Source organism: Tauraco erythrolophus, chromosome 11, assembly GCF_009769465.1.
Source record: "Tauraco erythrolophus isolate bTauEry1 chromosome 11, bTauEry1.pri, whole genome shotgun sequence".
NCBI lineage: Eukaryota > Metazoa > Chordata > Aves > Musophagiformes > Musophagidae > Tauraco > Tauraco erythrolophus.
In genome coordinates this window covers 6875686-6947774 of record NC_141475.1, presented here as the reverse complement: position 1 = coordinate 6947774, position 72089 = coordinate 6875686, and the positions used below count along the sequence as shown (strand labels likewise).

General features: G+C 37.7%; 1 protein-coding gene across 2 annotated transcripts; it reads left to right on the top strand.

Moving 5' to 3' along the window:
* The first annotated feature begins 14620 nt into the window (after nt 1-14620).
* PIK3CB (phosphatidylinositol-4,5-bisphosphate 3-kinase catalytic subunit beta) lies at nt 14621-57250 on the top strand. 2 transcript variants are annotated; one of them, XM_086618209.1, is made up of 23 exons: nt 14621-14773; nt 17612-17837; nt 19464-19687; nt 22400-22582; nt 22847-23017; nt 23911-23988; nt 27681-27932; nt 28461-28557; nt 29447-29577; nt 32972-33025; nt 35025-35213; nt 38603-38724; nt 40806-40949; nt 41928-42027; nt 43278-43379; nt 44465-44643; nt 45283-45392; nt 45708-45786; nt 53008-53175; nt 53655-53778; nt 54810-54955; nt 56484-56616; nt 57101-57250. In XM_086618209.1, the coding sequence occupies exons 1-23, from the start codon at nt 14621-14623 to the stop codon at nt 57236-57238; spliced, it is 3303 nt and encodes a 1100-aa protein (XP_086474335.1). In that variant the 3' UTR covers nt 57239-57250. The 2 variants fall into 2 exon arrangements, with proteins under 2 accessions (XP_086474335.1, XP_009981161.1); XM_009982859.2 differs by lacking the exon at nt 43278-43379.
* Nucleotides 57251-72089: the final 14839 nt, after the last annotated feature.

Genomic DNA, 72089 nt, shown 5'->3' with positions numbered 1-72089 from the left:
AAAAACAAAAACAAACAAACAAAAAAATCCCAACAAAACCCAGCTTGCATCCAAGTATAAAAGAGAAGATGTGGTTAGGAGAGTGAAGGCAACTTTATTTCCCTTTTGTCTTTAATTGCAATGGACGTTTGTTGTTCTGATGCAAATTGAGTGTACAAAAGTTTGACAATTATTGTAGCAGCTAAAAAATGTTATGTAATTCATGATTATGATACTTCTATTGTTAGAATAAATGGTGTCTTCTATGTATTTTTTCCTTTCCTTTTTTCTTTCTGATGAGTGTTTGAGGATTTGACATTCATTTAGTTGTTAGATTGTGTAATGTGAATACGGTACTGTAGTATTCAGAGAGAATGAAAATATGTGGTTAATTAAATATTTCTGCACAAAAAGTTTGTGAAACTACTAAACTAACTATAAATTGCTGTTTTTCTCATTTGGTTTATATTATGTTGTGTTTTGCTTTTTTAGGTCACATTTAGGTCATCTTGTGGAACCTTCCAGGAAAACAAGCATAATAGTAAGAAGACAATGTTTAATAAAAGTATCTTCACTACACAGTCAGACTGAAACAGGAACAACTTGTCTGGAGTGAGTATTACAGTTTGGTGTGGGTGTTTTCTTGGTTGGTTGCTTTTTTTTGCTTGTGAAGTCAGTAGCATGGTTATTAGGCTATTCTTGTATTTAACTTTGTTATAGTTGCATTAAAAAAATAAATCAGTGACTCCATACTCATGTTAGTTGATCAGCTGGTAATGGACACTCTCTTGGACTCTTATTGAAGCATCTCCCATCTTGGAAGCAGTTGTATCTTATGAAATTTAGATGGGCTTCAGATTTTGCTCTTGGCTCCTGTGTGTTCTGGGTATGGTTTTGAGCAGGAAGTGCCCTAGTATAGATGTAATTACATATAACCCACGATTTGCTGGCAAAAATTAAAGCCCTGTCTGTATCTTCCAGGGATTTTGAAAATATAATCGTGGTTTTGGGCTGTAACTTTCCACTTCTGGCACTTTCTGTGTGACTTGGATATTTTTGTTGTCAGTATTTTAATATTTGTCTGGTATTGCAGTTCCAAGCTCCATCAAAGTAGCACAAGTCTTCAATCTATGGATCTCAGATGTCTCTTCACTGTTTCTAGTTAACTTCTAGCTTTTCTGAATTCTAGGCTGAGACATGTGTGTCTCATTTATGATGTAAGAAGCCTAGCTACCTAGCTCAAGGACTCTGGATTGCACCTTTTGGTACTAGATACCTAAACATTTATATACTGATACAGTATAATTCTTAATTTCTGTGTTCTTCACTTGCTTGACATGGGAAATGTAATCATTTTTCTGTAGCTTTGTTTGCATCAGGTCATAAGATGTTTAAACATGTTCTTGTAGAGGTTAGAAACTGGGAAAAATCTGCGTAATTTTCTGTCTGATGCAAATTTTACTCGTGATGTGGTATGAGAGTGTAATTCTGCAGGAGTCATTGGAAATACACTTGAATGCATAGTTAGGAATGGAAAGTATCTGGCCCTTGTAACTGAAATGGGGTGGAAAATGGTTTTAGTTTGCAACAAGTATATTTTGGCATACGGTTTTATTACCAAGAGGAAACGACTCTTCGTAGCTTCTTCTTTAAAAAGGGATGTGTACGTGGTGTCATAATTTGGGTAGAAAAACATGCAGAAATGAAATGTTGGTGTATTTTACTCTACCCAAAGTGTTTTTTTATTATTATCTATAATGAAGTACTAGTGAATCATCTTGTAAAGAAAAAAAAAATATTTATTTATATTTGTATACCATTACTGATAGCTTAAATGAATGTTCTTAGACTACACTTCCTCTTTCAAATGAAAACAGATATCTTGCATATTACTTTGGCCAAACGAGGAGACGAGTAGTATTTTCTTATGAAAAACTCAAATGTAAAATGTCTGGAAAAACAGCAATTAGGAGGGTAAGAAAATAGTTTCAGTGGTTTTTTGGGGGGGAGGGGTGTTGAATCATAGTGTGTTTTAAATGAATATTAAGTTAATGTTTTCTGTTACAGAATAAGTTAATGTTTTCTGTCACAGGCTTTCTAAAAATAAAAGTATAGATATGTATTTATTTGTGTTTAAAAGGCAGCTGCTGCAGTTAATATTAGCAAAACTTAGTTGCAGATTTTTTCATTGACTTTGTTATTCCAGTCAGAAGTTTATTAGTCAACAATTGTATCTTGAATATTTTAGAGGAACAAAGAGGAGGAACAAACATGGTTCTGTTGTTTTAAAAAAAACCTTTTTCTTTTCCTGATGATGAATTACGTTGTTCAGAGGATCTTAGTTCATGGTTTTGCAGCATTGTCTCTGTGGGTTGCTGAAATAGACAAGGAAATGAGTCAGATTAAATGTCTTTATTTTATTCATAAAGTTGAACTGCTCTCTAGTACTTCTCCTGCGATGACTCTTCAATATTAGCCTGCTCTTAATTCACTCTCACAGCTGGGGAAAAGTAACCCCGCGCACCAGTCAGGCCCGGGACCGGCTGCTGGAGCATCTGCGGAAGCCTCCAAAAGCAGCAGCGTTTGTGGGAGTGGGCAGGTCGGGTGCGAGGCAGCGATGTGCCCTGGGCGGCGGTGAGCACGGGCAGCACGCCGGGCTGCCTCGGCGGGAGGCAGCCAGCCGGGCAAGGGAGACGGCTGTTGTCCTCTCAGCGCCGCTGGAACTGTGTCCAGAACGCCGTCTCCGGTTCTGGGCCCTCAGGAGTCAGAGAGATGCTCACAAACTCAAGGGTCCAGCGGAGGGCTGCTGCCGAGGGGTTAGGGGGCTGCAGCATGTGACATTCGAGGTGGCAGGTGGGCATGACCTTCGTTTAGAGAAGACAAGGAGAGAAAGATCTTTACTAGAGTTTTCCACTTCCTGAAGGAGGATTATACAGATGATGTGGCCAGATGTCTGAGAGGTGGAGGGAAAGACAGAATGCAAGTGGCAGCAATACACAAGTTGCAATAAAAGAAATTTCAGTTGAACGCAAGGAAAAAAATTTCACTGGGAGAGTGGTTAAGCACTGGAGCAGGTTGCTCATGAAGACCTTGGAGCCTCCGTCTGTGGAGACTTTCAAAAATTAACTGTGTAAACTCCTAAGCAACATGCTTTAACTTCAGTGTTGAAACGAATCTTGGGACCAGATGACTCCCAGAGGTCCCTTTCAACCTAGATTAGTCTGTGATTCTTAGGTAATCTTAATTATTTTTGGTCCTTACGATGAATGACCAGGACTACTCTTGGCTTTGTTACCATTAACTTCATGACAAAAGTATTGATTATATGTGATTTTTAGGATTATTCATTTCTACTAAATGCCATTATATTTCAGGTTGTCTTTATAAATAAGTGTCATGAAAAGATACATAAAATACATCTAAATATTTGCACTGGACTTGAGTTGTTGGATTTCTTTGAATGCTTGTTCAACATTGAACAGGCCTGTTCATATAACAAACAGCTGTGAACAGCCACCTCTGAATCTGTGTAGTGGGTGACATTGAAGCTGGCATTAGAAGAAAAACTAATTGCAAAATTCCAGACCACATTGTTCTCTGTAAGAAACTGACCCAATCAGGAAGAATGTCTAGTCTGATGAAGCATGGAAATTATTATATTTCTTTTTTTCCTTAAAGGACATCTTTCTAACTTTTAGTATCGATGGCATCTCTGTCTATGAGACTTAAGTGCATCTGCCTACGCGATAGCTCTGTGTTTTGGTCTACGTGCCCTCTTTTTAGGAGAAAATTTCACTCTTAATCAATTTTCCACTGTTTTTAATTATTTTGCTTTTTGACCTCTCTTTCTAGATGCGTTCAATCTGTCTGCTGGCGAATAACCCTCTTTCCTAGAGATTTTGATTGAAATATCAGAAATAATTGAAAAGTGAATCTTTTAGTCCCTGTGTGAAGAAATATCTATAAATAGAAAAGCCTCAATTTGTAATCTTAACTTTTTTAATAGTCGAAAGTCATCCTAGCTCTAAATTATGAGATGTAACATGTTAATAACTGAAGAAAACAGTTGACTGCTGGAGAAATTTGATGTCTAGGTCCATTTGTACTATTCGAAAGGAGAGGAAATGTTAACCATTTATATATTTAAATGTCTTGTAAGCGGAATGTTTACTCCTCCTTTCCTCAGTATTTACAGTGGAACAAGTAAGTAATTGTATGAGTAGTAGAACAGGCAAGGAAACACCAGAGAGCAGAACTAAAACCGATTTAATATTTCCTAGTTTTTTTGTTAGACTGTTAAGAATTCTTGTACAATTCTTGTATAGCAACGGGGGAATGGGGACCCTACAGTTTACCGAATACAATAAATAAAAGCACAACTCTGGATTATTAATGCATCTTTTCCGATTCATGACAGGCATGTTACATAGTCTTTTGAATAATCGTTTGGGCTGTTATAAAGCCAGACCTTTAGGCTGTAATTTTACCTACGTTTTTTTAAAATGAGCTTAAGAACTGTCAAGTGGCAAGCCAGCCCTGGGGCTGGAAGAAATTGTCCCTCTTCCTCCACCACTCATCTTGCTTCTATTTACATCTTCACTGTGCTGGCACAAACAGTTACGCAGCTTTATAGGAAACCGTCCAACTCACCTGTGTTAACATGACCTCTTTATTGTGGGTTTAAGGTTCAGTTCTTTCTCCTCCTTTCCGCTTGAGTAGTCTGACTGTCCAGTCAGTCTTCTTTCTTCCCTTGTGCCAGCTCCATTCATCCTTTTTGTTAAGCTTGACTTTTTTTTTGTATTGTTTAAAATATCCATGTGAACATCTCATCATTTAAGTGTTTAGTAGAATCTTTTTCTAATAATAGGACTCAACGTATCCTAACATTTGATGCTGACCTTCCCCTAGTACATAAAATATTTACAGTGATCTGGATTATCGCAAGTGAATTATCTAGTTTCTGAACTAACCAGGTCTAATCTCCTAAATCTCTAGTCTCATTTTACTATCCTGGAGCATGCTATTCAGAACATGTTGGTCTTCATGTCAGGTCCCATTCTGCCAGCTGCTATTTAAAACTTACCAAACTACCTGAGAGAGCTGTTTACAAATTTCCCTAAAGGTGAGTGTACGAGATAGATTCTCACAGCCCGGTTGACATAGAATACTGAATTATTTGGCTGGGCTTTTTGCTTCGTTTGAGCTTTTCTCCTTCTTGTCCCTTTGACTCTGTGGGTCAAGGTGTCAAATTAAATGTTACTTGGATGACAGTGCTTTTCTAATCTGCTGTTTTCTTCAATTCTTTATATTCCCTCCCATCTTGACCATGCAGAACTGGATTCCAGTGAGCTGAAAGGGGATATTTTCTTACAGTGGTCCCAGCTTCAGCATGATCCAGTGATCAAATGTTTCAAAAGACAATTTCTGACAGTAGCATGTAACTGTGAAATGAGTTTTTCTTCTCGCTGCAGCTCACCTTAACTGTACAATACAAAAAGAGGGCCTGAAACTTCTTATTTCATATACGTTTTTTAATGTATTGTGTAGTGATTTCAAGATAGAACAAAGGATTGTCATGAATTAGCTGTGGGAAGCTGTTATGTTACTTTTGTATTCGTGTTCATTATGAATGATGTGCTGCCTGTGAATTGTCTGAAGTCTATCAGAAGCCTGAGACTTAAGTTTTCTTAATTTGTTTGGTTCATCATAAATAGTCTTTGGAGGGAGCAGGAACTGTGTTTACTTGCCTGAGTATGAAGTATGAGGAGTAAGAATTTCCTTTTATCCTCATTATTCAAACCAGTTCTGATAAGTCTTCCGAGACTGGAATACTGTTTTAATAGTGTTATTATCTACCTGTAGAGTTGTTCTACAGGAAAAATTTTCGGAAGACAATAATCTCATTTACAGCTAGTTTTAAAATGACACTTTCATTGAATCATAGAATAATTTCCATAAGAAGGGATGACGAGAGGTAATCTAATCTAACCATCTGTTCAAATCAAGTTGCTGAAAATTATATTAAATTTTAATTTGAAATCAGTTAACATGTTTGCATTTTTTGACATCTCTAACTCTTGTTGAAGTCAATTGCAAATTCAGGTGCTCAGCATTTCTTGAAAACTGGGCCACTTTTATTTAGAGGCATTCGTATCAAAGTAGAAGCTCCATTCATTGTGGTTTTAAAATCCTGGCTTCACTTTGTAAAACTTAGTGTGTAATGCTATGGGTGCAGCAGAGGAATAAAGCTACAGAAGATTAACAGGCAAAATAATCAGAGACCATGGAAAAAAACTAATTAAATTCTCTTTGTTTGTGGAAAACCAGCTATATTTCATGAGGAGAAGGAGAGAATCTAGGCTTGAATAGCTGAGACACCACTCTTGGTACGAGCCTGAGCACTGTGAGGGAATGACATTTAAAATAAGGCCTTTCATGTTTTCTATACATAGATATTTTTAGAAAACTAAATGGTGATATTTTTATTCTGATTTCTGGAGGAATCCTGACTAAATGGACACTTGATTTTCCATTCCATAGGGCCAGCTCATGCGGCAGTTGAACTAAGCTGCTGGGAAATATTTATAGTACCACATGATCTTTAAAAATAACTTCCCAGACTACACTGTAGATGTCTTGAATTCTTAAAATCCTTGCTATTGTAGGTAGATAACGATGACATTCCTGGAGTGAAAAAATCTTAGCTTTGCTGATTTAGGCATTGGTATTTACGTTTCAAATTCATAAGCAGTTTAGATTGAAATTCACCTATGCAGCTGTAGAAGGCCCGAACCTTGAGTGGGTTCACTCTTTTGGGCAGATTAGGAATTCCAATGGCATGGCATGACATAACATACAGAATACGCTTTAATTGTCAGTGCATTAGATCCCATCTTTAAAAGGAGGTCACTGTTGATCCTGTGTGAACTGAACTGTGAGGTCTAGTGAACAGAACATACAGTTCTTAGCATAGGTGCTTCCTCTTGTCATGTTAAACCGCTAAACAAAGCCTAGGTTGCAATTCCACGTTACACCGAACTTCATGCCGGTGAGCACTGCTGGAGCGTAATGACAGTGTTCTCACCTACCCTTGCTTCAGATATGGTGCCTGCTTGTCTCAGGGGAGGCAGGTTGTTCCCTGAGTTGATGGAAAACTAGTAGTGTGTGTTGGTGTTACTTTCCATTGTGTGGCTAGGGAGGTAGGGCACAGCCAAAACAGGGAAAAAGCGTAACAGTGCTGCTTTTGACTGTAGACCGCTGTCGAAGTGAGCTACGGATAAAGTGAAACTGCATGCAGGAAACAGTGACTTAGGAGAGTCAAGCTGGTGTCTGAAGTGATCCTGTTCTAGTTAGTATAAATGCAGGGGAGGTCAGCAAAACGGGAGTCCCATGCAACACTCCGAAACTGCTGTTAGTGTACTGACTGCGGGACAGTCGTCTTGGACCTGTGAGCTCATAGGCTGTGGCAGCAGCTCTGAACGTGTTACAGTTTTGGGAATAGAAGAGGATGTAGTTTTACAGAGCTATGAACTGGCACACTGATCTAATGTTTATATTTGACCTCAGAGTCTTCAGAAGAACTCGGAATTCTTTCAAATATAAAGGAGGAGGAGAGGAGTTTTCCCTGTGATTGAAATGCCTACTAAGTTTCATAGGACATAAACCTTCCTGCATATTTTGACTCCTTTTCCATCTTTGCTGCTAGATTCTTTTCCCTTATTTGTTCTCAAATATTTCCTTTATAGCTTGCTCATCTTTTTATAGTACTAGATGTTTACGTAGTTAGAAAAACCATTACAATGATTATATTGTGGAAGTGCTTAGTGTTTCTCCTACTTAGACTGTGATATGCTTCTGCTGTTTCCTAGAAAATTACTGTGGTCAGATTGCCATCTAGTCTGTTCTGGACAGTAAGATATTGTTTAAACACTGTTCTTGTGTGTCTGGAGAGGGTGGCTCTTTTCAACTGCTTTCACTGATGCAAGACTTTTTTTTTTATTTAGCCCCTTCACTGCCACATGACAGGGCAAGCAGCAGATAAAAAGCTGTATTGATCACAGTGATAATCATCTTGAATGTGGTGCTTAACAGTTGTAATAACTTATTATATAAAGCAAAAATCTGGATAAGCAGAGTGCTCTTAGTTTTTGCATAATCCAAACCAGCTAGTTTCTGATATTTGTCCTTTATGTAAATATTCATGTATTTAGTGAAAAGAAAAATAAATCCAGATTTTTATTGAACCGAAAGAGCTGTAGATACTTATCTGCCCTTAAAGTGCACCCTTGTTTGAAAGAGGTGGTGTAAAAGAAACTTGTTTCTTAAGGAAACTGACTTTTTCATACACAAGTGATTTCTTCTACCCCCTGTGCGCCCCCAGATATTTTGACATCTATTTGGGATAGCATATTTATTTCATCCAGAGAGAACTGTGACCACATTTCAGGGATAGCTGACATCATTTCAGATGTGCAATACCTCTTCTAAAGAATTGTCTCAAGACTAGATTTTCTTGGTGCTATAAGGCAGCCCAGGAGAATAAATGCTATGAGAGATAACAGGGCGTCAGAATTTTCCTCTAATACTGTGTTATGTGCGTGTTTATATGTACCAGTTTCCCTGCAGCTTCTTTTACCTGTCTTTTATTAGTATTTTTTAAATTATGCTTCAGGATAATAGATTGAATGTTACGTTGGATTTTATATCAGTGTTCTTTTAGTAACAGAAAAATACACCTCAAAGGATGAGTGTTAGGGGATTTGTGACGAGTTCACAAGTAAAGGAGAATTTGTAACTTAATGACATAGTGTGAAATTTCCTAACTGATGCATTCTTCAAAATGTTGGTTTTAGAAGAACTTACCTGACACAGAGTAATGTTGAATGCTGATAACAATCCATGTGAATTTGTGAATACTTTTTAATGTCGAAGTCTTTTGCTGATATGATAAATTATTTTCAAAGGAAAGTTCATTGCATTGTTAGTCTGTTTTTCGCAGTGTCTCCAGATAGGCTTGCTGTCTCTGAGTCTGCTTTTGTTCCGCTCTTAATTTCAGGAGAACCTTATGACATCTCTCCTGCACTTTGCTTTGATGCTTTTTATCTTCTTGATCAGCACTGTTTTATGTCAGGTATTTGCTCCTCCTGGAATTAATTCCTTTACATGTGTAAGTTATCTACTTGGTGCAGGTAAAACTGGGTTCACCAACTGTTGCAGCAGAAGCCTTTTCAGCTCGGTGATCTTGGGCCCTCAGTGCTGTCTTGTCCTGAAGTAGTCACGATGGAATTGAGTTTGCCACAAACTGGTCTTGCCTGCCTTCTCAGCAAAATGGGATTAGCTTCTGAGTGGGTGGCTTAGTAATGGAACACAACCCCAACTTGTAACCACAGCTTCTGAAGCCTGCTGATCCTTTCTAACAGATGAGTCTCGTACATCTTGGGGATGTTCTGAATGGCTGGGTTTTGTTCATGTCGTGTAATGTTCTAGTGGTTCTGCTGGTGACTGACACTTGCTGGAAGGGTTGCCCACATTGTTTTTACAGACTGCTTTTGTACCTGCACTGTAAAATCTCAGTTTAATCAGTGCTCTGATCCTGCTGACAGAAAGGGCAGTATGATCGTCTATCGGCTTTAGCCGGTTGTAAAACTGCATATTGAGGCTGTAGTTACCTGAAGTGCTGTGACACAATATGGAGGCTTGCCGGTGATGAAAAGAGAAGATCCTGCTTTCATTCTTCTCCTTTCAGAGGCTCTGGCAGTCTTCGTATCCTTCTGTGAGTTGATTCAACCAGATAATGTGAAAGAAAATTACTCATTGATTCTACCTGGATGATAAGCTGAAATGGTTTGTAAGGAGATGTGACTAGTGCTGAAGCAGGTGCAAGGCAGGGGAACAGAACTGGGCATCTCAGAAGAGGGGGAGCAGAAGGGAGGATGCAGGCATTCCCCTCTAGCTGTTGATGAGCCTGGCGTTTATCACACAGCTTCACTTGGAGTTCGTTATGAAAACCATATTATGGCACAGTGTGGACAGTTATAACCTAGATGTTGACAGCTTGTTGTGATAGTTGTTCCACTCCAGTCTTAATGCTTGGTGCACATCTGTATCAGATGTGCAGATTCATAGACAGAAGAATCGCAGGCCATTGTCTTAGTTTGAGAAATCTTGTTGTAGGGCTTCTTGTTTGTGTATGTTAAATAAGTAAATACAAAGATGAGTGTTAAATTTTCTTTCTCTTTTTCTTGTTCTGCAGATGTTCTACTAATCTGTTTCATTTCTTTCTATTAGTCAAAGCAGTTCTTTAAAAACTTCTGGTGTAATTAAATACAAATTGGACAGTTTTGTGACTAAGAGTGTATGTATATATATACACATATACGAATCTGTAATGTGTAAGTCAAGAGTATAGAGAAAATTTACACAGGAAGGTTTGAATGATGTCTGTCAATACTGCCTGCTTGTGACTTAGAAGAGCATTTAGCATGGGACTTTGCTGCAAATAAATTCAGATAATCATTGATTAGATACTTGAGTAGTCAAGATGAACTGCTTTTTTAATTACTGCCTTCTTTTGTGTGAGAAGTTGTTTTTACTGTGACAGTAGGCAAGAATAGCTATGAGGTTAACAGCCTGAAATAGCTTTTTATTATTATTTTGATTGTTATTTTTTTCCTTTAGCTGGAAGTTGCTTAAAATGTCTCTGGTGTTATTGCTGCCAATCCGGATGGCTTTCTGCCTTTGTTTCAGTTACTAGATGTGATGTTGTTAGTCACTAGTGCTGCCACACATTCTACAGTTTGGCCCATGACTCATTCTCACAGCCATCTTATGTTGGCAACTGATGTTATTCGCAGTATAAATAACTGACCCCTGTGATGTCAGCTACTGGTGGAAACTGGGTGCTGACTGTAAAGACACTAACTTATTTCCTTGAGGAGGAAGGAAATAGTAAGTAAGTGACTAAAAGCAAGAATAGCTTCCCAGCATGCTGAGATTGGTGTGATGATTGCTCTTCCCTTTTTGCTTGAAAACGGAAATGGAATTGTAAAAGATTCTGATGTCTGTGTTGGAAGTTGGTCATTATAAACAAGTGTCTTACAAGAACTTTACAACTCTGTGCGTTGTGCTGTCTAGGTTACAGGGTATGTGACAGCATTTTTAAGCCTTTGCTTCTTTGAACATTTTAAACTCTTGTTGATGCACTTAAGTGCTTTCAAAAATTGCATGCGTTGTGGAAAAACATCTGAAAGAGGATGAAAATAGAAAAGATCTTATGCTGAACTAAACCAGAAATTATGAACAAAATAACTACATAGAACAGATTAATGTTTTCTTTGCTGCTGTACCTGTTAAAGTAGTGCTTTATAATGATGATACCACTTTATTTTATTATGATGACCACAAAAAATAACTGAAAAGACACTGTGTGTGCGTCCAAGTATGAGAAATCTTTAGTTTTAGATAATTCACATGATTTTTCTGTGACTACTATTGTCAGTTACAACAAAATTACAGCCAAGATTTTATGGGTAGAAGTAGCTGGATGAAGGAAAATAAATAATATTCCGTTTAAAAAGTACCTTGTTAAAGATGCATTGATTGGTAATGAGGAACTACATGTTTTGCTAGATTTTTTGGGTAGATGGTGTATTATTCTAATAGCGTAGTCTCTGTTGCATGATGGGGTTAAATTTCCTTTTTTTCCTGTAGACAATTTAAGAGATCACACTCTGTTAAACTTTCCACACCCATTGAGTGAAGGGATGAATTTGTAAATATCTGGTAATTAAGATAAAATGTTTTCATACCTGGTTTGTTATTGTCACCAGGTCTACACCCTCACCTTTTTGTTTTGATTCAATCTGGTGAGTATAGTGCATTTTTTTGAGGAATGAGGACCTGATGGAGATAAAGCATTATTTGATAATGATGATAATAGGAGCTCCCTGATTGTGGCTTCTATTGAGGAAAAATATTTTTCCTTTTGTATTTATGCTTTCTGAAAGTTAGAGATTTTTTGCTACTATATTTTTATCTAGTACAAATAAAATACTAAGTGATCCACATATTTAGTGTGGTAGCAAGATGTGTTGGCAGCAGTCATGCTTATGTGGGTCCTCACAACTTGCTCAGGCTGAATGGAAAGGTTTTGAAATGACTTGGGTCTCATTGTTCAGTGTATTTACATGGCAGTTAGAGGTTGTCTCGTGTCTAAGGCAGCTGTGAACTAACAAGCTGATAGTAGCACGGCTGCGGTACCAAATGGCTGCTTTGAGTATTGAGCTGGGCTCTGTGGGGATTTAGGACTTGATATTCCACTGGTCACAGTTACGCTTTAGGAGATTTTGGCTCTTCTTAGCCAACTCTCTTTCTCTGCTGCAGATTTTTATCTCCTGCATTTTTCCCAATGTTAGATGAGCAATTGTATGTATTTATGGTAACTGGTGGGGTAGAAACCAGTACTGAGGAATGAGGCAGAGAGGGACTGTGAATATTTTAAAGCGGTGAATTAAATGGTACTATTCATTTAACAATGATGAGCAGTAAAAGTCAGCACTGAGCAGGCCTTTGTAATATGTACAAAATATTAATAGCTTGTTTGTCAATAAAAAGTTACGCTTCTGTAGTAGTTGATTTTTGTGCTGCTGGCATATTCTGTTCTCCATTGTAGGCACGTTCAGCTTTCCTCTGTGCTTGCTTATTTATTTATTTCATTGCAAGCTGTCTGTAGCAAGCGAGACTTTCTGAAGTACCACTTCTGCATTTCTGTTGCCAGTGAAGGACGGTGATGCATATGACAATGAATTGTTTGATTTAAAAGCGTAATGATTTTAAAGAGGTGACTTTCTGTGAAATAGAAATATCAAACAAATTGAACTAGCTATAAATGAAGTGGTAACTCCTGCATATTGTAAAGTTTGGATTTAGTAGCTGGTGGAGTGACTTCTCCCAAACTGAGCTGTTTTATAAAAAAAAAAAAGATAAACTGGAAAGGGAGGGAAACAAAACACCTTTGTTATGATGTAGTTGGTCTCCTGGAGTTTTGAGGCAGGTTCAACTATAATATGTTACAAAAAGATTCCTGTTTGCTTGTTTTGGGGAAAAATAGTAATAAAATGCTTTGGAATTGAAAAGCTGTATTCATAAATGCTTATACGTTTGGAAAGTTTGCACAGCATGACAATAATCTGTAATTCAATGGCACGACCAATTGAAGCAATTTTCTTCTGTATCTAGGCATCCTTTTGTATGTTTAGCATCTGTAGAAAGGATTACCTTTTGGTAATGGATTGTGCCTAGTGTCTTAACAAACCAGAAGATTTTGTGTGTCAAAACAGACTTTTCAGCAACGTAGTTGTTAGTAGCGACTGGATTTCAGAAGGCTATTGCACTTATTTTATTTTTTTTTTTTTTCATTTGCTGATGTGCTTGTTTGAACCTGCTCTGTGATGTATAAAGAAGAGCAGCCCCGTGTATTGGTTACATCCTGCCTTTTGTGCTGGTGCTGTAATAGGGGAAATACCTTCAGTTAAGCAGAACAGTCCTGATTTCAGAGCAGGAAAGGGATCTAGATGAGAAGGGAAGGAGTGATAAAAGTAGTGGAAAGCTCTAATAGTAGAGGAGTTGCACATTCTGGCTTTTTTTTTTTTTTTTGACAAATGGTGATTTCCCACAGCTCGAGATGTCCAACCAAGAATTAGAAAGGCGTAGGGATAACTTATAAAGCACTTCTCCAATGAAGACAATAGTGTTTTGCAACACTTCCCATCCCTTTGTCAACTGAAGAGCATTGTCTGTATGAAGAGGAAGGTAAATACTTCAGTGAGTAGTGACTGAAGGGAAACTAGAGAGTAGTAATCAAAAGTTAAGACTTGGAAGATCAGAGAAACTAGTGGTAGCATTAAGAGTAAATAAAAATGTGAAGGACAAGTAATGAGGAAACCAGTGTAGCGAGCTGCAGTACATCTCACAAAGGGTTTCCTTCCACCCTGCAGTGGATGTAGTTTACACGGTGGGTTGAATTCATAGAAGATGATCTTTCTCTAAGAGTGAAAGCAAATTGAGGTAAATTTCTTTAGAAGAAAATGTCACTTTCTAACAGAGGTGAAGATTATTTTCCTGCTATTAATACAGACTTTCAAGTTTAATATGTCACTCTGGCCAGATTTGTGGACAGCTAATAGAAAATGTGCAAGAACAAAATTAGGAAATTTATCATGTGTTTTTGTATTAAACAGTGCCATGCTTCATTCATGAAGTTTGCTTTGATTGTATTTTATGCAGATAAATAGTTTTAGAGAAATTCTAAAATTAATTTCTAACTTTGTTTTAGCTAACCTCTAATTAGTTATTTTTTTCTCTTATTACTTTGTCTTAATTATATAAACAACTCAATAATAGTGCTTTACCAGACAAGTGCTTTTATTATACTAAGTGGAATTAATGAGTAAAACTATGCTTATGTGTTTGCAATACTGGCATTTGAGACCCCAGACTTGCAAGCTGAGCTGTACAAGCAGGCTTATGTAAACTTTCCAAAGGCTTTAAAATGTGTATCTAATTATAGAAGGTTAAGTATACTGAATTTTATTTTTTTTCTCCCCCTAAGGCCATGTGGTTATGATATTATTGAGATTCCATAATGCCTCCTGCCGTGACAGACAGCCTTGACATCTGGGCAGTGGATTCACAGATTGGTACTGATGGCTCAATATCTGTGGATTTCCTCTTGCCCACTGGAATCTACATCAATCTGGATGTCCCTCGAGATGCCACCATATCCCATATTAAACAGGTAATACCAAATGGTCAATTAACTTTAAAGTTAACTTTTATTTGGAATGAGTGCTGTTTCTGATTTTTATATGCCTTTTGGCAAACCAAGTAATGAATTTTAGTAGGCATAAACAATAAGGAATTGAAGGTACGTGCGTAGCAGGTTGATTAATCAAGATGTATGCGTGTCTCAGGGTTTAGAATGTTTTTGGGCAGATGTCAAGGTTCAAAGAGATTACTTCTTGCTAATGGTTACCCTTCAGCAGAGACTATTCTCGTAGCTCTATATTAATACTGTATTGCTGCATCTGGTACATGGATTTAACATTTCTCTGATCAGTGTGCAAACAGGAGATGCTGTGTCTAATTTGATTTTTAATATAGAAGTCAGAGATTGTGCTCCTGCTTCTCTTGATTGACACCAAAGATGCTTTAAAAAACTATATATGCCATTTCTTAAAGGTTGTGCACAAGTGCCTTGTTAGGGCATCACTTAAAAAGGGAGGGAATACTCCTCAAATCAAAGGAAGAGGAGCATGGAAGGAAATGACCTCAGATCTTAAAAAAATAATCTACTGACCTTTCATAAGATAATGGCATGGGAGGGCATTCAGACAAGTTACTGTGGAATTAGGTAGTGGGTGAATTACAGCACCAAGTAATATGCTCCTTAAGCATAATAACTTTCTAAAATAAAATAAAGTAGTGTGATATCTCATTCCATTGCATTGCCTGTTAAGTACGTACATTGTTTTTCATTCCTGTTCAGTCCATTCCTGCTCAGTCTGACAGTATTCACTTGTTTATAGGAATTATTTTCTTAGTATCAGTAGTAGCTTCATACAATCTCTGTACTCCTAATCTGAAGCTTTCTAGACACGTCTGGATTTTTTTCTAATGGAGCGAACCACTTAATATTGTAGAAGAAACAAGAGCGCCACTAGAAATTGAAGTGATCTGAGAATTAAGTTTTGTGCTATACTAAAATACTTGAAATAATTCTGAGTAGAAAAATGTCATTGTTTTAGTAAAAGGGTAAGCTGGCAACTACAGGGTAGGATAATTGAATAGCTGATAGTGATTTCAACTGATAAAACATTTAAAAAACAAGTGTGTAAGTGACAACAATAAGGGACTTGAACTAAGCTGTCTGATTTTCTTGATGGTTGTGACACAGTGAAACTTAACATGCTATAAACAGGTACTGTTGATATTTAGCTGTTTTTCAAAGAAAAGGAATGTTGGTCATAACTACAGAGATCTTTCCTGGAAATCACTGTCTGTGAAAACAAACCAATAATAAAGACTTCGGGGCATACTGGATTAGTAGCTTTACTCCCACCACATTGCTGTGACACGCCCTAAGTTGTGGACCCTTGGATGTATAAACAGAGGACTTGAGAGCAAATATAAGGAGTTTATCTTGTATGTGAAACTGTTAAGATTAAAATAAGAGAAAAGAAGAAAAGTAGCTAATTATTTGAAGGATGAAGAATTTTTCATTTCTGTAGACTTTGTATTTCTACCAGGCCAGTGCTTGAGTGATCGCAAATGGCTGCTGTCAGTGGAAGTCAGTTTCAGGGACTTCATGGCTTTTTAAATTTTGAAGTCATTAAGAGATATATTAAGTACCAGTAGCTCAAAAATTGAAGTTAGGCAAATCAGGAGGAAAAAAATAAGGTATAGATTTGTAATCAATGTAATTAGGTATTGGAGAACAACACAGAGGCAGTAGTAGATTGAGTCTTTTGATACATTTGGAAGTTGGAGATTTTGCTCTATACCGAAGGTAGTTGTCAGATTCAGCTCTCACTCAGCTAGGCAAAAGACACATTTTTGGAAAAACTTCTGGAAGGCAGAAGTCCTTGTACAAATTATGATATATATGCAGTTATGTTCAGTTCAGCTTCAGTTGTTTGAGAAGTGTTTTTTGCCATCGCATTATCGATCCTGCAGTTCCTGCATCAAAGTAAGTTTCAGAAACAAATCCATAAAATGTAAACTTTAAAAATTAGGACAAAAATATTATCACAGATAAAAGTTTGAATAGTATTTAGGTTGGGAGAGCTCTTTTTACTTTTGATCAGAAAAATCAAAATTTTTGATTTCTGCTAAGGTTTTGATATATTTTATGTATTTGATGCATTGGTGTTACTTAAGGTGTAATGTGCTACTGAAGTATTCAGTTCAGTAAAGCATTATTTAGTGTTCTGTGAGCGACTTGCGTGTCTTTAGTGGCCTGCCAGTAATTTACAAATAAATTCACTTTAAGCCTCTCCAGACAACAGGGAATATTTTATTCACGAATTAGTTCCATAGTGGGAACTTCTTGTCTATGTAGTACTGTAATTACTGGAAAAAGAAAGTATAAATATGTCTTGAGGGAGAAGGATTTTGATAGGAGCCTATAGGAACAGAGGAGAATAGTGACAGTTTGCTGGTTGGTGTCAAGAACATCTGCCTCCAAAATCAGTGCTTTGTAACTGTACTGACAGATGTGGTCCTGCAACTTTACTGCAGATCAGACTGTAGTGGGTCAATCCCAGGACAAGTGTCAGGATGAGGGTTAATGCTGCCCTTCTCTCATCACTTCATAGTACTTGTCCCTGTGTGCTTTTTAGCTCTGCGATATTTATACACACAATTTGCTGCGTAAAAATAACCCCAAGATAGAGACTACAAACAAGACCAGGTAAATATATAATGATATATAGAGATAAAAATGAACTAAGTTAGCAAACATGTTACTCTTATGTTCTTTTGGGAACATAAAAGGAAATTCACATTGCCTTCAGTGCCATAATATATGTCCATGCTTTCTAGTTTCGCTTCATTTATTTATTTATTTTCTTTGCAGCTGTTATGGAAGCAGGCACATGCCTATCCACTCTTTCATCTCCTCCTGGAGATTGACTCTTACATGTTCTCATGCGTGAATCAGACTGCTGTACATGAAGAATTAGAGGATGAAACACGGAGACTTTGTGATGTTAGACCCTTTCTTCCTGTCCTTAAACTAGTGACAAGGAATTGTGATCCAGGAGAAAAGTTGGATTCCAAAATAGGTGTCCTTATAGGCAAAGGTAATTACATTTAATTTTTTTTTTTTTTTTTAATGAGGGCAGACTTTGTTTTGTATGAGTCTTAATTCGACAGGTAACAGTGTGGAAAAAAAAAATTAAAAATAATTAAAAATTAAGTATTTTCCCGATATAATTTTCCTTTCTCAGACTAATACTGATGTATTGTAAAAGAATTTAAGTACTCAAACTGAAACATTTGAAAGTTGTTGAAAGCTACTTTCTCTTGCATTTCAGCGATGCATTGTATTATGACATCAATCAAGAGCAAATTTTATTTTACTAGATGAGGGAAAAATCTATAATACTATTACTAAGTGAAGGAGAGCATAATCCCTGGAAGAGTTCTCATAAATAGCCTAATAGCAAACTAGATGCACAGAAGGAACTAGAAATTATTATGGTTTTGTTAGACATGATTTTTGAGTTGGTTAACAAATGATTCTTGGTTTTGCTCTCAGTTGTGACACTGATTTTCAGCGAACAATGGAAAGCTATTTTTGAAAGTTTCACAGTAACTTGTTCATGATGTTATTTCAGAATTTTCACCTTTTAAATCTACTCTGCTTGGTTATACAATCAAAATTGACAGGGTCGTGTGAGGTCATAGCTCTTGTTTTAAAACAATGAACCATTGTTAGCTCTTTTATAAAGACTGCAGGTTTTGTTTAGATTTCAGCAGTACACTGTCTGCCTATTTGTTAAAACTGACAATGGGAACAGTTAGCCAGTTTAACCATTCAGACATATTCTGACAGATTCTGAAAGACTGACATTCTTTGATTGAATATTTTACTTATAGCTGCGCGAGATCCTTCCTTATGCAGCCTCTATTCTGTACCTTAGTGGAAAAAATGTGTTCCTGTCTAAGCTTCTAAACTTAGTGTTTTGTTCTCAAAAGTTCTTCATTGCTTTGTGTAATTTGGACACTATCCTCCAAAGTTCAGGAGAAAAGAAAGAAACAAATACTTGCAGGCCCTATACTTCCTGAAGTACCTAAGAATCACAGCTGTGTGGACTCTCTACTGTGTGTTCTCTCTTTGCATATTTTGGAAAAGGAAATTTACTGGTCTTGGTTTGGTTGAAATTTCAGTCCTGTCATTTTGACTTTAGTACAAGATTTTAGTTATAAGGAAAATTCAAGAATTAATTAATCTACTATCCTTCTTTTTTGACTTTTGATTAAAATTTAAAAGGTGATGTCATATTTCTGTGGTATTGAAAAAAAAAAAATCGTTTGCAAACACTTGTTCCCCACTGGGGTCTTTATGATGCGTTTGCTGTGCTTTCTTTGCATTTGCTCTTGTGAGGATAGACTTTCCAAACTATCTTGAACTCAGGGTGAGGCAGGCTTTTCCATTCAATAGTACCTAAGAGAGGCATTGGTTCTTGCTGTTTAAACTAAACTCTCATGCCAGGTTGCATGGGAATTGTAACTTTGGAAGTCCACTGATGTACAGGACAGCATAGAACCCGACTCACTTTTGAGCACCCATTTTGGATGGGATGTCTGGAGAAAACCACTTATGTAACGTTAACTTAAAGATAATAGAAGTTTGAGTGGGATGGTAAATAGATGGGTGGTATTTGTACAGGTATGCATCCTTTTGTTTGCTTGAATTCTTTCAGGTCTCCATGAGTTCGATGCCTTACAAGACCCTGAAGTGAATGACTTCCGAGCTAAAATGAGGAGAATCAGTGAGGAAAAGATTCAGTCACTTGTGGGCCTCTCCTGGATGGACTGGTTAAAGCACACTTACCCACCAGAACAGGAACCTGTTATCCCAGAGAGCTTCCAAGATAAGCTCTATAGTGGAAATCTTGTAGTGGCTGTTCATTTTGATAACTGCCAGGTAGGCTGGTTGTTCATCAAGTTTCATGTACTGTTCTTGATCCGGATCTGATTTAGCATGTGATTGATCAAGGATGTAAATGAAATAGAATACTAACATTATGGTGTTTGCTTTAAAATGCAAATTCCTTCACCAGGGTCCTTGACTCTTGAAAGCAAGTGAGGATGCGAACCTGCAGTTGTGAACTGAACTCCTAAAGGCAAATTACGGTTCTACTTCTAAAGTCAAAATGTACAACTTATGTATTCTATATTATTCCACTTTAATTTAAAGGTAAAACATAATTTAAAGTTGTCAGGACTCTTTTTGGCCAACTATTACTTTGTTGCTTCACTAGCGTTCAATTTTAGGTTCAGGGGAATTGGGAGGTGCCATATTCAACAGACTTCTTTTTGTGTGTGATTCATTGTTGAATGTGTTTGGGGTTCATCTGCTAATTAGGTTGAGCAATACATTTTGAAAAAAAGAGGAATTAGTATTCCATATGCAGGACAAACATATAGACAAATAAAATACTAGCTGAGACTTAAGGTTACCTTTTTGTTTCAGCTAACAAATCCATAGCTTATTTTAAAAATAAAAACCCCTTTAATTTCCACCTAAGATGATTTAGCTTCAGGTTTTTTGATGTTGAGGTTGCTATGATTCTGCTTGAGTCCAGTATTCCCATTATTCATTTTTGCACTGGGTTCTTTTGGATAACAGCGAGGGATCAGCTTTGGAAACCTTAAAATCTCACAAGTGCGTAAATATGTCAGGCTGTATTTGGTGTCCATTTTGACCCAGGGACTAGATACTGATTGCCTAATGATTCAGCTGATTTTATTTACAAAACTGTATTATTTCCAATTCTGTCTTTTTTAACAACAACAACAACAAAAAAATCCAAAATGATAAAGTCATAACTGACTCTGGAAACACTAAATGCAGAGGTGAATGCTAAATTTGGTCACCAGTAACACTAGCTGATTTTGGATACATAGGTGTTTTTATGACAAAATCTTTTTACAGTCCTCTTTGACCGTAGAGATCTTACAGTTCTTCAGGAGTGAGAATATCTGTATTTGTCAGCTTTTGATTAAAATATTGTGCACATATATGCATATGACAACAGGACAAAAGCAGTGCAAAAGTTGATGCTAGTGCAGAATGTATTTGCCTGCCACTGTAATAGCTTAGGCTGCTGACATTTCAAATGTTTCGAATGCTTCTGCTGCCAATTCTGACCTTCAAAGCTAATAACAGTTCCAATCTGAGCTGCTTTTTAGAGCAGTAGACCCTGTTCCAGACTTTACTACTTGTACCAAGTGCCAGAATCATCTCAGGAGAATTAAATAGGAGGGTATGGGGACTGTTGCGTCCTTTCAGTAGGAATGCTGCAAGATTGAGAGGAAGGAATATTGAAATACTTTTTGCCTGGAATATGTGGGTGAGCTGTAAAAGCTACCTGATTATCTCTGGAGCAAGAGAAAGAGACTGATCCCTGTTTCTGTGACATACGTGTGAAGACCTACAATTTGAAGGTAAGGCAGCTGTCATAGAGCACCAGCTTCCTGGGAAGAAAAAGTGTCATTCCCTGTCTACCCACTACCAGTTGTGATAGAAGAAGAATGCCTTCACTGTTTGGCAGCTTTCTGAAAGGGTGAAGCTGTTGTGAACCATGCAGAAACTGAGAAAATACAGAATTAATTTTGCCTGACTTTACAGAGTTAGATTTTTCCATTAGGGCAGCTTGACTTCTACTGGTAAACTTCCATATAAATAAAGCACAAGTCAAAAGAATGTAAGCCAGACAACTCTTTACATTTGTTAATAACTGCTTTTAGAAAGCTTACATCTTCAGGAATATGTGTGTGTAAATAAAAACAAAATCAAAACAAAAAAATCAGAGCTCGCTGAATCAGCCTTTGCAAATAAGCGTGTGCAGAGCGTAATGTGGTAGATTAAGGGAGATGAAAGATTTCACAGAAGACCTTTTACATTAGGAATCTAACCCTTTTTTAAAAAAAAAAAAATCTAAAAAAGAAATTAACGTCTCACCTTTACCTTTTTAGAATGCATCAAAATTAGAGATCCTCTTGAAACATGTAGATAGCCTCTAAAGGTTGGATTAAAAATTTTCTTTGAAAATGCAGTCTTTCCATGTTGTGTTCAGAATGCTACAGGTATTGACTGCTACCCCTCTTTTCTAGACTCCTCCAAATAAGATGGGTGTTTTTGTACATAAATCACGTTAACAAATTCTTCTGCTTTATTTCTTGGAGCTTTCATTTTCTTCTGAGTACAGTGGTACCTAGAAAGAGGATAATTTGCTAGTGGCCAGAAAGAAGAAAAATTAACATATCTAGTGCTGCTAAATACCTTGGCATGTATGCATGATTTCTTGTCTCCCTCATTCACATTCCAAAATACAAGCTTCTAGATCAACGTCCTGATCTAGAAGTCTTTAAATAACTGCTGAATCAATTAGGTGAAGTTCTGTGTTCTTAAAGGTACTTCTGATACTAGAAGTTTGGGAATTGACCATTTTGCAGAGCTGGCTATTGCTCTGGTGCACTGAGGATGTAGACATTAACTGCAAGTGTTAAAATAGGCTGGTTTTTAACAGTTATAAGTATTTCTGCCTATTTTGTTGTGTGCGTTACGATTTAAGCCTTGTATGTTTGACTATGACAAGTTTGATGTTCAGTATTCCGGTTTGTGTTTTGTTAGGATGTATTTAGTTTTCAGGTGTCTCCTAACATGAATCCCATCAAGCTGAATGAGCTGGCAATCCGAAAACGTTTGACTATCCATGGAAGAGAAGATGAGGAAGTTGATCCTGCTGACTATGTGCTACAAGTTAGCGGAAGGCTAGAGTATGTTTTTGGTGATCACCCATTAATTCAGTTTCAGGTACATAAAAAGCTCTTTGGAACTTACTGTAACAGTTTTCTGGTGCCTTGGACAAAATTTGACCTTACTTCCCATGTCACTGAATGGTCAGCTATACTGAACAGTAATACGCTTCCTCCTCCTGTTTGCAGTCCTCTCCTATTGTAAAATACATGTGCACTGTTTCCTTTGTATCTTTGAAGAATGTTGTTTGTTTCTTTTGTTTGAAAGTTGCCGTAGAAATCATCTGCTAGCTGATAACAACTGTTTTCCATGGGCTTTTAGTATATACGCAACTGTGTGATGAACAGGACTCTTCCTCAGCTGACTCTGGTTGAGTGTTGCACCATAAAGAAAATGTGCGAGCAGGAGATGATTGCCATAGAAGCTGCCATAAACCGCAAATCATCCAACCTTCCTCTTCCTCTGCCACCCAAAAAAACAAGAACAATAACTGTAAGTTGATATGGATAGTATCTGATACTCAAAAGGAACAGTGACTTGTGGAATATAAATCACAATGCCTAGGATTTGTGCTACTACTGCTGGTTTTCAGCGTAGGTCACTTGGGTCTACTCGGAGCCTCCTATTGCTTGTGAGAAGGTTTGTATCAGAAATAGCAGACCTTGAGGCTTTTTGGAAACTTACCTTCCCTTGCTTCACCCATCCTCCTTCTCCCCTTATGGTCTCCTTTCCATTGCTATTGATTCTACTTTTAATCAATACCCGGAAGAGTGGATAATAATCTGTAACCAGCAACTGAAGAAATTATTGCAGAGAACCTGGATTCTCCAAAGCTTCAACACAATGTGAAGGCTCCACTAGCTTGGGCGGTAGTGGTCTCTGATCTGTTGTATTAGCCCAGGTATCTTGCATGGTGTTGCCACTAAAATGATGGCAACTTTTGCCATAATAGATACATCTAACTTTTCTTTTCATATTCTGCTTCCTTTATTGCTTATAACTTAGGGCTTTACAGCCCAGTTATAATGTGCGTACTGTCAGTCTGAGAAATGTGGTCAGACTTTGCTCTATTACACGCTCTATATATTCAGAATGAACAGTAAATTTGAAGGATTATTCTGAATTGTCAGCAAGTAGTTCTCAACGTGTGTTCTCACACCCACCCCCCCTTTCAAATGAGTGTTTTCTAACTTTTTTCTCTTTAGAGCATCTTGTATGCTCTTGATAACAAGTTTATTTTTTAAGATTTCAAATTTATATTTTAAAAAAGTGCATCTTTTTTCGTTAATATTGATGACTTTTGCTTAAAATGCTTAGCTTATAAAATAGGTCTCAATACGTTACATTGATTAAGAATTAACCTATATCTTTGTTTTCCTTCTCAGAGTGTATGGGATATTTCCAACCCTTTCAAGATTATTCTGTTAAAGGGTAATAAACTAAATACAGAAGAAACTGCCAAAGTAAGTAACTATGCCTAGTACCAGAAGACATTCTGTTTGTTTTAATGATTTTCGGTGCTAAGCAAACTTCAAATCATACAGATTCCAGTTCAGCAAAGATGTAAGCATTGTTAGATATTCCCAGTTATATTGGTAGTATTGTTGCTTTATTGTCTGAAGTTGAATATGTGCATCAGAATATTATCAATAATCATGGACAGTATGACATCAATGTTCATATGGTACTTGATGGTTTTCTTTTCCAAGGTAGTGTCTGTAAAGTACTGATACTGGTGTGAAGTAAGCGTATTCAAACTACACTGTCATAAACATTTGACAAACAGAAGTAGATTAAATATTAAACATTTGTCAATGGAACATGAGGTAGTAGTCCAGAATATACTCTGTGTGTGTCTAAGCATGGACTGCATGCTTTTATACAATCTGTCTTTTATTTTCTAAACATGCCTAACACACAAAAAGCTGTAGTATCACTTGCTGTAAAAATGTACATGACTGGGCTACTGACTGTTTTGCAGACCACAAGTGTTAACACATGGGAATTTATTGCACAACTTCTTTAAGGCCTTACAAGACACTTGCCTGTGAGGTAGAACAACATTTATTTCCTTTGTGTTGTTTGTCAATCAATAAATTGTATAGCCAGTCACATAAATTAGGAAGAAATTCAATTAACCATTGAGGTTTGCTATTCTGATGATTTATTCAGGATACTCTGCTTTTTTTTTCTTCCAAAACTATTGTTACAACCTCTTTGTATATTAGCAATAATTACACTTTGCTACATAGCTAAATGAGCCATGGTTACAATTTTACTACCTGAGACACTGACATGGATGTCTGCAAAAACAGATGTTTCCCGTTTCTTTCTCTAAACTATTATTTAACTAGTTGTAATATTTTCTTAACGCTACGTTCTGTAGACTCTTTAAGTTTTTAAAAGAAAAGGGACTGGAAAAGAGAAGTTGGATTCCAGAAGCAACATAGCTATCAGATTGTGTTGATTTTTTTGGTGGTGTTTCATACTTGCAAAAGTGAGTTTTAGTTAATTTCAGTATGCTTTCAGAGGAAAAGGAAAATACATTGATTTTAAGCTTGAGGAGAAACAGGTAAAATTGACAATTCTTTGATGCTGGTGCCTATGGACACTATGTAAATGTTATTTAGTATTTCGAATGCTTTTTAGTCTTGAAAACTTCAAAGTCCTGTAGTTACCCAAGAACAAGAATGCGTGTAGTAACCTTGCAAGCTTGTGCACGTTTCTCTGCATTGTCTGTCTACGCTGTTATGGAATTGTCACTATTGAGAATGTATTTGTTTCCTAGTCCTGATCCTAAAAGATGTTTAATTCGCTGCCATTGTTCTTTCAGTTTCATTGTGCTTTGGACCAAGCCAATATTGATCCATTTTTGCTGAAACCACCAACAGGGTTCATAAACGCAGTGTTTGTAGTGGCAGACAAAACATTTGTCAGATAGCTAGTACTCCACTTGTGTGATCTGGATTGAGTGTTTTCTCGTAGAGCACAAGTGATTTCATTCAGCTGTCTAACACCCAATTTTCCAAATACCTGGTGTTTGAGATTGCTTTTCTTTTTGTCTTGCTCTCTGGCTGCACCATCGGTACATACAGTTTCATTAGTAAGATGGGAGTAGCCGAATGAAAATACTAAAATTAGGATCCAATCCTTCACATTAATTCTGTGGTTTCCAATCCTGTTAGAACTAGTCGAAAGGCAAGCAAAATAGCAATGTATTCCAACAATACAATGCTTTGTTACTATCAAATTTTACTTGATCACTTATGCTTTTGATATTAATAAAGAAAAGTCAGGGAAGCGTGGTGGCATATAAAGTTATAATATCAGACGATAGCAAGTCAAAGACCAATATTCAAAATTATGCAAATGTGAATTTAACCCCCTAGGTTTAAAAAAGACCCACCAGGCAGATTTTAGAATATTTACTGCTGCTGCTGTTAAAGCAAAAGCAGAAACTAGATATAATCATGTTTCCATAAGATATCCTTATATCAGCAAAGGAACTTGATAATAAATTCACTTGAACATACAGTGAATCTCCAAATGAATTAATAAAGGACCATCTGGTGAATTGTTTCAAGAAGGTTATGAACCAACCGATTTTAATCAGTTTTCTGACATCAGCCACAGTATTTCCTTTTGGAAGTATGTAAGGCTGCAATGTTTAATTACAGAGAATGAAAAAACTCCTGTAAATGTGATCAATGAGAATTTTGATTGCATATATGTGCATATGCATATATTGTTACCTATAGGTATGCATACACACATGTATTCTGTGTACATTTAGATTTCCTGAAGTAAGATTACGTTGGTGTGATCTGTTTAATGGATGTTCATGTTGCTGTTGTTAACTCAGTGACTCGCAGTGGCGAAGCTGTGCGTGCCAAAAATAGGTAATAGTGGGTGTTGTGAGTATTTCTGGGACTCAAGTGAATGTAGTTTTCTAAACCGAACTCTTTCTTGCAGTGATTGTTTGTAAGCTTGGAAATAAAATTGGGATTGTATATGTGTTAAGTCCAACAAGTCAGTTTAATAATGGATGTTCTTATGGCACCTGTATCAAGGAGGAGTGTAACTTAAGGAATGTAGCTTAAATGGAATATTGGAAAGGTTTTTTGAGGCACATAGGGACTATGAAACATCAGTTCACCTTTTACTCATTTCACTTTCACACTGAGAACTTCTGTTTGGTGTTGACCAAAGGATTACGTTTGTGGTTTTTTCCTCTCTGCCTCTTTCTCTCCCTCTCTCTCAAGAATTTGACATATTTCTATTTCTCTCTTTTTTGTTTGCTCAGGCAACAAAAATAAAGACCTCCTTGTAATTCTTGTAGAAACTATCCCAAGATGATGGATACTGGGAAACATGCAGTTTTCTGTGTACATGTTATTAGACAGAAATGAGCCACATCTTAGCATTGACCTGTGGTGTCTTCAATTCTACTGCCAATAACTCCAGCTTCTTTCTTTTCTTGCCCTTATCCTTTCCTGTTCTTTATTTTTATCATTCAGGCTAGCTGATTTTGATGGTTTCTGGGTGCTAAAGACAAAACAGAATTCCTGGGAATTATGTACATTGTTATTATTATTAGAGGTGATTTCTGATGTCAGGGTCAGCAGTGTTTCCTCTGTACATTTTTATAAAGAGATTAAGTGAAAAATGAATTTTTTCTTAAGCTGAAAAAACCCGAAACTTTTCTCAATTAGAGGCACAAATCGGTTCTGCTTGGAGATTTGAATTTGTATTCAGAAGATTAGTCTTAGCTTTTCATTCTACTTAGTGTTTGTTTCCTCCTGTTTTCTGTGTTAGGCTTGTTAAATTAGAAGCATATGTATATCCAAATACTGTATTTGTTACTACAAATGAGTTGTTATTGTTAGCCATATGTGATAACATAAGTGATTTAGTACTGAAAAAATTGATAGCCAACATTATTTAAAAATATATATTTTGATTTGACCAGGAACATGAATAGCAAAATAAAAATAATTTGTTCTCAAGAATTGATTCATTTAAAATCCTCAACATTAGTATTTCTTTTAAGATAGAAATGTTGATAAAATGCATATATGTGTGTTCTGTATAATATTCTATGCAGAATTCTGTAGGTTCCATGGCAAGCTTAACATTCCTCATTTCTTTATTGCAGGTTCATGTTAGAGCTGGTCTTTTCCATGGTACAGAGCTCCTTTGTAAAACTATTGTAAGCACAGAAATATCTGGGAGAAGTGACCACGTTTGGAATGAAGTACTAGAGTTTGAAATAAATGTCTGCGATCTACCAAGAATGGCAAGGCTCTGCTTTGCAGTTTATGCTGTGATGGATAAGATGAAAACTAAAAAGTCAACCAAGGCAATGAATCCTTCCAAATACCAAACTATTAGAAAAGCAGGAAAAGTGGTAATTATTTCATTTGTGGTTTTTGAGCGTACCTGTGAATCATATTGAAATGTGCATTCAGAAATCTGTCATTGTCCTCACTTCAGTGTTCAAGAATTCAAAATGAAAAAAAAAATTCAAAAGAGCATATGTATAAAGAATTGCAAAAAAACTTTTCGTACTTCTCAGACACTAAAAAAGGCATGAAAATTTTGGTTGTAAGCCAGTTGGCAAATGATTGTGTAAAGAATTGTATTTTCAAAAGTCAATGTTATTCTATACTCTAGATGAGTTGTGATTGGGAAAAGATCAAAAATTAGCATCTAGGCTCGCATTCGGAGAAATCTCTATTTTTACATTGGCAAATTAAGTTTTACTGTCCTCAGTGGTACTGGAGTAAAACTCTGCATGTGTTGAACTGCTTTTCTGAAGAAGATCACCATTTTTAAAAAACCCAGCTGTCTCAGGTTTACTTATGTTGTAGTGCTTGCTGCATAGGAATGTTCACTGACATCTCAGTTTCCATGTAAAAATTCTTTCCTTTAACAGCATTATCCTGTAGCCTGGGTAAATACCATGGTATTTGATTATAAAGGACAATTGAAGAATGGAGAACTGGTACTGCACAGCTGGTCATCATTTCCTGGTAAAGTTTAGCTTTGAAGATTTGGATTTTAAATACTTATAATACTAAAGAAGAGTAGCATTGAATAGTAGAATATTTACTGTATGCATGTCCAATTCTCCTGGCATAATCTCTTTGCTACTTGTATTTTTTGTGTGGATAAATGTGTAACATCTTAATCTCGTTCCTGAAAGTATTGTGTATCAGGAAGGAGGAAGGGCAAGAGTCTGCTTGGAAATAGTATTCTGAAAATTTATCTGTTATGGAAGGAAAATCACATAAAAATAGATACATGTTAATATCTTGTGTTACCTGTTTTTAAGATGCAGTTTGTTTCATTTGGTTCCCTGGGCTGTGAATCCTAAACTGAATAGATAAGTTATATTGTATGTGACAATGTTTGCATCAGTGTGAATTAAAAAGATATTCTAAGTTTTCCTTCCCCGACATTAGATTAATTAGTAATGGTGTCTGAAATCTCCATGTCACTCTTCCTTCTATCTTGAGAAGCCCTGTATCAGCTTGGCCGTAGCACTGAAAGAAATCTGGCTTAAAACTCTCTCCTTTTTTTCATACTCTTTGATATAGAGGCAGTGGTTGTACTGATTTACAGAAGCTGCAGGTCTTACTGGAATTTGGTTCAGTGTAGGGATATCTCAGCTTCCCTTGACTGTTATGTTTATATTGGAAAGAGAAGATCAGTTTCTCCTTGGGTGATAATCCAACATTTGTGAATGTGGGACACATGGGTAGTTTATGCAGTACATTGTACTAAAAGTGCTGTGCAGCAAAACATGTTTCTGTCCGTTGTGTACAGTAAGCGATTTCTCACGGCGTCTTTGCCTTTCAGATTTTTTAATTTTAGTGCATGCCTGGCCGCTAATATTAATTGTTCTGTCTAATGTTTCAGATGAACTTGAAGAAATGTTGAATCCAATGGGAACCGTCCAGACTAACCCTTACACTGAAAATGCAACAGCTTTGCATGTTAGATTTCAAGACTATTCAAAGCAGCCTATTAATTACCCTCCCTTTGATAAGGTAAGGTATGACATAGAGACTGCCTTTAAGTTAACATACCACAGTTTTAAAAAAACTTGTGCTGCATGAGAGTGCCAGTGCTTTGACTTCAGGGTCTTCAAATAGTGTTTTGAAAACATATACTTTTAAAAATACCCTGTACGTAATCCCTTGAGAGTCAGAAGCGTAATCAGTTTCAAATATCAGTGATCTTACAAAAAGCTAAACTCATCTGCCGTTCTGGAAACGCGAGCTGTGCTTACCTGTGATGTATGAAGGCCTATTAATTCTTTGTACGAATTATGTTACCCACTCTTCACGACACTTCTTTCCTCTGTGAGCTGAAATTTTTTTAAGGATAAATAGACTCTTAATACTGTGTGAAAAGGGATTTCTAAAGGCCTACTCTTGAACTAAGTCCACTTAAGTTGCGTTGCAGTTTTCTACAGGTATGGATAAGAATGTCCGTCTAGAAAGGAAGTGTAATGTTTGGAATACACATGGTAATGTCTGTAGTGTGAATGTTAGATAGCAAGTTGTTCACAAACCAGCAAATAAAGGTAAGTCCAGGAAACAAGTAATAAAATAAGTGTTAAAACAGACAGCTAATGATGCATTGAAAAAACAAGGTTTAACTCATACATACATCAGTCTGAATTTTCTTTTTGAGAAAGTTAGTAAACACTTAGAGAAAACTGCCTTTTTTGGAGTTATATGGCTTTTTTTGAGGATTTTTCACTTTTGTGGGGCATGAACAAACAGACAGAAACTACTAAGCTTTATCAGCTTGATCAAAGAGGGATTTGAGGTTTAAGGTTCATCAAAATTTAATCAAATAACAAGACAGGGAGGTTTTGTTTTGATTTTGGGTTGTGTGGTGGTGGTTTTTTCCCTTTCTTGGCGCAGTACTCATTCTTGTATTAAAACAGCATTGGAAGTACCTTAAAAGTTAAGCCAATACTAATTACCTTCTTAATTGTGGTTGACCAGTTTAGTCTTCATACTGGATATATTTTAGTCAGTTTTGTTATGGATTTATTTGCAATGCCTGAAGTTTTTTGCTCATTACACTGTATGTATTTCATTTCATTTCTAAAAGGAAAAAAACAACCCCTACTTTTATGTGCGTATTACAGACATGTTATGTAAAAGTATGTTTCCTAAGTAATTGCATGTTTGTTTGAGCTCTGTTGTTCCCTTTCTTTGTACCTGCGATACCAAGTTTTCAGTATGTTAATATGCTGGAGTGAATACAGACAAAATGGTTTACTGAGCAAGTTACCTGATGTATTGACTTTAAGGTAGTGTCTGGTGGTCTTCACTATCCCTTGTAACTTTTGTTTGGCTGCTGGCTTCTTCCGTTTTGGGGCTTTGCTGCCGCCTTGTACTGTACCTGGGAAATCCTGCATATCAGACAGAGGAAAATCCCAGAGCATTTTCATAAAGTGATTGCGAAGCTGGTAATGAAACATTCATTGAAAGCATTTAACATTGAGGAAATATGGGTTTTTTTTAGCAGTTCTTACTTTTGTCCCTGTAATTTTTGCTACTTTAAGTTCCCTAGAGTTAAGAAGCTTTTGCAGTATCACTGGGAAAATTAGAGCTCTAAACTCTTTGATAATTCATTCCGTTTCTCTGGGAAAGAGTAAGGTACCTGGTCTCTCAGAGATTCTCTTGGTGAAGGTCCTGTTGAGTATGGAGTAACATTGTAGCTGCTTGAATTATATCAGCAGAGAATCTGTTTTTCAAAATTGTCTAGATGAGACTTGCTTGGTGTGTGGCTGCTTCTCATTTTCCCAGTGTTGTTGCTTGTTTCTGCCAAGAAAACAGAGAATTGGATGCCAAATCTTTATTTTAAGAAACATGATGTGCAAAAATAGATGAATCTTTTCAATCATAGCGTCAATCCACTTGCAGTGAACAGCTGTTTGGGGCTGATTGAGCAGAAGTGCCTTTCCAGTGATGAGAAAACTTGTCTGATGCAGGAGCCATATATTGGGCTGGTTAATGGTCAGTGCTGCTGACACACTGAGGGACTCGTAGTTCAGTTGAACAAAGCTGGACTTGCAGAAACTGAGTTCATTTGCAAACAGAGTAACTCTAAAAAGCATGGAGAGGCAAACATTAAACATAGAATTAGGACATTATGTTTTTGTTTATGCATATTTTCACGCATAATATGTAAACAAGCTTGCTAGCCAAGTAGCAGATGTAATTCTCTGCATTTCATACAGAGAAAGAAATGAAATAAGTTAGTGTAGGTTTTTAAGGATTTTAGCTGCTGGGTATTTATGCTCCGATTATTGTGGTCTTTTGCTGTTTCTCATACTGCCTGAGTGAAGACAATGTAGGTCTTACTGAATCTGTGTCTGGGAGTGGTGGTGTATTCCTGGGTGATGGTAGGTGCAGACCTCTAAGGGAAAGGAGATGGTGTAGTTCCTCAGACTTCTTTCTTAATTGATACTTCGTTTTATTAATTGTTCCTCAAAGCAGCAGAATCTAACAGCTGTAGCTATACCTACGTGACCAGTTCAGCTAGCCTAATTAGCTCAGGCAGTCACCATTCTAATACATCTCTGTTGGTTGCAGTAGTGTGCAGAATATAGTTTGAAGAACAGTAGTTACGTCTGTACTTAACTGCCCATCATTATTTATTACCCGTACTTCAAAACTGAGAGTTTGCAAAAGGCAATAAAGGAAGAAAGGGGCAAGAGTAACTTGGAGCTGAGCTGGTGAAATGTTTCTTTGCTGTTAACAAAAGTAGCAGTCCTTGTGCCTGAGGGTTGCTGTGTACTAACTGGTGCTGAGTGCTTGTTGGTGGAATATTCGCTTTATCGTTAAATGAATTAATGTTGCTACCTGCTTGTTCATGACGTTACACAAGGGAAGATCCCAGATTTAGAGAAGCAAGTGGCAATGCTAAGTGAGATCATATGGGTGATCTGAGAGGATGGTGAAAGGGCTAAGTTTGGGGATTCATACTGAAATAGAGGGCTAGAAGGGTGGATCTGTGAGATAAACAGGTATGACTCATGGAAGCAGTGCTCTCAAAAACAGCAGAAGTAGAGATGAAAAGCAAAGGATAGTTTAGTGTTGAAGGATTGGTTTCTTGTACTGAAACTTAATGAGGAAATGCAAATAGAAACAGAAAACAAGACACTATAGGGAAGACTGTTTAGCCCAGGAATGATGAAGAAGAAAATGGAGGTAATTATGAGCACTTCTATTCCTGATCTCCATAGTCCTGCAGATTATAAAAGGCACACAGCACAGAAGTCCGTGTTATACCACTGTATATATATACAAAATAATATCTAAAAGATAGCAATGTTTCCTTACCTGCTTCGTTTCTATATTGTTCTTCCTGTGCAGATTTGTTTTTCAAGCTAATGTATTTAAAAACATCTTTTTGCAGATACTTGAAAAGGCCGCTGAGATTGCAAGAAGCAGTGACAATGCTGCAATGACGGTAAGCATCTGCTGAAGACTATTTTAAAATTAATTTCCTGGTTTTTTGTTTTGTTTTGTTTTTATCTGCTACATCTATCTAGAAATCAATAAGTCAGCTGCTCAGATAACGACAGTTCTACTGTCTCTGTTTTCTTAAGTAACTCACTTTGGTTGAACTGCCTTAAAATTCAGGTAACATCCATTTTTCCAGTATATTTTGGATTTCTTGACTGTTTTTTTATCAAAAAGCACAATTGCTTTACATACTCTATGGATTTGGAACACAGCTAAGATTTACGTTAGATATGGATCTGGAAAACCTTCCCAGATTGCCTAAAATATTGCTGGAAAGTTGCTCAAGTATGATGATTTGCTGTCAAATGTTTCCAAATAAGCTCTCTTAAAAATGATCATTGATCTATTAAGAAGATGTTTCTTAAATATAATGATTGTATGCTCTGCTTGAAGAATTGGATAGTTCTAACTTTAGGAAAAAGTTTGAAAACATCACCAAAATCTGAAGGCATTTTGTTTGTATTATATACAAAATACAGAAGATTGCAGTTTAAGATGGTGAAAGCACAGTCGGATCAACAGTAATAACAACTGCATTTTATATAAGAATAAAGCAGTTTATGGAAAAATATGCCAGTTACAAATAACATGTTCCTAAAGTGCTTGGGAAAGGTGAAAACTTTCTGCTACTTTGAGTGCAAACAACTTGGTGTACAAATAATTGGAAATCTTAAATAGCAGCATGCCAACTTGACAGTATTGTAGTTTTTAATTAGAAAGATGAACATTTTCGGAGACAGGAATCGCCTTGTTGTCAAGACTGTTTACTTATTTTGATACAGAAAGAGTACGTACTTAATGAAACAAGCATTGCAATTCAGCTAGCTTTTAATAGTCTATTCACTCCTAAGGATTTTATACTTAAGTAAATATTTTCATGTAAAAATATATGTAAAAATATCACCTAAAACATTTTAGCACAGTATGAGGCTCAGGCACTTATCATTTCTAGGAGCTAAACTTATTTTCTCTATGCAGTCAGAAACCTGTGCAGAATGTTATTTGATGAGAGCTGTTTGTTTCTGTTATCAATCCTAATTGATTTTGCCTACTGTTTCTTCTGAACTTCCCTTTGGTTTTGGTTTTATTTATTTGTTTATTTATTTTATTTTCCATTAATGTAAAGACCTTTGCCCTACCTCTTAGTTATGTAGAAATTTCTTCAGCTTTGTGACAATGAAGTTGGCTTCGGTATTTAAAGCTTGCCATACTGATTTTCAAAATACGTATTGAAACTAATTTATTCCCTTCAACTGCTACCTCCTTAGCCAGAAGCAGCAGTTTCTTTTGTCTACCATTCATTTATGGAATGCTTTTTTTGCCAGTATACTTGCTTTAATTTCTGCACATGCACATAAGGGCATGGCTGGGGACAGAAGCTGCTAACTGAGCCAGTGCAAAGATTCACTCATACAAACTGATTTACAGAATTTGGTACTAATGTTAATGTTTCAGAGGTATAAAATGAAGCAAAATGTCTGGAAAAGACAAGATAGGATTAGAAGACAAAAAAATACATATTAGTATGCTTAGCAAATGTACTTCCCTTTGGTTATTGTTGGAAAAGTATTTTTTGGCTTTTAATTAAAAAAAAAAAATATAGCTGTTCAATTTGCTTAGTTTAAAAAACAAAAGGAGAAAGTATGTGCATCCTAAAGTTCTCCATGTCAGAGTTGGAAAATAGAAATATTGCCATCTAGTGTCATTAACTCTGAAGTTTAGTTACTTTTTCAGAAACTTCTGTACATTGAATTATGAATCCATTAGTTACAATTCTTATGGCTTAAGAAATCCAAAATCTGAAGGAAGGGCATAGTAGTAATTCCACTGTGTTTCATGAGTTTTATCTAATGTTCTTCCCAGTGTAGGATTTCTAGTATTGGAGCTAAAATACAAGAATCTTACTGAATATACCAAAATATTATACATTTCTCATTTTCTAGGGTCGTGGTGGTAAAAAGTTTTATGTTGTGCTAAAAGAAATAATGGAAAGAGATCCTTTATCTCAACTCTGTGAAAATGAAATGGATCTTATTTGGACTTTGCGATATGACTGTCGTGAAAATTTTCCACAATCATTGCCAAAACTGCTGCTCTCTTTAAAATGGAACAAACTTGAAGACGTTGCTCAGGTAAGGGAAAAGACAATGCTGGTGGGGAAAAATGCTAGAGTCAAATCATGAATAAATAGGATTTCTTTCCTAAGTACAGACATTTTGAAATGGTACTATTGCATAAACCAAAGTTCATTTTATACCTTCTGTGGCCTGGACACATAAGCAGGAATTTATTATCTTGGAAAAAACAAAACCAAAACCCAAAATGCATTTCAGAGGCCTCTGCATGACGAGCAAAGCACAGCAATTATTTATACAGGCTAATTTAAAAATCTTGTGCTCAACTTTGATCTTAAATGCCAAGAATTTCTCAGAATTGTTTAGGACCTCTGGAGACCATCTAGTCCAAGCCCTGTGCTCTAGCATGGTCAGCTAGAGCAGGACTATGTCCTGCTGAGTTTTGAGTGTCTCCACTGATACAGACTCCACGATCTCTCTGGGCAGCATGTGCCAGCGTTTGACCACCCTCACAGTAAGAAGTTCTAGTAGAAGGTGTGTTGTTTTTTTTTTTAAAAAGATGTTTAAGTTTGGAAATCAAGATTTGAAATAAAGCTTCTTGTAAAAATTGTGGATTTTTATAGTCTTTGAGCAGTTTAACATCTCAGGGTAATTAAATTTCATTGAGGCAGACATGATTTTTCAAAGAGATATGATACCCACTAGTGGTACAAAAAACTTAATTCTCATCATGTTGACTATTTGACCAAATAGAGTCTCTTTAATGTAACTGTGAGTAATTAAGGACTTGAAGACAGGTGCTGTGATACAAGAGTACATTTTCAGAAAATTGTATCATTTATGTGCTGTATAGATCTGCAAGGTTATTTCACTATACAGTAAAGAAGTGATGTAGCTGCCTTTTTCTGTGTTTACCTGAATAGAATCCAACTTTTGTGATGCTTTTTGGGAATAGGTGGAACCTTGACATAGGAAAAATGATATGATTTTATAGTGAGGCCATTCCTGCTTGATAGACTGACTTAAAAGTGACAAATCCAGGGATCTACTGTTTTATATTGAACCTTTTTAGTCTGATTGTGTGCAGAGCAGGTAGGGCGAAACCATGAAAGTCTGGCTGGTGTTAACACGTGCAGTGCCCACTCTCAGTGGTGAACCCAGACGTTGTTTTGTTCCTCTGCTTATCCTGACAGAATTGCACATTTAAATGATGCTTAACTTCTTGCAGACTGTTACACTGAGATAATATTTAAGTCTTTCCACAAGTCTCATTTTTTAAATCTTAAACTAAATTTTTCTTTTTATTTTTTAAAAAGTTGAGCTAAAAAGCATTTGCTATGAAGGATTGTGATGAATAGTATAAATTTCTATTCTAGCTTAGTATTCTGACCTTCGCCCATTACAAGCTAGGTGTTCATGGCAGAAAAGGAAACCACTCCATGAAAACTCAACTTTCATCTATTCATCATGTGATTTTTGTGATTATTCAGTCAGGCAGTATCTTAGTTTGCAGCATAGAGTTTATTTTTTATTATGTCCTTCCTACCAGCTAGATATGTATGTTCTGTGAACTTACAAGAATAAATGGAATTTCATCCTAGGTCATTGTCTGTGCCATGAATACTACAGTAACAAAAGGTAGCACCGACACATTCCTTGCTCACTTGTGTTCTTTCACATGCAAGAATCCTTTGTTCCTTAGTAATTCCGTTATGCACTTCTGAATTCATTGTGACTAAAAGCAATCTGGAAATTAAGTGTAGAAATATGAGCAAGTATTTGTTTACTCATTAAAATACGTGAAGGAAAAGAATTCTAATTGCTGGCTAGAGGTTTTGAAATATGGCCTTTGGTAGCAGAATTTTGAAAGGTATTTGCAGTATGGATATTAGCTGACAGCTAAAAGTCCTTTAAATTCAGGAATAATATGTGTAAGCATTTTATTTAAACAGATGGCTGAAAATATGTAGTCATCTTGCTTGTTACTGTGTGTTTCTGGAAGGAATGTAGTATTTGTGTTTGCTTATGTATAGACAATAGCATGGTTTATATTGTTTTTGGCAGCAAGAATAGTCCATCTGAAAAATGAGATCTTATCCTTAAACATGCCGAATATTTCTGTAATACATAGGCATGGAAGTGTCCCCAGTGACTTACCTTTTCAGGTAAGGCAAGACAGTCTCACCAAAAGTAGCAGGACTTCTAATTTACTTCGCATTAAAATTAAACATATATAGTACTAGCTGTATGTTGCAATATTTGTGCTGCTACAACATGCATGCTGTGGTACTAGAAGTTTTTTTTTAAGGCCTGTTGTTAACTCTAAGTATTTCAATAGAAGTCTTGATACTTAAGGCAAAAAGTTGAAAAAAAACCACCAAACAAACATAAAACCAAAAAAAACTCCAAAGACAACAACCCCAAAAAGCAACCAAAACCCAGCTGTTTATAAGAAATATGAACTAAAAAACTAATATTCTTGTTTCTATTATAATGCAGCTCAAAAGCAATAAGGTTTTTTTTTTTAGGAATGGAGTACTATGTTTGATTGTAGACCATCTTTAATCTCTTAGCTCAGTGGTCCGTAAAGTTCTGTACAATGGATTAAACCAGCTTTCTTGTATTATTTACTATCTAGAGTTGATCCAAGCTCTTGTTGTGCTGCAATGTTTTAGTGGAACAGTTGCACCGAAGGAATTCTGAAGGTGTTTGCCATTGCTGATGCCATAACCTCCTTGCTCAGCAGAGTAGAGAGGTGGCAGAACTTGTTAGCAGAGTTCACAGGCAGTATTTATTCCCAAAGCAGACTTCAGCCATTATTTAAAAAAAAAAAAAAAAAAAAAAAACCGCCCTCTTTCAGTGAAGTGACACCGTCATTAAAGAGAACTAGAGAAAGGACAGCTAATTTTTGAAATATTTGAAACAACCAGAATAAAAATACTGATCTGTGCATGGTTCTATTCTCTCTATCAGTTGAGATGGATAAATATTTTTGGTAAAGATTTCTCTGAACAAAAACCTTTTTTTTTCTTTAAAAATGGAAAACTTTTACCATTACCAAAATGTTTATGTATTTATGAGAGCATTTACAAAACATTATCCAAATTTTATTGAAACTCTGTTTCTAAAGGATACGGATTTGGGGTGACCTTATTTTTGTTCACTGTGCATCATGTCTTTGTGTGAAGAAACACATTTTTCAGACTTCAGTGTAAGTGAGACCTGGTGCCAAAAAAATAATCTGTATAATTTTAAAGAGTAAGAAAAGTAGAAGTGGGCCCATTTTTCCAGGACTATTTCTCTCCTTTTTTTTTTCTCCCCCCTTTCCCCTCTAGATAGTCTTTAACCACCTTCTGCTAGCATGAATGCCTTTGTGGGCAGTTATCCCATCTGCTTCCATAAATGGCTGCCTTACCTGTAACCTAATAGTCGTCTTCTTAAAACAGCTTCAGGCTCTTCTTCAGATATGGCCCAAGCTGCCGCCTAGAGAAGCGTTAGAGTTGTTGGATTTCAATTATCCGGACCAGTACGTCAGAGAATATGCAGTGGGCTGTTTAAAGCAAATGAGGTGAGTCTATTGTGTTACTTCAGCGTGCAAGGATTTCTGTTTGTGTCTAGGAAAAAAATAACCCGGAGAGGAAGGATGTAAACACACTGCCTGCCATGAATAGATGGCCAAATCAACCAGCCTAATTTCCAGATAAGCACATCGGCAGCCACGTAAAACTCATTCTAACTTCTTGAAAAGTAATGAAGAGAACACCAGGGTGCCTTTTTCCCAGAGAGGGTTGTGTGTTCACCCCTTTCTTGGACAAAGGGAGAGCAAGATAGTGGGAGAACTTCTTAATAACAAAGGGGAAAATATTACAATGGCTGAATCCGATAAAAACTGCCATCCAGCCACCTCGCACTCTGTGCCAGGTATTGGCTGTAACATTTAATAGAAATGGGAGCTGCAGCATAGAATGACAAACCAGAGAATTACTGATTTGTTTGTTCTTCACAGTAGCCTTTGCTATGGGCAGTTCTTCCTTTATCGCATGTAATTTTGCTCTTCACTGTCAGCCAGGGCAAGATTTGTGTAGCATTATTATTTGCAGCATTACTGCCTGTTTCCTGTCCTTGAATTCTAAATTCTCTACAGTGAATAGTTCAATGATTAATTTTTTTAATGGTCAAGGCTAGATATGTGGCGTAAAAAAAAAAAAAAAGAATATTTTGACTTCTTTCAAATGCAAACAAACAGTTTAGCTGCTGGGCTATTCTAATAATGCTAAATTGTTAAATCTGGAATTATTTCTGGAATTCTTAATTCTGGCTCTGAAGCAAAATCATGTTCAGTTGGGTGTCAGAAATCAATTTTTAACTTATTTAAAAAGTCTGATGAAGGCAACTGGTAGAAACTCTAATGTAAAGGTGACCCTGTTAGATGAAATTAAAAAAAAAAAAAAAGGTGAAAATAAATACAACACAGCATAATTGAACGTTTTTACCAAGTTACCGAAGTTTTTCCAGAGTAAGACGGAGAGAATGAAAGAATTCAGTATTTGCATCTTGGAAGTCTTCAAGTCAAGGACAGAAGAATTTATACTCTTTTCCTTCCATCTTAGGCAGAGAATTTGAATTCTGCAGGCCTTTTGTAAGAAAAAAGATACTCAAATGTGAAAAGTCAAGGAATGTTCAGATTTGTTCTAGAGTAACATAATTGTCAAGTGAGAGAGGGGTGTGTTTTTGGGGAGGGGAATACAGGATTTTATAGAAAATTATTTGAGTTAATTTTATTAGGTCAGAATATTACTTGAAGTAGTTAATCAGCATAGAGGCTTTTCAAAGGTGTGTTTATGAACTGAGGCTAAAGACATAAATTTGCACTTCTGAAGTAGGATTAATTTGAGCACTGCTTGGTTTATCAAAGATGATGTACTTTTCCTTATCCTCTAAAAACTTTCATGTTGTTGATAAAATTAAAAAAAAAAAAAAAACCCACAAGAAATGAAACACGCAAACAAAAAAAAACCCGAACAAAACATTTTGGGTAAATTGATCACTTTGTAGGTGAATCTTAATAAATTAGCACCTATTAACTGACAGGTAGTAACTTTTAAAGACACGTTAATTGAATTGCTTTCAGTGGAATGAATACTCTTCTCCCTGTTGTTTTTTAGCTGAGCGACTTTGGTAGGTATGTGCAATTATTCTCAGTTCTTGTCCATGCCCACTGCAGCTAACCGTAGGTTACAGTGGTTCTTTTTGAGGTTCCACAGGTCCAGCTCCTCAGTCAGAGGTTGAGTGGTCAAAGGGAGCCAACGTCCAGTCTGAAACAATTTCAAATAATTAATCTCCCGGATACTTAACCTAGCACTCAGGCTGAGATCTTGATCTTGTAAAGGCCCATGACAGAATACCAGGTTTTTACTTACAGGTTTGAGAGCCTTAAGACTCTGATAGAGGTATAACTTACTGATGGATTCATCAATCTGGGAATTGCACTAGCTTGTGTATTACTGTCCTCCATGCGCCTGAAAAACTGGGAGACGCTTGCTATTGAAACAAATCTGTCATCGTTGGATTTGTCATATGCATCTGAATTTCTGCAATATAGTTAATCTAGTTATTCTGTTACTAACTGCTTTTTGTACTTTATTCTAGTGATGAAGAGCTCTCTCAGTATCTTCTTCAACTTGTGCAAGTCCTGAAATATGAACCTTTTCTTGATTGTGCACTCTCCAGATTTCTATTAGAGAGAGCACTCGCTAACAGGAGAATAGGACAGATGCTGTTTTGGCATCTAAGGTAGGAGTTTTTCCCTTACATCTTTCTGAAACTATTGAGCCTGATTAGACTTTCAAATATAATTTCTTGGGGATTTTTCTAAAGGTGCTGTTATTGGAGTCCCCTACAAGTCTTCTTTATGTTTCTTTACCTTTGACATTTCTAGATCAGAGCAAGCCTATAATTAAAAATGTATTACAGTGGTTTGTAATCTAGTGTTTGATGAAAGCACTCCAACTGCATTCAGCTCTATCTGATAAGTTAGGTTTGTGTATAACCTTAGTGTTTGTTTTGGCTGTATGTGCAGTGAAAGTACAATATTTATACCTCACATTTGGGAAAAATATATATTATTGTTGAGAGTCTAACAGAAAATAAAAGCAGTTCCATGTGTCGTTGCTACTTTTGGTGACCAGTTCTATGAATGGTAGAAACCTTGCAGAATGGACTGTAGGTTGATTCTGTCTTCAATTTATTTTAGTATTTCTCAATAAAAAGTACTACCCGAAGATGTTTGGGAGGATAATTGGCTCTGGTATAAGGTTCAGTAGTTTGAATCTTTCAGTGTTCCCGCTAAGGCAAATTTTAGCTTCTGCCGTACAAATATTTGGGAACATGTGGTTTAATGTCAGCCCTGATGTCTATGTCATCTTCTATGACTTATCAGTACTACTCTCTTGAATAAAGCAAGTTCCTGAAAACAAATATCCAATCACTACCTCTTAACATTACAGTCTCCAGAACAGTGCTAGACCTTGGAACAAGTGGCATGCATTGAAACCAGCCAGTCCTCATACTCTTCAGCACATAAGTGTTCTGTTATTTCTAAAAAAACTCTGCCTTTTTGTTCTATCTACATGACCATGAAGTGTTTTGGTGGTTTTTGTCGGTTTGGTTTGTTTGGTTTTTTTTTTAATTTTATTTTTATTTTAATGACTTCAAGATCTGTAAATGCTGTGGTCTGATGAGAATCTCTTTTTTTTTTTTTTTTTAATATAGGTCAGAGGTTCACATACCTGCTGTTTCAGTACAGTTCGGTTTGATACTTGAAGCTTACTGCCGAGGAAGTGTTGCTCATATGAAAGTGCTTGCCAAACAGGTATAGACTTCCCTTCTCCTTTAAATCTTGACTTATCCTAGCTTGTAAATCAGCTACTTATTCCATTACTCCGATGGGGCATATCGTTTACCTTGATAAAGTCCATCTGTTGGAGAGTGGAGAAGAGAAGGAAGCATGGGTGAGACAGAACAAAAGGTTTAAATAGGTGGATGACGGAGCAGTCCTCCCGGGCACAGAAAGCAGCTAGTGCTCTGGGGCCTCAGAGGTGGAGACGGGTTTTTGTAGTGTTCAGAGATGCGGAGATACTTTCAGCAGTGTGCATATATTCTGGATAGAGCAGTAGACTGTCTGGATTATTAACTGAAGAAGGATTTCTGTGCACTTGAAACTTGTGACCTTTTTTGCCCCAGTAAGGGTAGCTTGTTTGATAGAAACTATTACCTTTCTAGCTAAACTTTATCTAGATGACTTCCTGCAGCTTTGGCTTGTGTTAAAAGGTGATGCAAAAACCCCTGAAGTTGTAGTATAATGTCATACTCCCTGAAAATACAGGTGTTGAAGTAAACAAAATACTCAGTGTTAATGCAGATGTGCTGTTTACAAACAAAACCCAACCAAAACCAAACCAGAGAGTTAAGTTTGCTTTTAAATACCCTAATAAGTATGAGAGGTTTGCTTTTAAGTACACGAAGTGTGTCAGCAGATCATTTAATAGGCACTCACAAATCATGTTTGAAGTCTCTAATGCAGTTTTAGCAAGTTAATTTAGATTGCAGCCATAAAAATCTTTGAAAAATGATCTCTCTCTGGAATTAATGTATTTGCTGTATCAGACCACAAAGACTGACTCAGTAGATACTTATCTGGTGAGTGTCATTTCTATCGGTTTTGATACTGTCTATGTTGAAACTGCCTTGAGAGGCATATAGAACAGGAATGTACTGTTGTGCTCTTTATTACTGCAGTTCACAGGCCGTTCAAAAGACCATCTCTTACACATGTATGCTTGTTAGTATTATCAAACTCATAAAAAGATTAGGTGATGAAATGTTCTAAGCAATAGACCTAAGGTCAGTAAAGTTTTTGTGCACTTCACAGGAAACAAATGTCAGTACAATCAAAGAAGGGGCAAAAAAATTCCCAACTGTGCAAACACGGAAGAAATTCAAAGTAGAAATACTTCAAAAAGTTCCTGTTTGTACAGCACAGGTTCCATTTTGTTCCCTTGTCGCTGGTGTTTGTACAGCTCCTAGAATAGTGGAAAGGCAGAGCGCTCTTGGTTTTGACAGATGGCTGACCTGGCAGGTCTCCCTTGCCGCACTTCTGTAATCAGACTGCATACAATTTCCACAGCATCCTGCCTGGCAGGGTTCGGTCTGGCTGTGCAAGTGGTAAGTTTTGACTCAGCACCTTGTACGATAGACTGAAGTTTCCTGGTATAGAAATAAACTTTTGTAATTGTTAAATCGATGCTGTTTGGTAGAGAGTGTGTGTATTTCCGAGCATGTTAACTGTGGCTAGTGCAAACACAGCTGATTGTTACAACAACTATTTTATATTCGACGAACAAGTTGCTTAGATGTAGATGCAATGTAGAAATTACATTTGCTGTACGTGCTATTTAGGTTTGTTACTGGAGGGCTTTTCTCTGTTGGTGTTACGTTTACATCGCTAGTTTACTTGTTTTCTTAGAAATAATGCACCAGTAGAAAACTTTCCAAAACAAAAGGGGGAAAAAAAAGTTAAACCCACCTGTATTGATTGCAAATAATTGCCTTACCTTTTTACACATTTTTAAGGTTACAATGTCGCTTAGATGGGATATTATGATTTGGAACACCTTAACTGATTAGAGTGTTCACCTTATGCCTAACTTTATCAGGATTTTAATGAACAAACATTTAAGACTCTGCTCTGTAAAAGTTAAGTACATGTAGTAATGTATGTGAAAATTGTCTGCAAGTAGTCGTAAGGCCGTATCGTATTGTCTGCAACTAACTGTGTACGATGACGTATCTGCATCCTTAGCTTATCTCAAGTAATGCTTGGTTTTGTCAGAGATAGGAAATGCTCAATGTTTCTGTTGACTTCAGTGGATAGAGGCACCTGTGTTATGTGCTGCTTGGAATTAGTGGACGAAACAGTATTTTGAAGAAGGAATTTGTTTAAATGTATCAAACAGTCATTTACTGGTTTAGAAATGTTGTCATGCTTCAAAAAGTGACTTGAAGCTTAGGAGCTTTCATCCCATTGATGTTTTTTGGTACTCAGGAAAACGGATTTCTGGGACATGAGTGACCTAGAAAAGGCTGTTCCCATGTTTTTTTGGGAATGCCACCTTAATTGCCATCTATTATTTACATTTTTTAAAGTTGTAGAATTATTTAATACTTTGTTTTGTTTTGAAATGGGATTTTGCATTGTATTATGTGTAAAATCAGAGCAATAACTTTTAAAGATAAAATATCTCTTTCAGGTGGAAGCCCTTAATAAAATGAAGACTTTAAATAGTCTAATTAAGTTAAATGCCATGAAGCAAAGTAAAGCAAAAGGAAAAGATGCAATGCATACGTGTTTGAAACAAAACTCTTACAGAGAAGCACTTTCTGACCTCCAGTCTCCTCTGAATCCTTCTGTTATACTTTCAGAACTACAGTAAGTTAAAAATGAGTGAATAAAATTTCACTGTAGCTTTTGTAGAAACAGTAAAGCAGAAACACGTGCATGCTTTAGCTTCCTTTGGCTATATTGTTCGCAGATAGGCCATCATAGAGAACGTTTTGTGTAGTGAGAGGTCTGTTGAGAAGTTACTTAACTGAAGTTAAGATATCAGTGAAGTGAAATTTTTGTGATCCAGCATGAAACTTCGTGCTGTCTCAGTCAATGCATTACTATAGCTAAATATATTTAAATACAAGCCTAAAAGTGCATTCCTGGCTTATGTTTATGACAGTAAGTACAAAAGCCATTAAAACTTTTAACAGCACTTAAATGTAAAGTCCAAAAATTGATTGGAAAGATTACAAAGAAAACGATTTTCTCTGAAAATGCAGGTGCTTAATTCAAGCATTAGATATGTGTATGCCAGTCACAGTATCTAATACATTCCATCTATAATGGATACGTTCGTAACTTGGGAAGCGCTCATAGCATAGCAGCAAAATGAGAGCAGAGATAACAATAAGTACTTCCAGACTGGAAGTCTACGTGTTCTGTTGTGTTTTGAACAATCTTTAGATCTTTTCAGATGAATTATTCTTATTTGACTAAAGCTTTTGCTATATTTTCTTCTAGTGTTGAGAAGTGTAGATACATGGATTCTAAAATGAAGCCTCTGTGGATAGTATACAACAATAAAATGTTTGGAGGAGATCTTGTAGGGATCATCTTTAAAAATGGTGATGGTGAGCAATACTAGAAATCCTAAATTTTTCTTTTTCCTTCTTCATTCCTGCACTTGCACTTAAGCTGTGTTGCGCTGTATTGCCATAATATAAATGTGACTTATTCTAATATTGGTAAACAAATTAACCATCTTCTTCTGACTGGGTTTCAAGTACAGACATTACCAGTCATGATGTTAAAATTATGGTTAATCTTTAAACTTTAGGCTTGATGAGTATTTTTAGATACCTCTTTCTGAAGGCCTTATAAACATTAGAAAGTTTATCTAAAACACGCTGAGAGATTGAAGTAGCAGTTTCAACCTCTCGTTACAGATCTCCGACAGGACATGTTGACGCTCCAGATGTTGCGTTTGATGGACATACTTTGGAAAGAAGCTGGACTGGATCTCCGGTAAGGATATCTTGAGGGCTAGTTTATTTGAATGGAGCATCCACTTTTAGCAATAAAGCTTTCCTGTTTTTTAAACACCTTCCCTGCTGTCTTCTTTCCAAACATCTGTATCAATGCCCAAAGGTTTCAGTTGCTGTAGCCTAGGGGAACAGGCTATTTCACTATCTGGTTGAGAATTACCAGAATTGTGGAACACACAAATACAGGTTGTTCTTCTTAACATTTTCTTATTTCTCCTGGTCTTATTTCTTAAGGACATGTATGGTTTATGCTGCCATGGTCACAAATGAATGTATTACTGTCCAAATAAATTTTATACTTGTGATCTATTTCCTACAAAATTTAAGAGAAATGTCCATCTTTTAGTAATTACAACAGGCTTCATGAAGGTCTTGGGAGAGGACAAGTTAGTCGCTTGTGCTTCTCTTCTAGGAGTGCTGCTGCACAATGAAAACTGTGATGATTTGGAACAGTCGTTATGGATTTACCAGGGGTAATCCATGCCTGGCTAATCCAATTGCATTCTTTGAGGAAGGGAAAAAGAGTAGTGGATGTCCTTACTGTCGTGGTTTAGCCTAGCTGGCAGCTAAGCTACCACACAGCTGCTCGCTCACTCCTCACCCTCAATGGGATGGGAGAAGAAAATTGGGAGAAAAGGACAAAACTGGTGGGTTGGGATAAGGACAATTCAATAGAACAGTACAAGAAAAACAAGAAGGGGTAATAACTACAATAGTACTAGTACAAGAACAATACAAAACGAGTGCCTGCAACTGCTCACCATGTGGAACCCGGCACTCAGCCCATTGGAACCTGCGAGACCCGTGATGCAAACGCCCCTCCCCGGCTGCTCCCCCAATATGTACTCTGACCATGACATCACATGGTATCCAATAGCCCGCGGGCTGGTCTGGGTCAACTGCCTGGCTGTGTCTCCTCTCAGCTTTTTGTGAAAATGTTAACTCTGTCCCAGCCAAACCCAGAACACTTACCTTGACTTTAACACGGCTTTTAAGTCTGACTCCCATAACAGTCTTGCCTCTTAAATTCAGCTGTTACAGTCTGAGTGGGTGGACAACTACATACTCTGCCTGGAGGCTGATGACAAGTGGGTTATCACTGGCATCTGTACAGGAATTTTTATATTCTTAGCCTTGTCAGTATCCTGTGGTGAAAGACTTTTATTATTTAAGTATGTATGTAAGAAAAAGTACTTCCATCTGTTTTATGCTTACCACCTGCTAATCTCGGTTACTGCGTGTTTTGAGTTGTATTTTTGAATCATGGTAAATGTGGATAGTCATTCAAGAGTAAGACAAGATTCTATAGTAAGATGAGGTTGACAGGAAAGGTGATACATTTAGAGCCACTACTATATTGGGAAAAAGATACGTTGCAGCTTCCTTAAAATTTCACTTTTCAATGCCATTTCATTGTATAAGTTCTAACCCAGGCATTATAAACTCAGTGGAGAAAAAGCATAATGTCCTGGTGCATTTGTACTAAAGTACTAAAGAGGTTTTTATGGTATTGAACTTGCCTGTATTTCATGCTAAAGCTTCCGTTTCTGCTTCCTTTGGGCAGGTTTTGTGAGGTTGTAAACTTACAGTAGAAAGGAATACTCGTCATTTAAGTATTCTGTTAAGGCAGAAATACTCCGCTTGAGAAGAATCTTCTCATTTGCTCTGCTGCTTCTCTCAAAATGAATAAACCTTTCCAAGATACCCTGAGTACAGGAGTTTCCAGCATTTGGAGAAACTTATTTCAGAATGATGAGGAGGGTTGTGGGATTTTGGTTTGTTTATTAGTTCAGTAGTCAAGTCTCTAGGGCGATATCTCCTCCCATGTAAGCTAGTCACTTTTTGATCAGTTGTGTAAGTAGCAATGCAATCAACTATTTTTTGTAGTAGCCACTTTTTCTTCCTCCTGTGAGCAGTCCTCTTACCGCTGTTTACACCGAGACTTACAGTCATTGTGAACATCCTCAACGTACATTCTGAAGTCAGGCTTTGCACTCTTTTATTGATAAAACACTGTTTGGATCTCAGAAAACATTTTTCAGACCAGAAATATTGTTGTATCTTCCAAAGCCTCTTGCAAAGCAGCTTTCCTGCCTTCATATGCTTGCTGAGGTAAGCATGACTTCTTTGTAGGGATATTGGACTATTCCAAAGAGAAATAGTATCAGGCATTGTTCACTGCTATCAGACAGCCCTCTAGTACATGGGGAGCTTTTCCAGCCAAATCTATGCACCAGTTTTACCTATTACAATTCTCAAATTCTAATTTCTTTTTAGAAAAATAGTTCTAAAGAACATACTGAGTGTCACATTATTATAAACCATTTGGAGTCTATAAATTCAATTTTGTATGCCTGTGAAAGAGCTGTAATCCTGTGCGTTTAATTTTTAAGTCTTGTTTATATGGCTAGAAGTACTTGAACTACTTCATTTAGATTCTTTGAGCTAATTTCAAATTTTTTGTGGTTCAAGCATAATAGCAAGAGCTTCGTAAGGCACATAACATCAACCCACATAGATAAGTAAAATTATAAGCTTGTTATTTATGCTGCTTACGGAAAGATCCCTTTGAGTAAAGTATGGCATAAGGGAGGAATGTGAATAATAAAGGAATGTGAATAATAAATTGTTTCTGGAAAGCGTATGTTTGCAATGAGGTGGCCGAGTGTGTGTTAAGTTGAACACTGATTTGAGGAAACTTCAGATAATTTATGTCATTATAAATAGACTGTGAGAAGACTGATCCAGCGTTTAGGGGCAAGGACAACCTCTGGCAGCTGTGGAATCCCAGATGGGGCATTCCTCGGTTGCTGCCTTTCCAGAAGCTTAGTTTGTGGTTCCAGCCTGGGCCACACACTGTGCCTAGCAAACAGGAATAGTGATTAATTGTCGTCAAATGCGCTTTTCCTGACTAAGGCATTTTTTTAAACTCAACAAAGGAAAACCAAAAAAGTGGCTCTGATGTCCAAGATTTTTCTTAAAACTCTCAGAAGAAAAAAAAAAAAGTAGAAAGGGGAAATGCCTAGTGAGAATTGAAGTTCTATAATTGGCCCCTTAAATTTATTTACTTAACTGGGAGCATCTTCCTTCCATTCATCCTCTCGTAGTTATGATTATAAAATGAAATTCTGGGATTGAGGCAGGGTTACAATTCTATGTCTATCAAAGACAGATTAACCAGGCAGCTGCCAAGGGCAGGCTCTGAAACGGCCTCAACTGAAAACAGAATTGGACAAAACAGCACCCTGAATGCCTGGAGCGTTAGGACGCTGCTAAGAGGGTAAGATGGTGTGATCTCCATGTTTATAGTCTACATGCCTCTCAAGAAGAGTCAGCTCCAAAATCTATGAATTAACAGCAGTGGGTGTGAGTTCTGTTGCCTTGTTCATGAGTTGGGACTTGTTGGCTTGCTGCTTTTTGCTTGGGTAAGAGGCATGGTGTCAGGTGAAAAACTAGTGTCAAATAGATGTGCTTTCCTGAAAAATACAACTTCATACAACCATACCGATGAGTGGAGTGTTTCTTTCTTGCTCTGTATCATCCTTGGAGGCTTTGATTTCCCTGAAGCTGTTGCTTCCCTTTTTCCTTTTGTGGATGCAAAATGGATTTTTGTGCTTTTCAACTTTTTTCCACTGAGGAAAGTCTGATAACTCCATTCAAGTAAAAGCAGGTCTTCTCACTTGTTTCACCAGTATAAGTGCAGCAGCACTTGCTGTTTGCCTCTCTCTTCCAATCAATGATATCTCACCACAAGCAAATTGTACAGCTTCTAGGAAGCACGGATCAAATGGCAGCCAATGTGCTGCAGTCGAGGAGTTCAGGATAGGATCAATTTCCTTATAATTGCACTGCAATCCACAGTCAGTTATTTAGTAGCAATTTAAAATGAAATCTTAGTCTAGTCTGTCTAAAGCAAGCACGATATTCCCAGTGGGATTTCTCGGCTCTGGAGCGGAACACCAAAAATATATTGGTTTTGAGAACTCTAGAGTTGAAGAAGGAGGAAGTTTTGTTTGTTTGTTTAACTGTCAGCTAATTTGTCTCATGGGTAAACTGGCCTCCTTCACACATGGTGTGTTTTGTTGTCTAGGTTCCCTTGTGTACATTCTGATTAAATACCAGCACAAGACCAGGGTTTGTACCAGAAAAGGAAATATGCATATGCAGTAGGGTGCAACAGTGTGCTCCAGTAGGTCCTTTACCCTGGGCTATCACTGGAGGGACGGAGCGTACAGCTGAATAAAACTTCAGGTCTAAATTGCATCTGCTTCTCAGAACAGTCCCAACCATTAGACAGCAAAGCCCCTCACCCCAGATGAACACTGCTCTGTCATTTAGAGAAGTCTGACTCAGTCTGCCTTAGACGTCAGTCAGTCGAGTGTCAGAGAGAAATGAGAAAACCCAAAAAGCATATTCTTTTCTAAGAAAGACTGTTACCTGAAAATGGAGCAGGAAACAGTTGGCCTAAGACATTAGTAAGTATGTGTAGCCAGACTTGCTCAGTTCCTTCTGTGGTTTGTCTCTAGTTGTTTCTTGTACTTTAAAGATGGGCAGTTATGAAACAAACTTACTAAGTTAAAATGGCATTCCGATGAGGCTGCATCTGCAGAGTGGCAAAATGAGACCTTCAGAGGTTCAAACTCCCTGAAAAGTTACAACTCTTCAAGTCAAATCATTTTGCTTTCAAAAATTCTATGTCTGAAGTCATGTATGGACACACTCATAGTAGATTACATAACTTTCTGTTATTTCTGTGAGGAATGTTTAAATATTACGAATACCTGCCACAGCAGAGGAGCATAACATCTGTCTTCCCAAGCATGCCCTGGGGTCTGCAGTGTTGCACCTTGTAGGAGAGTAATCCTTGCATCAGAAAGTATTTCCGCTGCTTTACCTATACTATAGCATTGAAATTGTGTTAAGGGAGAAATTAGTGAAGTAGCAAAGCAACAGAAAATCCTAAGTTTGAGGAGTTTGATCTATGTTCAGTGATCTTTGCTGTAGTAAATTGTCATAAAAGTGTTTAGTACTTCGTTACTTTTTGGACAGATAGAGGGAGTTCTCCAAACTAGTTTTTCATTTCACTGCCTATTTCTAGTGAGTTTTCATTTTCATCTCCCTTAACATGGGTGAAGTCTGATGCTAAGCGGCTGTGCATGAATGAAATCAGAGTTCACAAATGTACTGAAAAACGTGTATGTTACAAGTCTAAAGAATATCATTATTTTTAAACCATTGGACCTGAAGATGCAGAGAATGTGTTGATCAATTACCAGAACTTGGTGTTGTATTTTGAAAGGTATAACTGCTTTGGAGAATTAAACTCTTGAAATAAAGAACAGTATTGAATGAAGTGAAGATTTTCTGCCTGGCAAGGATTCTTGATTTGATCTGTCTGTGGTCTTTACTGTCATTAAAAAAGCAAGGAGCATATCCTGCTGACAGATGTTGAAGTCAGAAGGACCAGGATGAGATGGAAAGGGCCCAGAGGATTTGTCCCTAACTTGACTCCTGTCAAACTGTCTCTCTGACAAGGATGTTTTTTCCTCCAGTTGTAAGCACACAGTCCTCAAGGGGATGAAGGCTTTCATCATTGCTTGCTTTTGAAGGGGAAGTTGTTGGACATGTGCCCAGTTAAGCTACAAGTAGGGCGGGTTGAAGTGCCATGGAAGAAGGCCAGCGTGCACTTTAACCTGGCAATATTTGGCTTACGTTTGTCGTGTCGTGATAAGGATGGGCAGTGCTTCCTTGTATCATGAACGCTGGTGTTTGGTGATTACAGACACCCTTCTGTTCGTTGTGAGGACCCTCTGGTCTAGAGAGTTGGGATTTTTAATTGGGAAATAGATTATGGGAAGAAGGTTCCAAATCTGCACTTTCTCTTTTTTTGTTTTGAAGTTGAGTGTTCTCTAAATACCCTGTTGAATCTGGTTTTCAGTTTGCTTTGTTGCCAGCAGAGAAGAAACACAGCGTATAGTTAGTTATTGCTACTTGTGCTGCTCAGTTGTGTGTTATCACTGAGGTAGAGGAACTGTTCAGTTTTCTTAAAAAAGTTCCAATTAATTTCATCTGGAATTTTATTTCTTTTTCTTCTATGGCTTGGGATAATAGGCATGTCAGTTAAGAGATGTGGTTCTGCTTTGTAGAAATCAAACTTAATATCTGTTTTATATATAAATACTGATGACAAGTCCACCAGAAGTGCTTTTTCTTTATATACATATATATACACACACACACACACAAATTTTAATATGTCCCGCAATTTTTTATACAGCTTTGTAAGTTGGCGAGTGCCAGTACTATAGCTTGTGTACTGCAGTTAGATTTGCATGGGCATCCATTCTTTTATACATGGATCCATGACCAGAGTTGAGGTAATATCCTTGACCTTTGATGCCTAGCACACCTCAATGTGTGATGCAATGCCTTTGAAGAGTTTGCTTTAAGTTTCCATTGCATACATTGAGCTCCCATCTAAGTTGTCATTCCATTTAGCATTTTAAGCATCTGGAGTGAGGAAATGTTTTGGAAAAATACGCTTCTCTGTTTAGACACATCTCTCCTTGGTTCATATCTTTCACTATGTCTTATTTTAATGCAATGATATTGTTGTAGATATTTTTACTAGACATAGTATATGAATGCTTAAGAATATTCTCATATGTCAGGTGAGTTAAAAGATGTATACCTGTTTTTTATTAGGTTTCTATGCTTAAAAGGAGTAAGAATTGGAAAACATTATTTTATGTTTGTATTTAAAAGGATTTCTATCATTTTAGGTTCAAATAAGAAGAAAAGGAAAAAAAGATAAGATCCTTTTCCATTTACACAAATAATTTAGTCTACAGTGAACATGAGTGTAACTTTACGGTCTGTTTAGCCAGTAAATTAAGAAAGGAAAACAAAGGGCTCCCTCTATGGTTTCTCCAGTAAAATTACAAGTAACTGTGTTCCCTAGTAAAAGGGAAAAATTAGGGTTGCTTATAATTTCTTCTTTTACAAATATGTATGTAATAGGAAAAAATAATGTTTTAAATGTACTGCTGGTATTTTAACTTTGCAATCAATATCTGTATGTTAACCTTGGAGAGTTTAATGTTCAAGTTAGCATGAGTATTCCCCCCGCTCAAAATATTGGTAGACTGAAGAAAAAGTCTTACTGTTTTTGTTTTTGATGTGTATCTGTGTTTTGTTTCAGAATACTGCCATATGGCTGTTTAGCAACTGGAGATCACTCTGGCCTTATCGAGGCTGTTTCTAGCTCAGAAACCATTGCTGACATTCAGTTAAATAGTAGCAATGTTGCTGCTGCTGCCGCCTTCAACAAAGATGCTCTCTTAAACTGGCTGAAGGAATACAATTTAGGGTAATTTCTACAGTTATTTTCTCATTTATAGTGTAAGATACAAAATTCCTGTAAGTTTGTGTTTCAAGATTGAGGAATGTGTGGCTCCTCTGGAAGGTTTGTTCCTACTTGCTTTTCTAGTATGTCAAATTCTGGCTCAGATTCATGGTGCCATTAAAATTTGAACAACGATCCAGCTGAAATTATGGCATTTGCAGCATTTTGACTGCGTATTGTTGAGTAAGTTACACTGGCATTGGCAAAACAAACCCAAGAAAACTACATGGGTTTCAAGTCTTGATCTTGTTGCCTTTCATAATGTTAGCGTTTCTCCTATTCTCCATGGCTACTTTTTACAGTCTTTTCTCTCAAATAAGTTCAGCTTTACTAATTTTCCTAATGGGCTTCTGGTTTAAACAAGGAAAAATCCGTTTTGAGGTCAAGGCATGACATGAATTACCAGTAGCATGCACTAATATTGTTTGTCTTTGTGGTTATAGAGATGACTTGGATCGAGCCATTGAAGAATTTACTCTGTCGTGTGCTGGCTACTGTGTAGCTACTTACGTATTGGGGATTGGTGACAGACACAGTGACAATATCATGGTCAGAAAAAACGGTCAGGTAAAGATCTCTTCTGTAGCCAGAATAACTACGGTATCACTGTTGTGCAAGAATTATCTTGAACTTTTAATTTCTTTAGTGTCTCAATAAAATCCAATCCACACGTTGTTAGAACTGATGGCTTTGTTTACTGAGAACTTCAAAGAAAGGAAATGTAAAACTAGTGGAAGGACTGACCAATGTCTGTTTCGTAAGCAACTCTATATCAAATGAGGCTGTTCTGTAGAATTTTTTTCAGAACATCCAAAAGGCTTGTTAATAGTTCAGTGTCATTGAGTCAAAGTAATTTTAAAGTATCTCGCGAAGACCATCCTTAAAAATACATGAGTTGGAGTTTTGAGCAGTCTCCACAGCCCACCTCTGCAGAAATTTGCAATATGGAACTCAGTACCAGCATAATGCTGTGACTGTAAGTCTCACAACCTAGAGCCTAGGTAAACTCTTAGAAATGTATTTTTCTGTTTAATTGTTACTTTCTACTGTAACTTGTCTGATTTTTGTTTAAATTATTCTGCCTATAAAACTAGCAAGGGTTATAACAGCAAGAGTTTTATAGACATTTGCAGTATTCTTTTAAGTTTCTAACTACCAGGAGAAAGCTGAACTGCCCTTTGATTCTAAAATGGGAACTGTCACAGGTTCCTTGAGATGAAGTTCTACTGGCTTTGCTCCTGACTTTATGTAGAAAGCCCTTGGCTACAATGATGTTGAGCCTCTTGGGCCAATTTTTCTCTCTGGTCTAACCAACAGGATGTCTGTTGGCAGACATCAGAAGGTTAAACTTGCGATAATTTTTTGCATGCTGATTAGTAGCAGTAATCGCTCGTAAGACCATGGATGTTACCACTGACTTTAAATAAATCTTAAAACATTTTAAAACTAAATACTCCCAAAGGATTGAAACCCTGGGCTGGGGAGAGTAGCATTATGAGTTAACTGTTCTTGATACCAGCATGCTGTAGAGGTTCTAGGGAAATTAAATACTTCACTGGAGAAAGTAACTTTCCCCCCTTTTTTTTTTTTTTTTTAAGCTCTTTCATATAGATTTTGGGCATATTCTTGGAAATTTCAAGTCCAAGTTTGGAATTAAAAGGGAACGGGTACCTTTCATACTCACCTATGATTTCATTCATGTTATTCAACAAGGAAAAACAGGGAACACTGAAAAATTTGGTCGGTGAGTATTATTTTGATCTTTTCCTTTTGTAACTGAGATGATTTCTGGTGATAACTTCCAGCACACCAGGAACTTATCAGGGTTTGGCTTCTCACTTGTTCTTGCGTGGAAGTGTGCTAACACGCGTTTGCAATACTATCTACTTCCCTACCTGAGCTGGAACGTATATACACACCCAACTGACTTCATACATCAGAAACTGCAGCTCTGCAGTGAAAAGATACAGTTCCTTTTTACCTCCTCCAGCAGGAGATGGCAGATTCTTCTGGGCTTGTCTTTTTTTTTACCTTCAGCAGCACTGGGCAGTAGGGAGGGATTCCACAGAGTGTTGTTCAAACTAGATGAAGCACTGGCCTTAGAAACAGGCTCCGTTCTGCTCTTTCTGTCCATCCGTGCACATTCAGTGAGCTGATCAATCCTGGCCTTACTCAGGGGCTTAGGCATGTGGAGCCACGTGCTCATAATCCAGCGCTTTTGCATATCCCTTCCCATGTTGAGTTAAAGAGCTGCAATGGAACATGAAAGCACATGACAAGGGAAAACTACTCTCTGTGATCCTACCTGTTGAGGCAGGTTTTTCTTTTTCCCTTTTCTATCACTCTCACCAATTGACGGGAGGGACATGCTGAATGTTTTCGTCTCACTTTGCTATCAGTTTCTACAGGGAGAATTTATTGACAGAGATACGAAATTAAGTACTTGGGTATGGCTTGACAAATCTTATGGCTACTTCGGATAAAAGAAGCTGTATGTATGGTTGTAATGATGTGTCTGGGAAGAATGGAAAACAACTGCCAGTGACCCCTGTCTCTCATGGAGAATAAGGAAATCAACCTGTAGCTCCATTTTTAAAACCATAGGGCTATTGAGTGACTGTGCTATTGCAAGAGCTGTGGAATACGGAGTACTTTAAATGGCAGTAGGATTCGACTTTGACTTGAAAAATGCCTTAGAAGAAAATTTCTTCTTTGAAGTATATCTCATTTCCTGTGGAAATTTATGGATTAGATGCTGGACAGTGGCACATCTGGGGACATCGAGCAAGTTCTCAAGTGTCCGTGTGCCATCACACATCTTTATGCCGCACCTGGCAGTTGGTTAAATTTTGACATATGTTTGCAGGAAGGAATTACCTTACAGAGACAGGCTGGGTTGGCGGGTCTGCTATAGAGCTTTTGTTTGTAGGTCTACTATATCGGCTCATCAGGGCGTTTCACCTAACAAATTCTCAGGGAAATGGGACACTGGCATTACCTTTGGCTTTTTTTTCTCTTTCTGAAGAATAGTGGGTTTTTTAAAGCTTTTGATCTTTTGTACCAATGCTTTGAGGGCTTGCTGGAGAGGCATGGGCTATTTTTGTGGGAATGCATTGGAGGTTCTGTAAACATCTCTGCCCTCTCCGTTACTGTGTTCCTACGGTAAATGCCTTAGAGCAAATAACAGTTTTTGGAAATGGTTACGTATATTTGTCAGCTGTGTAAGTTCATATGTTGTCTTCATTGCATGTGCTTTGTGGTCAAACTTGAAGGTTCCGCCAGTATTGTGAAGAAGCATACTTGATTCTGCGAAAACATGGAAACCTCTTTATTACACTCTTTGCACTGATGTTAACTGCAGGGCTTCCAGAGCTAACCTCTGTCAAGGACATCCAGTATCTCAAGGTAAAGTACGATTTACAGCTCAGCAGGACTCAGCATTTTTCCAGTATGTGAATTTTGGTTCTAAGATGAATACAGTTTAATTGCTTCCCGTTTCTCCCAAGGTTTTCACGTAGTTCTCAAAGCTTTCTTTTTCAGCTCTATGGAACAAGGTCTGTAGTCAGTCCTAGTGGTGAAAGGAAACTAAGAATATACATTCCTTTCAGCCATTCGATGATGAGTTCAGCATCCCTACATCTTAAATGTAGTCATTTCAGGGGTGTCATGCCTAAGCGTAGACCTGTAAAGGTGAAATTTATTTGCTCAATTCTTCTTCAGTTTTATCTGTAAACCCCAAAAGTACCACTGATGTATTGCTCAATGAATAATACGTGAAAAACTGTCAAAACAGAAAAAAAAACAGAATGCAGTTTATGTTGAAAGATGAAGAAGGCCTTAGCTATGGTTTTTAAAATTCCTAACAGCATTTGTTTTCCTGTCATCTTAGGACTCTCTTGCTTTAGGGAAGAGTGAAGAAGAAGCACTAAAGCAATTTAAGCAAAAGTTTGATGAAGCACTCCGAGAAAGTTGGACTACTAAAGTGAACTGGATGGCTCACACTGTTCGAAAAGATTACAGATCCTAGAAGATTTTTGCATTTGCACTAAGCTGAATGTTACCTTGATAAGTGTTTTTAAAGGGAAGCTGTAGTACGGGCCAACAAAACTTTAAATGAGGACGTAAACAAAACAACAACAAAAAGAAATGGACTGAAATAATTCCTGAGTCTTTTGCACTCTGCTTCTGAATGCTTGATTTCAAGACTGTCTCTACAAATAGTGAACATCCTGGATAATCAGTTCCTGCTGACTTTGCACGCTGAGAGCTACTAGGCATTTTAAAAAATTCTTTGGTACTTTATGGAGGTGTAAATATTTTTTTTATACGTTAGGGTAATGTACTCTAACATACTCAGGAGGTTTGAAGACCTCTGACAGAACTGTTTTGTGTTTAAAGCTGGGACTCAAAGAGTAAATTTTTTTTATATATCCTAATCTGGCTAAAAATGACCATATTCTGTATATTTTTCGTATGAACTCTGCCCTACTGGCACAGATGCATTAATTTTACTGTAAATAGCAACCACAGTATCATTGTACAACAAGGAGCTGCTTAATGTCTTATACTGCTGCCGAAAGAAGACTAGGTATTTGTAAGGTGAGGGGGGAGAGACGGGTGGCAGAGGGAGTGGGGGGATAGGGAGAGACCTTTGAACATGATGCAGCCTCAAGATATTCAGGGTTACACAATTTTGTTGCTCTGACATAATACACACACAAAAGAAGCCCTTCAGTGAGAGGGAAGTTAGGCCAATTCCAAACAAGTCTGCGAATCCCTCACTGGTAATGGTCCCCCATTCAGCCTCTGGGCTTTGTTTTCAGCTCCTTAAGAGGCACGTTTATTCCAGGTTCAGCAAGAAGCTCCTTACATGGAAATTCGTATCTCAGATCAGTTGTGCCATGCAGATGTACTGACTTACGTATGGAAAATTTTCATTAAATATACTACACATAGTGATTTTTTAGAGCATACATACCAAAAACCCCAAATAGTTGGAAAAGCAAGTGTTCATGGGAAAAGATCATTCCGTAAAACACCAATGAGAAGTCATTAATCTTTTTTTTTTCTGTATTTATTAAAAGCTTGCAGTAATGTTGCTTTACCAAGATATATATGTTGAAGATGGTTGCTGAAGAAACTGGATTTGTTTTAATTTATTTAGTGAGGTACCAGGCTTTTAGGTGCTTAAATGGAGAGCAAATTTGTTACGTGCAATAGGGAACTGCTGGTTAAAAGGTGTAACATACTGTTTCTGAACATCAGCAAGACAGACTTTAACTACTGCTTGTTCTCCAAGGAACACTGGTAGCTCTCAATTCTTGTTGACATTGGAAAGAGAATTAAACATATATATTTACTTTTTGACTAAACAGTTGTTTTGCATAGAAATGTTGTTTTATGTAGGAATTTAATTAAAGGTGGTTTTACTTTGTTGAGAGTAATTTATTATTTTTTGTTGTTGTTTTGAGGTTTTGTTGTTTCTTTTAAAGGTCGAGAACCTATCTGGAGGATAGTGTTTTATGTACTCAATTGATTCTCTTGTCCTTACCCTTCGGCCTAATCTGTCCAAAAAGACCTCTGCTTCCAGAATAGCTTAAAAGTAACAAGTGGGTTTTGGTTTGGTTTTGGTTTGGTTTTCTTATAATATAGTAGCATTTAAAGTGTGCCATGTCCTCCCTTTTTTTTTTTTTTTTTTCTTGTTAAAGCTGATGGGATGAAAGGTAAAAAGAAACTACTTGGCAGGTGACAACTCTGAAAAGAGTAATTTCATCCTCAGCTAATTCACAGCATATAAACTCGCATAAGTAACCGTTCCTGGACATGTTATATTTTTATGTGAGACAGAGTACTCAAACATCTTTGGTATGTCATCTTCTTGAGGGAGATGTAACCTTTCCTAGAACTTGAGATGAAGTTGGCAAGTTCACCTTGACTGCTTGGGGCTGGTGTGCAAGGCACGTGATAGGAGGGAGCATGGTGGAATCTTTATATCTGTAGCTAAAAAGATGAGTCAGTTTCATGTTCCACCTCTGACTTCTGGTGAGGGTTTGAACAAGTCATTCAAGTCTGAGCCTTAGATTCCCATCTGCCAACATGGAGGAAGCAGCATTGACCTCCAGATGCAGAAACACCTTCCCTCAGTTACCACTGGGATATTGCACAGAGTGAAGATGATTTGTGTTGTGAGATTTTTTTTTGGATGTGACTTCAATGCAGGTTATAAAAGTACTTGAGATAGGCAATGTGATTTCCTCACCATCTTCTTTGAGATAGCAAGTATTTAGAGATGATTAGAAAATACTACTTCTGCTTGGTATTTGTGTTGGTGAATAGCCCTTGAATAGGCTGTTGTATTTGGTTGTCTTTACCTTCACCGTTTACTCTTTGCAATTTATTAGCAACAATGATGAAAGTAAGTTAAGAGACTTGTTAAATGTCGTATTTTCATGTTTGACAGGAAAAGAAAATGATGCATTTTCCTCATGTAATTTGAACTTACTTGGTGTTCAGATAGCTGAGAGGATGGCACATCTCAGAAGAGTGCTTTTCCAGGTTGACCTCTCGGGTGGACCTGACACAAAGCAGTGTTTATAAGGTTACTAAGGTTAATTGTGTGATATTTTCGTGTTAAGTTTTGAATGGATTACTGGTTTGCTGAATTGTATTAGTAAATAGATCATCACTTTCCCTGGGTATCCATCATCCCTGCTACAGCTTGTGGCATACAGATTTTCATTCAGAAAATAAATGAATTAACTGATTGTGAAAAGTAGGAGGAGAGGCAATCTGTCCTACATGTGTTATCATCCAAGAGGAGAATACTGGACTTTTGTCACATCAGTCCATTAATTATTTCTGTACTTGCCTCCCAATGTCTAGCTATAGTGTTAAAATGGTTAATTTGGGCTGAGTGAGATTTTTTTGTCTTCTTCTGAGCCATTATTTTTGACTGTCTGCAGAATTCAGAAGGCATCAAATGGTCAGATTATAACACAAGACTTTAAAGATTTTGTTCTTAACAGTGAGTAGAAACGTAACCTTTTTAAACGTGGAGCTTTGGAAAAGATGTTTAATGCAGCTGTAGAAAAGAAACGTAAGCTGCAACTTTGGTATAAAACACCGTCAGTTCAGACGGTCTCATGATAATTACTTTTCTCCAAGTCTACTTGTACGCTAATCCACACATTTCCACTGGAAAAATGACTTTTCTTAAACCAACTCTGCTTCTCAATGCCTTCATTGTATCTGACAGAGGGAGAAGATACTAGACTGCTTTAAAAACAACAGCAACTGAAACTGGGTAAATGTAGTGTGTATATTGTATAAATTTGTGCTGGTTTTCTCTTGATTGCACCATTACTTGATGGGTTTGTTTCCTTTACCTGCCATCATTTGATTTGTGACAAATGGTGACAACTGCTGCTTTTATACTCCTGCTTGTCCTATATTTAATTTCCAGGTAAAGAGCTCCCATCGATTTTCCCCTCACCAGTGGAGTTGCTTCCTTTCCCTTTTATGCTTGTATCATTTTTATTGACAGAGGCGTGTTGTCATTCATGTTCTAGTGAATGCCTTTGACAGAGCCCAATATTCCTCTTTAATTTCCTAGAGCTATTGGAATCAGATAATTAAATAGTGCAGGCTTTTAATAATTAATATGTCAGGCTATGATCATAGCTTTATTCTTTAGGAATGATTTCAAGCCTAAATATTTTAAGCATGTGATCAATATTTCTATCATTCTTTCACAATATATTGTATTAATACAATTACATGTCTGAGCTGGCTTTAAAATCTAAAACTGAAATCCTGTGCTCGCATAATGCGTTCCAGTTTTTGGCAAGTTTTCCTAAAATAATTTAAAAAATAACTTGTCTGGCATAATACTGCCGAGAGATGAGGGAGCAGAGCTGTCTTGATGGGAAGCGAGTTTTAGTAGGTGCTGCCATATGGGATGGAGTGCTGCATTGCTGTTGGACCTCACAGTTTACATAGGACTGTGGGGCTTTTCATAGACAAATGTGCCTCATTCTGGGCTGGCTCAAGAGATAAAAGCCTGACTAAGCTCAAGGTAGTGGTTTTATTGCCTGACCACAATACCACACTGACTTCCAGTGCAAAACTGTTTTGTTGGAGGCACACCTGTCTGCCTCTGGCTGTTGGTGGATATAGTCTGGGCATAAGGTTAGTAGTGAAATGGTTTCTGTAACTGGAATATCTTTGCAAATCAGTCAAAGTAAGATCATAATCATAAAATCTCAAGTGGTCACATGGACATAGGAACTGCTGATCTTTCGTGTTTTGGCATGTCAGTTCAGAAAACTAGCTTTGCCTTTCCTGAGCAAATTTGTTTAGACGGTGTGGATGTGAAAGCTTCCTCTGACATCTTCTGTGGGAACAGCATGCGTAACCTCATGCCCACATGGGTTGGTCACTTGGGGAGCACAGCTAAATGTCCACTAGTTGAGGGGCTAAGGAGCCAGCAGAGCTGGATTTTCTAATGTTTCCATGGGAACACTGGGGACTTTTTCATATAAACCTGAGTGCGTGGAAGGAACAAACTTTGTGTCAGGAATACGTGGCACCAGGCAGATCTCTGAAGCAGATTTCAGTAGCCAATCCAGGAAGGGTGCAGTAATTTTAACAGCTACTGCTACTGAGAGAACTTGAGTGCTGTGCTGCACATGCTGCCTCAATGCGTTATTCTTTCCAAGCATGACTGATCAAGAAAGAGGGTATGTGCTTCTGCGAATGCTGACCAGGGAGTTTATTTACCCTGCTCATATTACTTACCTGTTCTTCAAACTGCGTAACAGAACAGCATTAACTGCTGATGAAATGAGGAGAAGAGAAAGCTTTTTCCCTTTAATGAGCTAGGTTTGCTATTACTTGGATGCCTTTCCAGCCTCATAGTCCATATGAGGAACTTGCTGTCTGTCCTCAAGCAAACTACAAGGGAGAATTCTACCAGTCAGACACCGATAGCACTTTGTTGTGTCACCTCTGGAACACTTGGCTAGAAGCTGACTTAACTGTGTAACCTGTTTTAGCAGGTTTTACTGTATTGGACTGTCAGATTTAAAATAATGCTGCTGTGATGAGCTAGTCCATCCTTTCAGTCTGTTGCCATGCTTCTCCTCAGGTCATTATCTGGAGAAGTTTCCCCTGGGATTGCTTGATGAAGAGGGATGGGAATGAATATATATTTCTTAAGTAATGGCATGGCTTATTCTTGGCAAGCCTGTGAAGGATCACAGCTTCAGAATAGCAGTCATAGAGAAATGTAAAAGGTTAATTCTGATTTGCCAGGCATCGTTTGGCTTTTATGAAGCAAATGAGCGGAAGCAACAATCAAGCACCATGGAAACATGGTTTCCAAGGGATTACAACTCTTGTAGTCATGGATGTTTGTAAGATCCGATTTTTGGCTTTAGAAGTCTGTGTCTGGGCACTTGCTGAAGTCTGGGCAGAAGTGAGGAACCTGATAGTGGTTCATTCCTATTTGTGAATCCTGCTTGTTTTCTCCTACGTATCCTACCTAATGGGCTTTGCCCTGTGAGCATTCTTCTGGATGTGCATTTGTGATCTGACCACCTGCACAACATGGGCAAAGCAGTTCATTCTGGTTTCTGAAATTATCTCTTTACCGCCTTTGCATAAGGAGCATCGAGTGTTGATTTGACATACCACAAAGGGAGCTGAGCAGTGTCACTCAGGATACTCTGGAGTGTGGGAATGTTATATGCACGGCTCTGAATTTCTCCTGTTGAAACTTGTTTTCCATAGGGGAGGGGAAAATAAAACCAACCCACAACACAAGAATGGATGACATAGCTCAATTTTAAAGTACTCCCTAGGGATAGAAAAAAAATTAAATTATATCGGAATTCCAGTCCCCTTACCAAACATTCATTGGAACAAAAATGGAACAGCTCCAAAAGGGGAGTGAGGAGGACAGAGAGTCCTATCCCCTATGGACTAGTGGCTTGGGAACTTAGGAAGAGGAGTGATGAAACAGAGGTCCAAACTTTCCAGCCCATGTTCTGTCTGCTTGGCTAAATAAAAGGACTTTTAAAATTAATGGCTATGTGAGACAAAGTGTGTTTAGCCCATTCCCTACCAAATAGCAAGGAATTCATTTGGCATATAGAGTTGTGCAAGTTGGCACGAGAGGCGAAGATGCATGCTGCCAGGCTTGGGGTAATCTGCTCCAGAGGCTGCTTCCCCCCATAACCTGTATTTATAAATTTCATAAAGGTAAATAGTCTTGTGTATGCCTGGATCTTAATGCCACCCACCCCTACCATGGAGTATTGGCTAGTCACCATCCTGCTCTCCTGGTGGTCTCTGGGCAAGGCCTTCCAGGCACTGTGAAGGGAATGGAGACAGACATCTCAAGGTGTGCGTTCCACTGGTATGCTTAAACTTTGAATACTGTTTTGTTTGGCCTTGTACTACACAGATCTCGAACCCAAAGAAGGCTCAAATATTTTGAGTTGCGATTGTTACTGCTCCTTTTAAGGAGAGGTGCTGGATCGTAAGTTAGGATTTGGAAGTCTGTAAAAGTTCAGGAAGTCTACAGGGGAATTTAAATTTGATTTACAATTTTTGTGGCCAGGATAACCTTTAGAAGCCCCCTTTCCCCATCAAATTGCATACTCATGCTAGTTTATTTAAAAATAAATAACAAGTTTAATATTTTAGACACAAACAACACTGAAGCACACGTAGGTATTACAAATAAGTGTAATGCACCCAGTGGTTCTGCAGTTAATATTCACTCTCCTTTGCAGCACAATGGGATAATCCTGCTTCCTTGAGAAGAAAAAGAAAACTGAAATTTTTTCTGAAACGATTCCCTGTTCTTAACAGCTGAGAAATGTTTAGCTCCTACTTAGAAGTCTTTGCAGAGTTTATGCTAGTTAAATTAGTGAATGTGCATCTGCTACATATAGTAAGCGTGAACGAGGGTATGGTTGTAACTGCTGATGCTGCATACGGATTGTGCAGACCGAAGATCCAGTCAGCCTGCATGGACCCACGCTGTAGCATTTGGCGCTCACCACGCACCCACACCAAATCTTTAATCACCGCTACGTACTTGGCTTTCTGCAGTCCCCGTGCTAGAGCTGGCGTCTCCTCCTCTATCGTAGTGATCAAGCAGGCTGTGGGCAATGAAGCTGCTTTCTGAATGCAGTGTCTCACATTTTCGGCAGACGAGGATTTCGCATTTTGGGCACATTTTCCCAGAATGCGGCTGCCTTAACGAACATATTTCCTCCCGCACTGGCTTCAGCTTTTTGGAACCTTTCCTGTGTAAACATCTTCTCTTGTCTTCCAAAAGCTGACTTCGTCCCTGAGGCCTAGAACAGTCAGAAAGAAAGGTGACAAGTTTAACCTTTACACTTCCTAGATGAATTGAGAGTAGCAGAAACAATTAGTCTGTGATTTATGAACCCTTCCTGAGGCTTTACCTATGACACGTTAGGAGCAGGTGCAATGTGTGGTCACCTGCAGAAAACAGGAATGGACAGAAAAAGGAGTCTGGCTCTGGTGCTGTGATGGCAGTGACAAGCCGTTAGTTTTAGAACAGAATTATGAAAAGGATTGTCACTACTTAAAAAAAACGTAAAAAAAATCATAACTAGGTAGTTTGGAGCTTTATACTGAGTTCTTTAATATGCAGCTTTTCTGTGGGTCATCATGGCATGAGCCTCATGTTTGCATGAAGACACATTTCATACAGCTCTATGTATGTAAATTGCAGCCTTCTGACCTAGTAGACCTCACCTATACTGTCATAAAGGTTCTTTTTCCACTCGCATGCACTAATTATTGTGCTGGCTAGTAGATAAGCCCTATAGTGCACTGTCCTTGAATAGAGATGGAAAGGCTGAAAGAAAAGCACTGTTGATTGAATTATATACCTTTATATTTTACATAAAATAATACTTCAAAATCAAGACGCTAACCTACACAATTCTTTACAAGAGCTTGCAAATCAGTGCTGAACTGTAGAGAGGATATGATCTGGCTACAGCACTGCGAAAGTTCTGTAGGCCCTGATGACTTTGATGTTTTTCAAAACCACTGCCATGCAATGTGTGTAGGACTATATCTAGTAGAGTCTGAAGACTGACTTTCTTTCCATGAGTGTGAGAGTACCATGGGAGGAGGATGCTATATTACTGTTTTGGGTTTGGTTTTTTTTTGATCAAATTGAGGATAAATCAGTATTCATCATTTACAAATAAGGAGCAAGGCCTGGAAAGCATGTTATAACTGGTTCAGTTGCACTTGCCTGCCTCCTGAATGCATGTTTCAGTGAAATTATGGACAATGGAGAAAATTCACAGTTGTAGTTCATTAACTCCTTGGATGTTTGACTGTTTCCAGTCCTGTTCCTCAGCAGTGCACCAAGATAAATCCCAAAGCAAAGCCCTTGGTGTTAGTTGTTCTGCGATGGGATCAGTCTGAGAAAAGAATCTGGTTCTCAGGATCGTTTCTGGCTAGTGTATTTTAATCTTATGTTGAGCTTGTAACCAGCTGCTGTGGCTATCAGGCTTAATGTAGTTAGCTGAGTAATTGCTGAGACTTGCATGCACTTCCTGCTAAGACAGTAATTTCATGATAATTATCAAAGACAGGCTCTTTTTAAGAGATCTGTATAGAAAACAGCTCTTGGATAAGAAAAGACACTTTTCGGAAACTACTGATTTAGCATGATGCATATGCTAAGTTTGCCTCATGTTAAGGAAGAATAATATCAAGTATGAAGACCCAAGAAAAGAATTTCAAATTGTGTAAGAGTGACGACAATAACTCAAAGCTAATACATATACAAAGAGGTAAGATCAAACTCATTTTTGCCTTTTTGCTTACTTTGTTTAAAAGAGGAATAGTTTTGCATTGCTTAGGGTTTTTTTTTTCCTGGTTTTTTTTGTTTGTTTGTGTTTTGTTTTTTCTTCTATCTGAAAAGTAGTAAGCATGTAATGGCACCATTATAGCAACACCAGCAATAATTATGCTCTGATTCAAGAAACTTAGTAGCACTGACTTTGTTGACCAGAGGTTTTGGCTGCTACCCATGTGTTGCCACTGTCCCTTACACCCTGGAGCTAGGGATATTGGTGCAACAAAAACTGCAGCAATGTTATTCCTAGAAACAGTGTCCTGGGCTGTCACAACTGTACGGAGGAATAGAGATGATGCCCCTCCAAATCTCTCCTGCTGGACAGGAGGAAATATAGGAAAATGTTTATAAGATAAACTTGAAGACACACGAGGTTTGGAGACTTAATTTCATGCCTACTTTTGTCAGCGACTTGGGAGTTTTTAGGTCAAGTTGTTTCATTAGCCCGTAACTGTTTCCTTGTTTGTGAAACAGTTAATACTGCCGAGGTAACAAAGGTGCCTGCCGCTCTTCAAAAGGTGCTCTGGATATAGTTATAAAATTTCATGGTTAAAAACGTATACAAAATATGATCTTCAATGTACTTACAGTTTATTCTTAGGAGACCCAGAGAAGAGGCTCAGTCCAGAAAATCTCTTCTTAAATAGTCGCTCTCGCTTTTTTCGGCTGTGCTTCCCATCTCCTGTGCTTTCTTCTGCGAGTTCCTTCTTTCCTTTGTGCCAGCTCATTTTATCTGTCATAACAGCACCTGCGTAGATGAAAGCAGAAGTCAGAGTAGCTTTTCGAAAGTCTCCTTACTGTGCTGCACCTGGTGGAGTCGGGATCTGTTACTCTACAAACCTGTAAGTGTCGGGGTTACGCAGAAGGCTTAGTCGAGACCTGCGAGCAGCTGCTTTCCATCGGATAGAGCAAATACCTCTGTTGAAAAATCCTGCAGACACAAGGCAACTCCGGATATTCTTACTCAACCACTATTCCACGTAATTATGGACAGAAGACTTGGACATTAAATATAATAAATGTTTCCCTCTACATGCTCTCTTTCATGATAAGGCTAGTTGCTGAAAACCAAGAGAGGAGGCAGCTGGTTTGATGAAAGCGAAGAGCCAGGAGCCAATGAAACGGTTTTGCGCAGAGAACAGAAGCAGTGAAGCAAATGTGAGATGGAACAAACACTGCAAAGCAAAAACCAGAACCCTCAAAAGATGAAGAACCAACTGGGGATTTTAGTTAAGGCTTGGAAATTGTTTCCTTTTTCTTTTGATAAAGCAGTTGATTAGTCTGCATTTCCGCGTTGCATTGCTTTGTCTCCAAGAATTATCCCTTTGGCCTCTCTGATTGAATTAGTCTCTCTGCTCTACGTTTGATACTTAGTAATTGTGTTAACTTTAGGTTGCTTGACTTGGAAGGTTGTGTTCACCCCCTCCTAATGACTGGAAGCGCTTGTCTGTTCCTACCTGTTGAAAATACTTTCCACAAATCATCACAAACGAGTCACACAAAGTTTGTAGGCTTAAAACCAAAGCTGACATCCATTTTGAACAATGCACTTTTCTGATTTTACTCTTCATCTCTTCCCCTTCTGTGCCCCACCCTCACCCCCCCCAAACCAGCGTTTTAAGGACAGTTCTTCTTAACCAGTTTTTACAGTAGGATATACACAGGCAGCAGGGACTTGTTGTGAAATGCTTTACAGGATCACACCCTGAAACAGTTTTTCATTGTTAAAATTGTTTACCAAAATTATACGTTGATGCACATTAGCAAGAAACTAAATACCTGGAAGGCATAAAGTGTGACACACCTTGCTACTCATGCTTGGTAATGAGACAGCCAGCTTTTTAACAGAACCTAGTTAAGTTGCACCTGTTTCTCCCATAGAAATGGCAGAAAAGACTATTTATGAAAGAAATTACAAACAGTACATCAGCCTGTAAAAGGAATTTATCACTAAAGAATTACTATGCTATTAAGGAATGATTAAAAGTTGTGAATGAAAGAAAATTATGCACCTCACAATTATAGATTTCCCTTCAGTTTTTAATTTGTGACAAAATAATCTGCAAGTTCAAGACCTGTTTTAGGCATACGATGGTGCTGAGGAGAAGCTTTGCAGAACAGACCAATCTGTGGCTAATAAAAACTAGTAACTGGGGAGGCAGGAATCTACCTTGCCTCTGAGAAGTGAGCTGCAAAGGCTTCTCACTGCAGGATCTTTCAGTGCTAATTCCACTTGTCTGAAAGATCAAGAGAGGAAAATGTAACATTGAAAGTACAGATGTAAGTATGTGGAAATTGGTGACAAAGAATCGAAGATACACAGAAGGGGTCTCTTCTAAAGCCTTTTAGTCAATAATTTTTAAAAAACTGTACTTTGGACATATATTGTCTAGTATTTAATTTCTCTTCTTTTAAAGGTGAAGTTGTCTGGCTATGTTGAGTTTCCAGTGCAGTTAATTCTAGAGATGTGGGGGGAATTCCTCTTGTACTTGAACTGTATGTTTAAATGTGTTGCCAGATCAGAATATTTGAAATACCCAGTATTTGAATAATTGATTTCTTTGCCTTGCTTTTTTCTTCACTGCTTGAATCTTTTGAAACTTCACTACTATTGCTTTCAATATACTGATTAATTGCCCTCACGTTCGTTACTTAGAAACAGCAATATTTTTTTTTTTTTTTGTATTGTGAGCCAAAGTAACCAATAATAGCGTTCCTGTGGCTAGCCCTCAGATTTACTTTATTATGTGGTCAGTCTGTAAGCCTGTAGATTACACAATGACTCCTTAAAACAGTAGTTCTGCTATTTCCTTCAGAGGACGATCGCGTAACAGCAGAGGACAGCATTTTCAGGAACACCAGTGTTGTATCTGAAAGTTGTCTAGTTAATTATAAGCAAGGTTAGTACCTGCAAGACTTCAGACATCAAAACTGATTTGCACTGATGCTTGCTGCTGACTGCTTTCGTTCCTGCACTACCTGAGCAGTGTATTGGTGCCTCTAACTGCCTCCATATTTATAAACATGGTCTCAGGACAAAGTATGAATTAGGGTTGGAGGTAAAAACCAACCAACCAACCAACCAAAGCCCACAAAAAAACCCCACCGATTTACAAATGAGACTGTTAGTTTTCCCTACCCAGGTCTGGCAGGCTAAAGATGCAGAAAACTGTTTTCCAGAAATGGAGTGTTTCCACAGCCATCCCTCCAATTGCAGCAGCACACAGCAGCCCTGACCCAGCTGATATCTCCTGGGGTAAAAGAACCAAACAGAACAAGAGGTAAAAAATCTTTGTGGCAGGGACTGTCGTGCAAACACACAGGGTGAAAGATGCCAGACAGGAAAGGAGGTCTGGAGAGAGAAGTGACATGACTAGCAACTTGGGAAAGATTTCTCTGTGTCCCCAGGATGTAGCTTTTCTGATCCAGTTCTGTGTCTTAATTAAGTAAAATTTAAGCTGTTGGAACTGATTCTGATTATATTATTTTTGTCACCACAGGGTGTCTCTGCGTCTCTTCTTACACCAAGGGCTTTGGTAGCCTTTAATGGCAAGTTGCAATCTCAAGGGAATGTAGGGCTAAAGGAAAATGTCCCCCAGCTTAGCTATGGATTTTCTTCAAGATCGTGAACCTTCTTGGATTGGAATGGTGATACTGGTAGGAAATTCTTCTTTAGCAAGTAAGGCCATAGTCCAATGATGTTATTTAATTTGTTTTTGAGAGCTCTCCTGTATCAGATCAAAGCAAGCTGTGACCATGTGATGTGGTGCACCGATCTAGCTTTAGCTCATTCTGCACTATGCTGGCAGCCTCTGAAGCCTTATCCCTGCACGGGCACACTTCTGCTAAAGCAGGCAGCGTCCATCTGCCATTTTACTGTTGTGCTTATGTGGGTATTTTCTGTTCTTCAGTCAGCATAAAGCTGGTGTGAAGTCAGCGTAAACACTGTAGTATGAACTATGGACAGTTTGTGTATTAAAACTTTCATAATTGGGTTTGGGGTTTTCAGGATTTTTTGAGTCCTGTGAGCTTTGCTCTAACATCAATATTTACTTGTTTCACCCTCTGTTATAGTAGGGACAGGAAGTGCCCCACAGAAAGGGCAGGAAGGTCTAGATAGTGGGTCCTTCTGTCCCAGGAGCTCCTGGCCACACTAGCCATGCAGACTTTCCACTTCCTCAGTATTCAAATGTATTTTGGGTTTGAGGACTAAGAAGATCATGTACCTGGTAGCAGGTGGTTCCAATATTGGGCTTAAGTCTACGTGTGAGTGCTGGTGTGGCTGTATGCTATAGGGGTATCATATAAACATATCTTTGTCTAGGATATCTGAAAAGTAAACTGTCCTCAGGAGGAAAGTTGTGGAGGAATTCCAGATGAGAAGTGCTGAGCTTAGTGGTCTGTGGATGGATAAAGCTTAAAGCTAATCGGGAGTCTTCTGACTGTCATCAGGGCACGTCAATTGGTTGAAACTCCAGCTTTTCATGAGAAAATTCAATTTTAAGTGTTTCAGAGCTTTTTTTTTTTCCATCAGGAAAAGTTTCCCAGGGCCAGGCTGTTACGAGTGCAATATGTTATCAAGCCTGTAGCGATGTGGTCAAATGTAGAAAACAAAGGCTCAAAGTGCTACCCTAAGTGATATTTATTTATTCATGCAAATAATTAGCTTCAGTAGAAGAGACAGAATCACCCTCCAGTGGCAGTAGGTATGATGAGTTTTTAACGCACTGAGCAAACTCTCAGGCAGCAGAGGGAGAAGGAAGAGAGGTTTCTGTGACTAAGTCACTCTGAGGTGTTCTACTGTTCCCAAGGGGCTGGTTCCCCTTCAGAGCAGATAGCCGGGGGCTTGCGTCTGAATCAGGCTGCGATGGCATCTGAGGCTGGATTTAGGCAACAACTGAATGTCCTAATGTCTGGGCTGTGTACCACCACTGCTGTGGGTGTTGTGACGCTCCCTGGTTTCTTTCTTTCTCCATGAAAATGTGACTGGTTGGTAGCAAGCTTAGAAATTGGGACTGATGCATTGCTCACCCCTAGTATGTGTACCTTTGCCTGTTGCTTTGAGGAAGAAGTAATCTTTTCTTTGGCTTCCACATGCCGAAAGCACAGATTTGATCTGATGATGACTATGATGTACTTTATCCCCAACAGGCGCCCCAGGATCTGAGGTCTAGATACTTATAAAAGCTCCTCTGTGTACTGTGTAAGCCCTTGCCTTACTTGGGGAGATACCTGGTTTTAAAGGCTTGTGCTAGCTGTCACTGAAAATGATGGGAAGTCAGTGAAGGCAGTGACGAGTGGAGTATCTTTTCACAAGTTAAATGGAACAAGGTATCAATTGGGGACAGTAATGTTAAATCCCCACTTCTTGAAAAACTGAATGTGTAGACTTTCTTCTTCCTTGGCCTCTGTTCAAGTGCAAAGTAGCATGTTCTGCTTCAGAAGTTTTGTTCTGTATAGGGGCAGGGTGTGTGCAAACGAAGTGCTAATGTTAATGAAGGGGGATTCAAGGGGGACACTGGATGCCTGGACCTAGGTTGAGTGTGAGGTGAAGGCTGCAAGAACTCAAAGCCAGGAGCATAGAGACTTGGCAATGGCTGTATTTCATCTGAGACAATAATTTAAGAAGCAATGGTTGATCTAGTAGCTTATCTGCCTCTGGTTTTGCTGTATGTTATGGGTAGGAATTACAATCCTGACAATGTGCTTTTTTTCATTCACAAGTACTCACCCATGACAGCGCAGATTGAACTTCAATACCTCTCGTGATTTTCTTCCTTTTTTTTCTTCTTTTTTGTTTTTTCCTTATCTTTTTTTTTTTTTTTTTCCATCTAGAGAGGAGAGGGAGAAAGAAGGTGGTTACAGAAACACACAAAGGTTTTCATCGAAATAATCCCCCCGAGCCTCCTGGCTGGAATAAGCCCAGCTCTGGTAGCCACACCCCAGCGAGATATTTCGTGCC

Coding starts and splice junctions, on each gene's coding strand:
- PIK3CB (XM_086618209.1), top strand. CDS start 14,621: ATGCCTCCTGCCGTGACAGACAGCCTTGACATCTGGGCAGTGGATTCA. Junction 14,774..17,611: donor CCATATCCCATATTAAACAG/GTAATACCAAAT, acceptor TTTTCTTTGCAG/CTGTTATGGAAGCAGGCACA. Junction 23,018..23,910: donor AAAAAACAAGAACAATAACT/GTAAGTTGATAT, acceptor TTTCCTTCTCAG/AGTGTATGGGATATTTCCAA.